A 72089-nucleotide genomic window follows, 5' to 3' on the forward strand; every position below is an offset into this window, starting at 1 on the left:
ATGGACCTGATGTTCATTAGGCCGGCAACAACGGCTTCTATTTTTTTTCCCTTGGGCTTACACACTTTAACTGTTTTTGGGTTTAGTCTCCGAGTCGGGCTCTGACTCGAGCTCAATTTACCCTCTAGTTTTACGTCTGCATGGGCTGGTGACAATGGCTCTTACGCCTTGGGTCGGAGTGACCTTTTATGTATGTGGCCCTGAGGCTTGTGGAGCTAGTGACGCTGACACTTATGCTATGCTTTTAGGCATGTGTAGTTAACAATTTTGGATCTGGTCTCCGAATTGGGTTACGACTCGAGCTCATTTTAATCCTCAAGTTTTCAATTTTCAAGCTGGCGACAGTGGCTCTTACGCTGTTGGTCATTGCGACCTTTTAGTGTGTGGTCCTAAGGCTCATTTGGCTGGCGACAATGACTCTTATGCTTTTGCCTGTGGGCATGTTGTAGGCTTTGTTTTCCTCTCATTAAGGTCTTTTTGAAATAATTTTGCCTGACCCATTGTCAGTTCGGGAAGAACCTCGATTTCAAGTCGTTAGCAGCAATGTTCGAGCACCTCAGAAGGTTTAGCTCGTAGATCGAGTAGCTTGAAGAATTGTGTTTTGGACCTGACGTGGTTGAAGCTCGTTTGCCTATTGAGGGTAGCTTGTTTTAATCAGTTCTTTTCGAAGTAATGGCTTGCGATTTTGTTAGAAACGGTCGGGTGTCCCCTGGTCGCATTAATTTGGCTGGTGCAGCTGTTTTGACCGTAGTCATATGTGTTTGGTCGGAGCCATTTTTGATCCGCAGTGATAGTTTAAGCATTTACACCGAGGGTATGCCTATTCGGGAATCTTACAAATGCAACATACAGCCTAAACTTCGGGATTGAGTTTTATTCATGTAGTAAGGTCTTACAAAATTTTCATGCCTGTTGAGGTCTTACAGTTTGTCATGCCTGTTGAGGTCTTACAGTTTGTCATGCCTGTTGAGATCTTACAGTTTTCATGATTGTTGAGGTCTTACAGTTTGTCATGCCTATTGAGGTCTTACAGTTTGTCATGTCTGTTGAGGTCTTACAGTTTTGGTTGCTATGTAAAATAGATCTGGCTAGACCGAGTCTTCCCGCTCGGGGTTTTACAGCCTCAGGTTTTCCAGTGTATGGTGATTGGAGATAGTCTCCGAGTCATCGAGTTTGCTTAGGTTCGAAGGCCATTATTCGTGAGCTCGAAATTGCCTTGTTGGGGCCTTATAAGCCCGGAGTTCCGACCCTGGGGTCGTGAAGGTGCCAAATTGTTAACGCTAAGTCTCCGATTATTTTGGGACGCATTCGATGGAGGGACCCCTGCCGTGAGCATGCTGAACTTTCTTGCGGAGTACGAGACACTTTTGGTGAAAGATATTCTTTGATTTCTTGACGTGAATACATGCCGTTGGGTTGCCATAAGCCCGGGTTATGTGGACACAGTTCGTTCGACCATTTGGCCAGGTACATCATTTCCTATTAGAGACTCGTTCGTCATTTCCCGGAATGGGGCCGATTGCAAAGAAAGTCCTGTAGGCTTATTAAATCCTTCTCGGGAAGTGCGTGGACACTGCCTCGTTAAAAACCCTGCCGGTAAAAACCTGTTTCAGGATAAAAATCTGATCAAAGTAAAAGAGTGCAACAGATGCTTTGAAACCTCAGAGTCCTCGAGCCGGAGCGACGTTCCAATTGCCTTGGTCACTGGCCTACACAAGAGTTATTGTGAAGTAGAAGATAGAAAGAGGTAGAGGTGATTATACCTTGGTGGTGATGGTGCTTTCGAGTTTTGGCGTTTGTTTGGCGGTTACTATGTGGTCCTCTATTTGAATGTGTCTGGGCAATCATCAAAAAATTGTGTGGACGACGTGTTGGGGCTCGTCTGCTTTATTCCTTTTGGCTGTTTCTCTTTCTCAGGATTGGTTTTTAGCCCGGTTGCTGAGAAATTCCCAAAAGTGCTCATTATCGAGCAGTCGGGCCACTTCCTCTCGAAGTTGCCTGCAATCCTCAGCTCGGTGCCCGTGCTAGTTGTGAAACTCGCAAATCAAATTGTAGTTCCTTTGGGAAGGATCTGAGTGTACTGGTCTGGGCCATCTGGCATCCCTGATTTTGCTAACGGCGAACATGATGTCCGATATATTGACGTTGAAGTTGTGCTCTGATAGGCGGGGTGCCCCTGTTGGCCCTGTGTACCCGTCGAAGTCCCATCTATTGAGGGGTCCTCGAGGGTTCTATCCTCGATTTACTAATCAGTCGTTACATGGCGGATTGCATTTTGGAGAGTTTCTCTTATCATCGGGGTACGACTGGTACCTCTCTTTATTCGATCTTGGCTCCTTCGGGTATACTAAGCCCGAAGGGGCTCCCAGTTGGTCGTCCTGAACCCTGATCTTTGACTGGTATCGGTTGTGGGCGTCCGACTAGGTTACGATGGGATACTCGATCAGATTTTCTTTCAGCTGCCTCGATGCCACCGAGCTGCCTCCATTTAGGCCTTGAGTGAAGGCCTGCACTTTCCAGTCATCAGAGACCGGGGGTAGTTCCATTCATTCTGTCTGAAAACAAGACACAAATTGTCGTAGCATTTTGTTCTCCGTCTGCTTAATCTTGAATACATCGGACTGCCTTGTTGCTACCTTGATGGCACCGGCGTGCGCCCTTACGAAGGAGTCCGCTATCATGGCGAATGAATTGATGGAGTTGGGAGCTAGGTTGTGGTACCACATCATGGCCCCCTTCGAGAGCATTTCTCCAAATTTCTTCAGTAGGACGGACTCAATCTCATCGTTTTTATGTCATTGCCTTTCACCGCGCACGTATAGGCAGTGACATGTTCGTTGGGATCCGAGGTCCCATTGTATTTTGGGAGTTCTGGCATTCTGAACTTCTTTAGAATGTGTTTCGGAGCCACTTCCTCTGGGAACGACTGTTGCACGAACTTCCCTGAATCTACACCTTTCAGGACTGGGGGCACGCCCGGGATTTGGTCAACTCTGAAGTTATAAGTTTCGACCCTCTTATCGTTGGCTGCTATCATTTTCTGGCCTGACTCAATCCTTTTGGTGAGGTCCTCCAACATTTTCATGATGTCAGGATCGACTACCGATCTGTCTTTGCTTGACATTTCCGGTACCCATTTGGCTGGGGGAGTAGTTTCTGGCGCTACTGTGCTGGAAGTCTTCGGATGACTTTGCAATTGAGCGATAGCCAACTGCTATGCCTGCAACATTTCAAAAATATCATGAAGACTAACTTCCTGTGCTTCCCGAGCCGGGGTATTTTAGGCATCCAGTTGGTCACCATGCTGTATGCTTCCGTCGGTGTGTGAGGTTTCGTCGACTTGCTGCACGTCTTGGAAACCCACATCCGTTGGAATCGGTCCATGTGCGTTATCGGGGTTCTACGGTGGCGCGCCAATGACTGGAACAGCCACACCATTCTCGCCATGATTTTTGAGGTAGTCATTCTCGACCCTGTTAATCGAGCTAGACATTTCGACCAGAAATGAAGAGGTATTGGACAAGAAAAAGTGTGAAATATAACTTGCGTTTGTGCAATGAAACTAGCAAGAAAATAATCACTATTATTTTTAGCCCCACGGTAGGCGCCAAACTGTTTACAGTGAAAATGGTAACAACAATTAAATTTGTAAATGGGATTCTAAAAATACGTGATCTATTTTTATGTTAGCTATTAGAGCAGTTGATGCTAAGAGTATGAAGTTTAACGATGAAATACAAGCTAAAACGGGGTAGTAATCAAACCAAGGGGCTTGCTACCCGAGCTTCGGTCTGGTCGATGAGGGGCCTCGGGGTCGACATCCGGCTCGAGCTTAAGATATCGAGGATAGTCGGGAATGGGATAACAGTTTGAATATAATTAAAGAGGGATCGTTATGGCCAATATCAAGCAATAAATGAAGAACAAGTATGAAGGCGATAAATGCTAAGAGGGTCCTCGGGTGAGTAAGAACGGGTAAGTTAGAGAGAAGAAAGAGAGAGAGAGAGAGATACTATTGATCTTGTGTATTGGAGTAACAACAACCCCTTACAAAGTAGTGTGGATTCCCTTTATATAGGAAATGGAATACAATAATGTACAGAATGCATTAAATGTAAAGACATGGGGATGGGATGGCTAGGCACGATGCTAGACTCTGCTGATGCTGGTTGCTCACCTTGAGAGTTCCCCACCCTCGGAATCTTTATTGGGTCGTGGGTGAACCTCGGGGTAGGGAGCTCGATCGTAGTCCTGCAGCCTCGAGATACCGATATGACTCCCTGAATGCTCCTTAGTGGCGAAAAATAGATCCCTCCGATTTCACCGTATACAGTAAGATTATAAATCAAGTGTGTTCTTTGATTATTGATAGTGGTAGTTATGCTAATGTTGCTAATTCTTCTATGGTTGGAAATTTTAATTTAAAGACTTAAAGACATACACATCCTTAAATATTCCAACAGATTAATGAATGTGGTGAACTTAAAGTGACTAGACAAGTCTTTGAATTTCAAAATTGGAAAGTATATTTATGAGATTCTTTGTGATATGGTTCTCAAGAAGGAGCCTAGGAACATGATTGGAGACTTTTTGGTGAGCTGCTGCTCTTGGATTTGCAACTTATGGAGTCCCTTTTTACCTTATTTATTGTTTATCTTATTCCATACAGTACTTCTATATTATGAAACTCAGTTGTGTTCCATCTTAGCACCTTATGACTTTGTATTATTGGGTTTTGGGAGATTGTTGTAGTATTTTTTGCTTTGGTTGATGTTCCAAGATTTTACTTATATCATGACAACAGTGATCCTATATTTGACTTATTTTGATTGATGTTTTGGTATTGGTTTACCTAGTAGGATGGAATTAGATGCCATCATGATCATTGGTGGGATTTTGGGTCGTGACAAAGTTTGTATTAAAGCTCTAGGTTCACGGGTTCTATGGATCATGAACTTATCAGGTAGAGTCTTGAAGATCGGTATGGAGATATATAAACTTAGCTTCGAGAGGCTATGGGACATTTAAGAGACATCACTTTCTTTCTTTCTCTATAGTACGACTTTGTTTCATCTAAAAGTTAGAGTCTTTGCTCTTCTACTTTCTCACAAATGGTAAGAACACATGTGTTAGCAGCTGCCAAGTAGGAGCTAGTACTCTAGGCCAGAGACGAGAGAGGCAATGGTTCGAAAGGGCTAGAGCTTAGGCCAGAGAAAGTACTTTAGTACCCGCAATAGGTGGAGAACTGCAGCTACTCGAGCTCGTAGTAGATCCGTTTCTAAGGAGCCACCTATAGCTCCAGTGGTAGACCAGGTTCCAAATCGGGCTGTTCTACTGGGACAAGCTCAGGTTCCCGAGGGTTTAATTGCTATTCCAGTTCATTAGGACATCATTGTCCAGATTCTGAGTTACTTTGAGGGTTTTCACATGTCAAGATAATTCCTGTGATCCCAACTACTTCTCAGGTTGAAGGGTGTATGCGGTGAAATTAGAGGGGTCTATTTCTCTCCGCTAAGGTGCATTTGGGGAGTCATATCAGCACCTCGAGGTTGCAGGATTATGATCGAGATCCTTCCTTCGAGGTTTGTCCACGACCCAGCAAAGATTCCGGGGATGGGGAATTTTTCCGCGACCCAACGAAGGTTCCAAGAAAAGGGGATCCCCGAAGCGAGCAACTAGAATCAGCAAACACTAGCATCGTGCCTAGCCGTCCCATCCCCGTATCTTTGCATTTAATGCACTATGTACTATATAGTATCCCCTCTCCTATATAAGGGGAATCCATTACACTTTGTAAAGGGCCGATAGAGCTCCAACTATTCTACTCAAGTGCATTAATATCTCTCTCTCTCTCTCTCTCTCTCTCTTCTTTCTAACTTGCTCGTTCTCACTGGCTTGAGGCCACTTTAGCATTTGTCGCTTTCTTACTTGTTCTTTATTTATCGCTTGGCCTTGGCCATATAGAGCTTTGTTTGATCATAACCTAACTGTTATCCCATTCCCGACTATCCTCGATAGCTCGTGCTCGACCTGGATATCGACCCCAAGGTCCGCCATTGACAGGTCCTATACCTCGGCAGCAGGCCTCTCGGTTTGATTACTACCTCGTTTTAGCTTGCATTTCATCATTAAACTTCATATTCCTAGCATAATCTGCTCTAACAACTAGCATAAAAATAGATCACGTATTTTTAGAATTCCATTTACAAATTTAATTGTTGTTACCATTTTCACGGTAAATAATTTGGCGCCCACCGGGGGGCTAAAAATAATAGTGATTATTTTCTTGCTGGTTTCATTGCACAAACGTAAGTTACCTTTCACACTTTTTCTTGTCCAAGATCTCTCGATTTCAGGTCAAAATGTCTGGCTCGGTAAATAGAATCGAGAACGACAACCTTGAATACCACGGGGAAAATGGCGTGGCTGTCCCGGTCGCTGGAGCGCCGCCACAGAATCCCGATAACGCGCCCGGACCGATTCTAGCATATGCGGATTCACAGGACGCACAACAAGTCGACGAAACTTCCCATACCGATGGAAGCATACATCACAACGACCGATAGGAAGCCCAAAGCACAATGGTACCACCGATCAAAGAAGATACAGAGGCTGTTCCTCGAGGAAGCGGCCCCGAAGCCCATTCCAAAGAAGTTCAGAATGCCGGAACCCCCTAAGTACAATGGTACCACAGACCCTAATGAACACGTTACCTCCTACACGTGCGCGGTGAAGGGCAATGACATAAAGAACAATGAGATCGAGTCAGTCCTGCTGAAGAAATTTGGAGAAATGCTCTCGAAGGGGGCCATGATGTGGTACCACAACCTGGCTCCCAACTCCATAGATTCGTTCGCCATGCTGGCGGACTCCTTCGTAAGGGCGCATGCCGGCACCATCAAGGTAGCAACAAGGCAGTCTGACATATTCAAGATTAAGCAAAGGGAGAACGTAATGCTGCGGGAATTCGTGTCTCGTTTTCAGACAGAACGAATGGAGCTCCCCCTGGTCTTCGACGACCGGGTAGTGCAGGCCTTCATTCAAGGCCTGAATGAACGAAGCTCGGTGGCATCAAGACGGCTGAAAGAGAATCTGATCGAGTATCCCACCGTAACCTGGTCGAACGTCCACAACCGGTACCAGTTAAAGATCAAGGTCGAGGACGACCAGCCGGGAACCCCTTCAGGCTCAGTATACCGGAGCAGGCTCTTGGCGAAGGAGTCAAGATCGAATAAAGAAAGGTACCAGCCATACCCCGATGATCGGAGAATTACTCCAAAGCACAATCCGACCCGTAATGGCCGATTGGTAAACCTAGGACAGAGCCCTCAGGGACCCAGCAACAAGGTTGGCTTTGACGGGTACGCAAGGCCAACAAGGGCACCCCGCATATCAAGTATAGCTTCAACATCGATGTGTCAGACATTGTGTTCGCCATTAGCAAAATCAGAGATGCCAAATGGCTCAGACCGATACATTTGGATCCTTCCCACAGGAACTACAATTTGATTAGCGAGTTTCAAAACTCGCACGGGCACCGAACCGAAGATTGCAGGCAGTTCCGAGAGGAAGTGGCCCGATTGCTCGATAACGGGCACTTTTGGGAATTTCTCAGCAACCGGGCTAAAAATCAATCGCGAGAAAGAGAAATAGCTAAAAGGAAAAAAGTAGATGAGCCCCAACATGTCATCCACAGGATTTTTTGATGGTCTCCCTGGACGCATTCAAATAAAGGACCACTTAGCAACCGCCGAATAAAGTGCCAGAACTCGAGAAGCACCATCGCCACCAAGGTATAACCGCCCATCCCTCTTTCCATCTTCTACTTCACGATAACTCTTGTGCAGGTCCACGACCAAAGTAATCAAGACAACACTCCGGCTCGAAGATCCTAAGGCTTCAAAGCGTCCGTTGCACTCTTTTCCTTTGATCGGTTTTTTATCTCGGAACGGGTTTTTACCGATAGGGTTTTTTAACGAGGCAACATCCACGCACTTGTCAAGGAGGATTCAGAGAGACCACAAGACTTTCTTTACAACCAACCGTCTCTAGGAAATGACGAACAGAGACCCAATAGGAAATGATGCACCAGACCGAATAATCCAAGGAGCTGCGCCCGCGCGGGCCGAGCTCGCAACAACAAAATAGCATGTATTTATGCCAAGCAAAGAAGAATATATTTCAGCATCTCGTATTACAGAAAAGAGGATTTCAACATGCTCACGGCAAGGGCCCCTCCACTGAATGCATCCTTAAATACTCGGAGACTTAGTGTCAACGATTTGGCACCCGCACGGCCCCAGGGTCAAAACTCCGGTCTCATAAAGGCCCAGCAAGATAACTCCGAGCTCACGAATAACGGCCTTCGAGCCTAAGCAAACTCGATGACTCGGAGACTGTCGCCAATTGCCTTATACTGGAAAACCCGAGGCCGTAAGACCCCGAGCGGGCAGACTCAATATAACCAGATCTATTCTACATAGCAACACAAATTGTAAGACCTCAACAAGCATGATAAAACTTTAAGACCTCAATAGGCATGACAAACTGTAAGACCTCAATAGGCATGAGACTCAAAATCCCAAAGTTTAGGTTATACGTCATATTTGTAAGAATCCCAAAAGGGCATACCCTCGGTGTAGATGCCTAAACTATCACTCGGGATTGAAAATAGGCTCCGGCCAAACGCATATGACTACGATCAAAATGGCTGATCCAGCCAAATTAATGCGACTCGGGGACCCCCGACCGTCGCTAAACAAAATCTCAGGGCACTACTTTGAATATACTTTGGAAAGAACCGATTAAAACAAGCTTCCCTCAATAGGCAAATGATCTTCGACCATGTCAGCTTCTACTCACAAGGCTTCGAGCTACTCAGCCTACGAGCTAAGAACCTTCCAAGGTGCTCGAACATCGCTGCTAATGACTTGAAATCGATATTCTTCCAAAACCGACGATGGGTCAGGCAAAATCATTTCAAAAAGACCTAACGAGTGAAAAATAAAGCCTATAAAAAGCCCACGGGCAAAAGCGTAAGAGCCATTGTTGCCAGCCAAACGAGCCTCCGGGTCGTACACTAAAAGGTCTCAACGACCAAACATCGTAAGAGCCTCGCCATCTTGAAATTGAAAACTTGAGGATTAAAATGAGCTCGAATCGTAACCCGATTCGGAGACCGAATCCAAAATAGTTAACTACACATGCCTAAGGGCCACATATATAGAAGGTCGCTCCGACCCAAGGCGTAAGAGCCACTATCACCAGCCTATGCAAACACAAAACCCGAGGGTAAATTAAGCTCAAGTCGAATCCCGACTCGGAGACTGAACCCGAAGACGGTTAAAGCACGCAAGCCTAAGGGAAAAAAATTAAAGCCGCTATCGTCAGCCTAATAAATATCGGGGATATATTGCAAGTTCGGAGGTTTCTACCAATCCAAGGTCGAATGACTCAATGAAACCCTAACGAGCGGAAATACAGAAGATACAAATTGAGGGGTTCCCCCCTCTTATTTTTACATATTGATGGTGGAGCGAAATCTCAACCTACGACATATAATGAAAGCTATATACACAATGAAGGAGGCAGGGAATAGAAGTTCCCCCCTTTCGGCAACTATGGCCCGGTGGTCTCCTCATCATCGTCCTCAGCATCGGACAGAAGGAACTTGGAATCATACTCCTCTACTTTGTCTTGCTCGATCTCCCCCGTGAGATCAAAACCCCTGGCATGAATCTCCTCGAGGATTTCCCTCCGGGATCTGCACCTCACATACTACTTGTTATTGTTTGCACGATCGAGGGTCTTCTTTAGCACAACTTTAGCAGCAACGCTTCTTGAATAAGCCGCCATTTTCTATCCTGCCCTGGTATTGTTCATCACAACCTCGTCCCGGACATTCATCACCTCGGTTTTCACCCATGAAAGCTCGGATGAGAGTCTTGCGATCATCTTCGCCCGAGCAGAATCATTCGCACGGACGGTCTGGATTTGTGCCTCAAGAGCAGAAGCCCCGGTCCGAGCCCTCTCTTTGGAAACAAAATGGGCATTCACATGTGCCTACAGCTTGGTGAATTCGTGTTTGGCTTTGCCAACCTCACCCCAGAGTTGTTCCAGCTCATCTGCCTTATCCTTCAACTGAAATATCAAAATATCAAGGCGACAAGACAAAAAGGGAATGCAGGCTAGCGTGAAATGCAGGGTGCCTGTTTCTCTAAGAGGGCCTCCCGGGCCCGGCTCCGTTCCACCTCACGCCGTAAAGAGATGAGCTCGGTTTACTTTGCCACACAAAGAATCTTGAGGGATTTCCCCCTATCCCGAGCCTCCCGTAATGTAGCCTCACAATAAAGCAGTTCGGCTGTAAGCCTGTCAAAGGCCTGAGAAAGGAAGCCAGATAAATAAAAAAAAAGGGGAGCGCAGGGCCAGAACATTCTTACAGCAGTCGAAACTCACCATAAGGCCAAAATGCTAAGCCTCGCCAAAAGCCGAAGCAATGTTCGATGGTGTACCACTCCCGGAAGGTTGACGATCGACCGAATCACTCCCCCTTAACCGCTGCGAAGAAGTCGCCTCACTACAAGCCTTCTCGCACCCCAGAGCATCTTTCCTTTTATCGGCACTCCTTGACCCCGGGGCTAGCAACCTCTCTTCCTCCCCCCGAGGACTCGACCTCGCCTCGAAAGGACTCCCAGCACCTGCAGTAGATAAATCAGATGAGCCAGCAAGAAGTAAGCCATATCTTAGGGGGTAGAATGCCAGGAACCTACCATGATGCTTCGCCTCCCATCTCATTTTTGATAGATCTCACCACCGGTGCTTATCATAAATCGAGCAAGCTGCCAGCTTATGAGACCACCCGGCTAAATCAGGGACCTTGCCGGGTGACCAATGAGTTTCTATGAACAAAGAACAAAAAGATATCGTAACGGGTCCAATCTCATGTTGAGATAAAGGCAGTTCAAATGAAGCACTTACGTGTGAAGTTCTGTTTCTCAGGAAACAGCAAAAATTCTCCAGGGATAACATCGGTCGTTCGGATTCGAACGAACCGATTCATCTATCCATGGTCCTCATCCTCCTTGCTGTCGATTACAGGAGCTCGGGTGGATCTACGCTGAAGAGCAATCAGGCCCCGATAGCGCAATGGCCGGTACAACCTCACGAGGTGGCTGTGGGTAAATTCTATCCAGGCCTTGTCAACAAAATATCTCATCGACTACACTATTCTCCAAAGAAAGGGATGAACATGCGCCAATGTTACTTGATATCTTCTATAGAAATCAAGAACGACCCAATGCGGGGAACTCGGCGCAAGAACATGAATATACACACTCAAGAATACCTCAACATATGTCATGACACTCTCCTCGGGGGAAGGTACTTGCAAAATTGTGTCTTCCCCCCATCCGCATTCTTTTCTGATCATCTCAAGGTTTTCCTCCCTCACCGATGAAATAATCCTTGACACATGCTCTCGATGGCCCCGAACATTGGGAGGTTTCCTTGGTGCGACAACCCTCCTCGAGGTAGGGTACCCCAAGCCTTGCTCTCTCGACATCGAAGGCAAGCCGATGGTACCGTCCAAACGTGGAGCACAAGAGAGACTCCTCTCCTACCAATAATCAGGTGTCAAATCAGCAACCATGACCACGGTAGAATAGGGGAAGAAGATGAGGATCCATGCAAAAATTGTCTAAAACAGGGAAGCGAAAGGACTAGCACAAAGCGTCAGGCTCTGCAGAAGAGATAGGCTTATCAAGAACTACAAAATCGCCACTTAAGAGACATATGAGAAAATATATAGAGGTAAAGCGACAACTACGCGCTTACCCAAGAGGGCCAATTAATTCTGGCCGCGTTAACGTCACCCTCTCCTAGGGGAGTGTACTAGCAGAATCACTCTGGCTCCCACATGTCTTAGAAAACTACGGGACCTCGGGAGACCGCCGATGCCATAAAGATTGGTTCGAGAGGAGATGTCAACTAAACCACAGGACATGGCCAATTTCATGGCCCCGATTTGTTAAGATAGAAGGCCCCGAAGAGCTGATGCTGGAACGCAAAAGCAAAAAGGCAAGGAGAAGGGTTGACAGAATGAAAGCTCCTTTTATACATTGACAAAAAGAAAAAACATCTTTACACTGTCCATTTCCCAGGGGGCAGCATACAAAGCAAAAGGGAGACTCGGAGACTACTTCTCGTCACTATTGTCTTCGCCCTTATCGAGGGCAATCAAAAGCGCCAATATTTCCTCCACTACACGGGCCTCCTTAAGATCAGCTGACAGGTCGATGCCTATGGCCCTGAGTTTCTCCAGGGTCTCTCTCTTTGCCTCTGCTTTGGCATGCTCGATAGCTTGGATTAGTTTCTACTCAGCTGCGATGGATATATCTCGAGCCATTATATGCGCTGTGGCCGCATCCTCCTAATAAGTAGCAGCATCTCGTTCGGCCTCATTCTTAGCCATGGCCAAAGCAGCAATCTCCCTGCGAGTATCCGTGAGAAGATCTCGGGATGTCACCAATTACCCGACCACTAATTCGTTTCGCTCTCTCAGCCCGGAGATCTCTGCATTCATCTGATTAATCTGCGAGCCACTCTGCTTGACCTACGGGAGAAGGGCAAGTCAATGAATATATGAATATGGAGCGTGTGTAAATACAGGGTCAAAAATTGGGTACAAGCAAGGCAAAATACCTGAATGACAAGATTGGCCTTCTCTTGGAGAGCCGTCTCCAAAGCTGCTCGAAGCTCTCCCAGCTCTTTATCTCCCCGGGCAGAGCGAGCCTCCGAATCCTACAACTTCGATATAACTTTCTTACGCTCTTTTTCATGATAAGAAATCTCCCCGCGAAACCGGAGGATGGCATGGTCGTACATCTCCTTACACTGCGGCACACCAGAAAAGTTAGAAAGACGACGATTGATGCCTGAGGACGAAAGAAATGCACAAGGAATGACTACCACCTGCTGCATGGACTTCTCCACCTTTTTAATGGCGCCAATAATATCGAGATCAGCTTTGTTGATAACGCCATCGAAAATGTTGGCAATAAAGTCTACCCCCTTAGGAGGAGTCCCAGCTATGGCACCGATCATCCTATGGGCATCCCTCAGTTCCCCTGATGAAACCAGAAAGTTCAAAAAGAAGTCATTCAGTTCGCCGATTTCTCCAGGTGGCAACCCACGTTCCTGGAAAGCCCCAAACTCTGATCCCTTAGGATCGACACCAACGGTAGCCTTAGCAGAAGACGCATCAAATCCGGCTGCGTGATTCGAAGCTACATCAACGTCCGCTTCAAGGACCCCCGGCCCACGAGCCCGACTAGAGCCAGCCGTTCCGGACTCATCAGCCTCCGACCGGGGCGCTTGCAAGTCTCTTGCACTTGACCTTGTTCTCCTCCTTAACAGACTTCCATCATCGTCCTCTCCTTCAGTATCAGGATTCGACGAGGTTAGAGCAGTAGTCCCGACAGTGGCTCGGCGCTCGAGTGACCTGGTTTTCTTTGCCGCAGGACGGACAATGGCTGCCTTGCTTTTCCTCTTCTTGCTCGTGCCAGGCTCCAAGGCCCATGCTTCACTATTAGGGGGCGGCCTCATCTGCATATTCTCACCAAGGCCTGCGCCATCATAATAACCACGATACGCTTTCGCTAAGGGCTCAGAAGGAAACACAAAATATGAAGCATAGGCGGTAAAAACCTCACCATGATTCTTGGCCACCCAATGCTTCTTAGCCAAGCCGGTCCAAGACCGAACGCGGTACAAGAATTTCTCGCTCAATCGCCCGATCCATCCCAACAAATCTGGGACCACCTCTTAATTCCAAGCAGCGACTGCAGAAAGCACAAAGAGATTATTATGTCAAACATAAGAGTAGTCGAAAAGCGGCTAAAGGGAAAATTGCTTACGTCGGGCATTCCACCACTCCAAAAAGGGTATCCTTTGGGCCGGGATAATATCCGAGGTCCTCACTCGGATAAACCTGCTCATCCATCCTCGGTCCTTTCCCTCATCGACGTTCGTGAAAAAAGATTTTTTATACCGATGGCAGAGCTTGATTAAGACTCGATACAGTCGAGGGTTGTACATTCCGATCAGATGATTAAGGGTAAAAAACTAACCTTCAACTCCTTCAGCGAAATGTCTAAGCATCAACACTATCCTACAAAAAGAAGGGTAGATCTGACCAAGCTCACCCGGTATCTGTGAGCACGTGATTTTTGCCTCATGAAAATTACTCCAAAATAATTCCAAAAAATAATAAAACAATTTTTGCTTAGTGTGAAATTTTTAGAATTTGTATGGCGTTTATTAAATATTGGTGTTATGTCCGTAAATGTCTACTTTGTTTGTTAAAATGAAAAAAAAAACAAAACAAAAACACATGTTGCATGCATAATTAGGATTTAATTATGCATTTAAGAGTTAATTAAAAGAAAATCACAAAAATATGCATTTGTTCTAGTTTTAATGTTTCACTGTGTGATTAACGCTTTGTCTATGTGTTAAATAGTTGTTAAAAAGGTAATTAATATTGTTTTATAATTTTAATTAGGATTTTATAATTAGGATTAAAAATAAATTTAAAAAGGTGAAAAAGTCGGACCTGGACTGAAATCCAGGCCCAAACAAATTAATTCCCTACAGCCCAGTCCAAACAACCCCAGGTCCGGTCTAATTCAAGGCTAATACCAAACGACGACGTTTGGTCGTATTTCATCAAAGGCCGTTGGATCAAATCCATCCAACGACTGAGATCTCACAACCCTTACCCGTAACCTCCTACCCGATCCACTGCCCCGATCCAGCCTGACCCCAACATTTAACCAAACGACATCGTTTGGTTAAATGAATTGATCTCAACCGTGCATCTTAATTGATCCAACGGATGAGATCAATCCACCCCATCCCTATATAAATCCAAATCCCTACCCCGGCCCCCTAACTAAACACCCCCCTCTCCACTGTTCATCTTCATCTCCGGAAAAACACACCCCTAACCCTAGCCGCCCTTATTCCCCATTGCCTGAAACCCGGCGGCAACAACGCCGTTGGTCACCACCTGAACACCCTCGACTCCACACAAACCCCTCTTCACAGATCTAGTGTTAGTTTCCTTCAAATCAGGCCCCAACTCTTCGAATCTTAAATCGAAAGTTGGTCTGAAAACTCAACACTTTCCGATGACTTCCAGATTAACACCGTAGCTTCCCCTAACTACCCTAGCTATGGATCTGGTGTTGGTTTGGTTCGAATCACCTTAGAGTGCTTCGAATCTTCTTTTGAAGGTTCGAACCAAACATGAACTCACTCAGATTTGTTCCAAAATAACACCAAATGACCCCTAGGCCTCCCTCACCATTGTGTCATCTTTGGTTCCCTTCGAATCTGCCCAGAAGTGTTCGAATTTAAGATCCAAGAATCTGAAACCCTAAAATTTTTCCAATATTGGAATTTTTCCAATTTGAGTGAAGGATTGAGGTCTAAGAGACTTTAATCGAGGTATTCTCAATTGAGAATACTTCGAATAAAGTCTGTTCAGCCTCAAAAGGGTCCGAATCCTAGTTGAGTTTGAGTACGGGTAAAATTAAAGATTCAGAGGTATTTTTTCTATTTCTTTTGTTTCCTACATTTGTTGTTGCCTACTTTAGTTGTCTGTGTAATTTTTCATATTTTTGTTTGTTTAATTCTGTGATTCTGTCTCATACCCGCTTACTTGGTCAAATAAGTGAATTGTTTCTGTTGGTTATGTTTGTTTACAATGTGTGTAATCGACTCGATTAAGTTCGTCGATTAGTTACATTATGAATTCCCGTTTATGATAATGCATTGTAATAACCTGCTCACCTGTTTGATTGACTATTATCATGTTGTCGTAATCAGTTAATTAGTTCTTGCTAATTAGTTGGTTCTTGTTTAATAAGTCAGAAAGTTTATCAAACATTTGTGTATTAATTTCTGAGCAGTTGGTTTCAGGCAGTGTCAATATACTGACAATGCCCCTGCATTTATGCTAAATTCAATTTCAATTCAGATTTTATTCTGTTAAGTTCTGTGTATTGTTAATATGTTCGTATACAAGTTCAGTGTTCCATCTGAATTTAGTTTTGTCCATTAGCTATTAGACATTGGGTGTTGGATCAATTAGCTATCATTGAAAAGACAGAATGTTTGTTTGATTTAGGAATTGGTTATTAGCTGCTAAACAGTTTAATTCAGATAAATCTGTTAAGGTTTAGGCAGTCTTTGGTCTGGGGCAGTAATAACAGTAATATTAAGGGATTTTCAAGGGTATTTCTGGGATAGAAACAGTAGGGTAATGTGATAATAGTAGTGTGCTGATAGTGGAGTGATAATGGCTATTACTTAATGAGATAATGGGAAACAAAGGGTAATGGGAATGCTGAAAATCAGGAAAAGATCACTTAATGTGATTTAAAGTAGTAAAAGTAGTTTTTAATGGGAATTTCTGATTTTTAAAAGAAGAAAGGGGTCCAAGCAGCACTAAAAGGAAAGGGGCAGACCTGTATAAATACAGGGACTCAGATTTTAAAGGAGATCAGATTTTAGAGAGAGATTTCAAAAGAAAGAAAACTGATATCTGCTTTTAAGAGGGAGGAACCAGATTTTTTTTATATTGAGATTTTAAAGGAGATCTGATTTTAAGATAGAAAAGAACCGAGGATCAGATTATTAAAGAAGAAAAAAACCAGATCTGATTTTTAAGAGAGGAAAACACACACAGAAGCAGAAAACAGAAATCTGATTCAAGAAAAGAAAGAAAACAGAAATAAAAAAAAATCAGAAGCAGGAAAAAACAGTTTTCTACAATAGAGGCTATTGTTAAGGTTGAATTTCTGAGATTGAAATTGTCAGTTCGCCTTCTCTTAAGTCTTGAAAAATCAGAAATATTGTGTTTTATCTGTCTGGATTTGTTCAAATCCCATTGTTGAGTTTAAAGTCTGAAATTTCTTAAAGAGTCATTCTACGTTGTGTCTGGGTTCTCGGGTTCTGTATTATTGCTCAAATCTGTGGAAATACTGGTATTCTGCTGATTTTGTTACTGCTGCTACTGCTGAAATCTACTTCTTCTACCTTCATTTCCAGGTACATATCTGTAAACTCATGTCATGCAAAGCTTTCAACATGACAAATAAATGAAGCTCGAATTGTAATTCTGTCTTTTATTCATTTAAGTTCGTTAGTTTAAATTTCAGCTTTGTTTCATGTTGGTTAACTAGTAGTGAGTTCGACACGATGGCTATAAGTTAATTGTCTTATTTTGAAATTCGTATAAAAGTTTTGTAATAATGTTATCCATTTCGAAATCTCATTAGTATAGTTATATTTGAATTGTCAAAATAGGGAATATGGCATAAAAATGGGCCATTAATTACATCCCGTAATATTTTTAGCTAAATGTAAAGTAGAATGGAAGTATCAAAAAATTACATTATTAGTATATCTTGTAAAAAATATGATTTTGTTTAGATTGATATAAGTTATATGTTCATATATGGCATGATGACGGGTATATATATAATCATATGAGTAAGGTGAGTTGATATAGCTCGTTACGATGTTAGAATATTATGAACGGTTCAGGCGTACAACTATGTTGCATGTAATGCAATTTTATTGAATCGATTCGAATAATAATTTTTTTTTACCAACTTGATGCCTATCTACCATCGTAAAAAAATTAACCAAATGATTACAACTTTGGATTAAAAACAAGTAATATAGAAGGTAATTAGGTTTGTAGATTATAACAATTTTTTTTTAAAAAAAAAATATAAAAAATAGTATTCACCTCAAATAGAATAATGAAAATTCTTGGAAAATATCATATCCTTTCTTCATCAATTCTTTCCCAATGTTTATACGTAATTCACATGTTGTTTATTTGAGTAGGCAAATATTGTATTCACTATAAATGGTAGTATTAATCACATTGTTCATTTTTACTCCTTAAATTCGAATGGCTTGGAGGAATATAATATATACGCGAGAAAATATAATTTGCGGTCAACACTCAATAATTGTGAATTCTTTTCAAAGAATTTAAGGGCATCTCAAATAGGGATTTCTCATGATTTTTCACATAAAAAATAATATGGATGTAATAAATAATTTGTAAACAAATTTATATTACCATCAAGAATATATTTGTGATTAGAGATACGTTCGCGTAACCTGATTATATTTCTAAAAGCAATTCGGATTATGCGTTCGCGCAACTTCGAGCGAATATTTAATAAAAGGGATTTCTCCAAGGATGTTAAAATAATTTCATATAACCCGAGATGTGCAGTTCACTGTTTAAATATAAGGGTGACGATGTTCTTAATTTTATTTTAAATTTCGAACGTATGATATTTTTAATAAAAAAAAATATTGTCAATCTTATTGTGTACACGTATGCGTGACACGATTCTTTGCGTTTATAAAAATAGACAAGGCGAATATACGTACGCGTGATTCGTTTCAAGAAAATCTTTAATTTGTAAACAATCTAAACGAAAGCGGTAATAAAATCAGGTAACAAGAAAAAGGGTATTTAGTAAATCAAGATAATTAAGCCAAGAATAAGAACAGTTAAGCGACCGTTCTAGAACCACGGAATTCGGAAATGCCTAACACCTTCTTCCGGATTAGCAGAATTCCTTACTCAGGATTTCTGGTTCGCAGAATAACAAACAGAGTCATATTCTCCTCGATTCAGGGATTAAAACTGGTGACTTGGGACGCCTTCAAATTCCCAGGTGGCGACTCTGAAACAAATAAACAAATCCCGTTTCGACTGTCCTTTAATTGGAGAAAACTCCCTACGCGCCCTCGCGGGGCGGTAAAAAGGAGGTGTGACAGCTCTGGCGACTCTGCTGGGGAAAAAAATGAAAACTGTAACCCAGAACCACTGGTTCAGGGTTTAAGAATTCGAGCTTAAAATAACTGTTACAGTTGGCTTTATTTATTATCTAATTTTTACATGATATATGCCCAATATGCTAAATGATATTTTTACTGCTTTAATATTATTTGAATTGTGCATATACAATTGCTACGAAACCCCCTTCTTTCTGAGTCTTCTGAATTTATGGTGCACACGTGCGCGTGGCCCACCTTTCTGTTAAATGTCATACCAAATAAGACGAAGTTGGGACAAGTAACTAGGCCGGGTAGACTTTTGTGCTCCCGGTACGTTGCCCCCACTTCGGCTCAAACTGTCCGTTTGGGTGAGCCAGGTTTAGAACAATATGCCTCAGGTTTTTCACCTAGAATAACTCAGCCATGTACCGGATCCCTAGTAGGAACGTCTATTTGCATCATGTACATTTGGCCTTGGAGACTCAACACAGGGGTTGGGTCTGTCTAGGACAGGTGAACCCGAAATAAAAAGACCATCCTGATGCATCCTACTTGTTACCTGTGCATTCATTTGCCTTGGATTTGCTTGTTGACCAGCTTAATCAAAATCATTGTGAGGACCGAGGAATAAAATGGGTTGTTTTAAGAAATTCCCAAAAATAGTTTTAAATCTTGAAATAAAAAGTGTTTAATAAATAAAAATTGAAAATGATTTTTTTAGTGTATATTTTCAAAATGAGTCTTGGCTTTATTAAAATTAAATTTCAGATACAAAATGAGCACCACACAAAACCCCCCATCCACGAATACAGACGAGTTTCTATTTCAGCTTCAAATGTGGTGGTATGAATTAGGCGAAGATGGTCAAAAATGGGTCGTCAAGCATTTGGGAAATCTCACGGATATTATGAAAGTTAAACCCCGTGATGATCTGATTGCGGCGTTAGTAACTTTTTGGGACCCTGTTCACAATGTCTTTCGTTTCTCTGATTTCGAGCTTACTCCTACATTAGAGGAGATAGCTGGATATGCTGGTTTTGACGGAAGTCTAAGAAATCAAAACCTGATATTTACAAAGGCTCCCTTGGTACATCGATTCTTCGGTCTTCTGAACATCAGTAATCAAATCAGGAAAAGCAATGTCATCAACGGATGTTGTTCTTTCAACTTCTTGTATTCAAGGTTCGGAAAGCCAGATGGATTTGAAATTCACGAGAAAGGCCTTACTAACAAGCAAAACAAAGACACCTGGTAGATTCACCGTCGCTTCGCCTTCATAGTAGCTTTTCTAGGAATCATGGTCTTCCCAAACAAAGAGCGAACAATTGATATTCGCACCGCGAAAGTTGTGCAGGTCCTCACTACCAAGGAAAATCACACCTTTGTCCCAATCATTCTCTCAGACATTTATCGGGCGTTGACTTTATGTAAATCAGGAGCAAAAGTCTTCGAAGGATGCAAAATTTTGTTGCAAATGTGGGTGATTGAACATCTCCAACAACAGCCCAAGATCATACAGTATGGGCCAAGCAATGATAATTGCATCGAGAGTTATGAGGAAAGAATAAAAGATTATAAGTCCCCAGAAGGGATAGAAGCATGGGTATCTCATCTAAGGGCTTTAACGACAAATCAAATTGAGTGGACTTTGGGATGGCTCCCGATGAGGGAAGTGATACACATGTCAACCTCAAATAGTTATTTGCTACTATTGGGATTGAGAAGCATCCAGCCGAATGCGCCACTAAGAGTCCTAAGACAACTAGGGAGATACCAAGTAGTTCCTGATGATGAAGATTTGAGTATGCAAGTAATCGAATTACACCCTGAAGCCACTATTCCCGAGGCTCTAATTCAGCAGATGTGGAATGGATGTCGATACTTGAAAAGTGATACTCATGTCCCAGACACTACAAGGGGTGAAATAAATCCTGGGTATGCAAGGTGGTTTGAGAAACGGTCTCGCGTGGATGATGTACCAGAACCCGAGCTAAGAAGGCCAACAAAAAGACCCCATGTTCAAAACTTTAATGATAAAATCCAAGAGCGGTTGATTTGGGGAGAAAATGAAAAGGGGTACAAAGCAACTATCCATGCCCTAAAGGAAAATCTGAGGAGCCTCAGTCTGGAGAAAGATTTGCAAGCACAAGAAGCCGAAGGCGAGAAGAAGAGTCTAGCTTGTGAGAAGGAAAATCTTCATGCTCGATTTCAAAAAATGAAAAAAGCTTCTAAAACACCAATGAGGAGTTGGAAGGATCAAAAAACCATCGCCAATATTTTTGAAAGAATGCAAGATTATGATTCCATTCTTGCTAAAAAACGAAAGGGAGTTGAGCAAAGCAAAAGAAAGAATCCAAAAATTAAACGAAGAAGCCAGATCTAATAAGGAACGCCAAGTAAGGCAATCCGAAGAAGATAGGGCACAATTCAAGAAGGAAAAAGACCATTGGATACGATCAGAAGACCAACTTCGTGCACAACTAGAAGAGGCAAGAAGATACAACAGAGAACATCAACAAGCGGACATCGACAGTGAAAGAGTGCAGGCAAGATTAGAGCAGGCCAGACTCCGAGCTCTATTAGAGTCAGCTCTAGATCGTGAAGACCATGTCAGAGATATAGCCACCACTCGCCAGCAGCAATTGCAGAACCAAGACCAACGTCTCCAAGATTTTAGGGCACAAATCCACGACCTGGCGGTCTACACCTCTCAAAGTTATGTAAACTGCCAAGGAATGGATTATGAAAGGTTTACAGAGCATGCACCCATTTTTGCCCGTCATCTAGCAATGGAGTTGGAAAGGATGTATCGTACGCTGGGAGGTCATCCAGGTCAAGCCCCACATTGAGCAGATAATCCAATGATTGACAACAAAAGTGGAAAGTGGGGCATGTTGTGAGATGTTAAGAGTTGTATCTTTTATTTTGATTTGAGTGTGTGTGTTTCAAACCATTTTCTTATAAAGGTTTTCAAATGTAATGTCTGTTCCATCTTTGTATAATAAATAAAAGTGTTTACCTTACGTCCGAACTACGCAAGGTCTAATTCATGCGGGGGCATGATACGTAGGCAATCTCTATAAGATTCGACCACAATACAATAAAAAATGTATATAAGAAAATAAAATAAGAGTGAACAACAATAAAAGACCAAGAAAAGCTGGGATGACGCAAGCAGCCGAGCAAATGCATAATAGAAATGGGTTATTTGTCTAGGAACATTGCATCTCAACGTGTAATTATATATGTGTTAAACTCTCAAAACTAACAAGTTTGTCCATTTTCCAGAATTCAAGCAGTTAGTTTCTCTAAAGAGTATACTGGTATATTATCATTATCACACGAGATTAAAAGGACCAATACCCAAAAGTATGTCTATCCCAGATGTTGACACAGGTATTGAGATAGAGGAGATGGATGTCGGGAAAATGAAAGAAGATATGTTTAAACTCAAGCAGCAAATGGCTGAGATGTACCAGGCCTGGTCTACAGGGAAGTCACCCCCATCTTACCCAACTAACCCTGCTCCATCAATGGCCCAAACTCAGGATAATCTTACCACTGAATTATCCCCAAATTTCCCCATCTACCAACACTACCGAGGCACTACCTCTCAGACACCGCAGTCTCCCCCTCCTAAACAAGTTCCATACTTTCCTCCACCAGTGAATCCTGTTTCCGTAGCACCTCCCCCGGCTACATTCCACAAATCTCCTAGTGAACCCATATTCCAGGCCCAGGACAATCAGTATTACCCCCGGAGCCCACCTTCAAGGCCTCCAAAATCCATTCAACTACTCCTCGTTTTGACCTCCCAACCGAAATTGACAAACCAGTCAAAAATGCTGAACAAGAAGAGATGTTCAGAAAGGTCAAAAGCCTAGAACAATCATTCCGAGACATGCGAGGGTTAGGAGGACAGGTCAGTGTGGCCTATAAAGATTTATGCTTATTCCCAAATGTGCAATTGCCAGTTGGCTTCAAGTTGCCTAAATTTGACCTATACAATGGGCACGACGACCCAGTAGCCCACTTAAGGGGTTTATGCAGCAAGATGCGAGGAGCTGGGGGAAAGGACGAATTATTGATGGCTTACTTCAGTCAAAGTTTAAGCGGATCAGCTTTGGAGTGGTATACACGCCAGGACCATGGGAGATGGTACACCTGGGATGACCTGGCACAGGCATTTGCATACCATTTCCAATACAATCTGGAAATCATCCCAGATCGACTATCTTTGACAAAATTTGAGAAAAAACACAATGAAAGTTTCAGAGAGTATGGCTTCCGGTGGAGAGAACAGGCAGCAAGAGTGGATCCTCCTATGAAGGAGAGTGAAATGGTAGACTACTTCCTTCCAGCCTTGGAACCAACTTACTATGCCCATTTGGTTTCAGCGGTAGGTAAATCATTTAACAAAGTAGTAAAGATGGGAGGTATGGTGGAAGAAGGCCTCAAGACAAATAAAATCATGAGCTATTCGGCCATCAAAGCGACTACTCAAGCTATTCAAGGCGGGGTAGGAGGAATCGGAAGAAAGAAAAGAGAAGAAGCAGCGGTAGTTGATTCAGGAACTTGGTCGGGATCCAGAGGATCACTTCCTTACTATAATCAACATCGACCTCACCAATCAACTCACCACCACAATTCATCTCAACACTACTATCACCATTCGGAACCTCATTTTTCCATCAACCATACACAAGCATACAATCATCCACCGACACACGCTAACTGGCATGCTCCTGTCATACCAGGTACTTACCCATGAGCCTATCCCGGACCAGGTTTCAGGCCTAGGCCAGCATTCAGGGGAGAAAGGGAACAGAAAAAAAAACCTACACTCCATTGGGAGAGTCCTACACTAGTCTGTTCCACAGGCTGAGACAGCTGGACATGCTAAGACCAATACAATCCAAGCTACCCAATCCTCCTCCAAAGAGTCTAGACTACACCATTAGCTGTGAGTATTGTTCCGGTACACCAGGCCATGATACGGAAAAATGCTGGCATTTAAAAAATGCAATACAAGAGCTGATTTATACTAATAAAATCGAGGTTCAAACCCCCAAAGCTCCCAATATCAACAGAAATCCAATGCCAGCCCATCAGGAGGCTAATATGATAGAAATAGTACAGGTTGATGGGGAGACAAAGAAGCCGTCACGAACCGTCATGATGATCAGGTCTCATGAAGCCAAGCCGGATAAGCAGTTAACAGAGGAGAAGTCGGTACCTAAGCAGAACAGAAATAGTGATGAACCATTTGTGGTAGTCGAGAAGGGATCTTCGAGCAAAGTAGCCACAAAGCAAGAAAGGCCGAAAGTGATAGTACCAGGGGTTTCCAGCAAACCCATTGTATTCGTGGAAGGAGCCCGTATAGATCGGGTTATTATCAAACCTGTAACCCAGCTACCAGTGATCAACAACAAGGCCATTCCATGGAACTATGAACGGGTGACTGTAATGTACAAGGGAAAAGAAGTCAAGGAAGAAGTCTATGAGGTGCAAGGCTTGACTCGTTCGGGAAGATGTTTTACTCCCGAAGAGTTAAGAAAAACTAAAAATAATCCAACACCAATAAAGAAAGCTGTGACGGAAGAAGAAGCGGAAGAATTCTTAAGAAAAATGAAGCTCCATGACTATTCTGTTGTGGATCAACTGAAGAAGACGCCCGCTCAAATTTCATTATTGTCATTACTGATCCATTCATAGGAGCACCGTCTGGCTTTGATGAAAATCCTGAATGAGGCTCACGTTCCCGATAAAATCTCTGTAAATCATTTGGGAAGAATAGCCAACAGAATCTTTGAGGCAAACAGAATTACATTTTCTGATGATGAATTGCCTGTGGAAGGGACTGAGCACAACAGAGCTCTTTACCTCACCGTGAAATGTGAAAACTCAGTAGTAACCCGGGTATTAGTTGACAACGGTCAAGTGCAAACATCTGCCCTCTCTCCACTTTAAGCAAATTAAAAATCAAAGAGGAAAGGATCCAGAAGAATAGTATTTGCGTACGGGGGTTTGACGGTGGAAGCAGAGATTCATTTGGCAACATAGTGTTGGAACTGACAATAGGGCCGGTTGAATTCACGATGGAGTTTCAAGTACTGGACATAACTGTTTCTTATAATTTGTTGTTGGGTCGACCATGGATCCATGCTGCTAAAGCAGTCCCGTCAACACTACATCAGGCGGTCAAGTTTGAATGGGATCATCAAGAAATAGTTGTGCATGGGGAAGAAAGTTTAAATGCTCACAGCAGTGCCATTGTACCGGTCGAGGGAATAGAAAATGACCAGGGACCATGGGTATACCAAGTGTCCGATACAGTGTCGGTAGAGAAAATTCCAGAGGGGAAGTACATTCCGAATCCAAAGATAACCTCTGCATCAGTCATGGTAGCTTATGAAATGTTAAAAAATGGTTTTATACCCGGCAAAGGTCTGGGCTCATCTTTGCAAGGAATTATACAACCAGCATCTCTCCCCGAGAATTGGGGAACATTTGGTTTGGGATTCATACCCACTATCACTGACGTGAGAAAGGCCAGAAAGCTGAAACAAAAGGCATGGGTTCTTCCAAAACCAGTCCCACATCTATCAAAGTCTTTTGTCAAGACCGATGCTAAAAATCGCCCGATAACAACACTTCCTAAATCCCTGGTCAATCCTAAGGAGGAATTAATTGAAAGATTCGAGAAATTGTTTGACGATGTGAATATGGTGGAAAGCGGGGAAGGTTGTAGCAACGCAGAAGTTCAATTCGTTGGGCCAGAAACAAAGCTTAATAATTGGAAAGCCACTCCTCTCCCCATTCGAAAGGAGTCTTGGTAGTTTATTTTGATTTTCCTTCAGTTTGTTTGGGTTACCTCAGGGTTGTAATCCCAATGCTTATCTTACAGTTTGTTTGAAGTGTGCAAACCTTATTATCTTTCATCATCCAATAAAATACAGTTTCCTTTTTCATTATCATTCCTGATAGTTTTCTTTTCCTTTTCTTCTTTTTCTGTACAGTTCTTTTTACGCTGGCTCTAGTGATATGGCATGCATGAGGAATCCTCAGCCCAGTCTTAAAAATCAATCTGGTTCCGAAATAATAATTCAAGAAATATATTGTGATTATGAATCAGAATATGATGAAGATGAGATTTTTGAAGAGATTAGTAAAGAGTTAATTCACTTTGAGGAAAAAACCAAACCTAACCTGAGTGATACGAGGACATCAATATAGGGGACACGAATAATATCCGGGAAACTAAAATAAGTGTCCATCTCGAACCAAGGATCCGAGAAGAGTTAATTAAAGCACTCATAGAATTCAAAGATGTTTTTGCATGGTCATATGACGACATGCCGGGTTTGAGCACTGATTTAGTGGTTCACAAATTGCCCACCGATCCAATGGTGCCTCCTGTCAAGCAGAGGCTGAGAAAATTCAAGCCTGATATGAGTGTGAGAATTAAGGAAGAAATCACCAAACAGTTGGAAGCAAAGGTCATTCGAGTTACTCGATATCCTGTTTGGTTAGCTAATATCATTCCTGTACCAAAGAAAGACGGCAAAATTAAAGTGTGCGTCGACTACCGCAATCTCAACAAAGCAAGCCCGAAGGATAATTTCCCATTACCAAATATCCATATTTTGATCGATAATTGTGCCAAGCATGAGATAGGATCTTTCGTGGATTGTTATACCGGGTATCATCAAATTCTAATGGATGAAGAAGATGCAGAAAAGACGGCATTCATCACACCATGGGGAACTTATTGCTACCGGGTAATGCCATTCGGTTTGAAGAACGCCGGAGCAACCTACATGAGAGCGATGACCACAGTGTTTCATGATATGATACACAAGGAGATTGAGGTATACGTGGACGATGTGATCATAAAATCAAAGCATCAGGCCGACCACGTTGGGGATTTGAGGAAATTCTTCTTAAGACTTCGCAGGTACAACCTCAAGCTTAACCCTGCCAAATGCGCATTTGGAGTTCCATCTGGAAAGTTGCTGGGATTCATAGTCAGTCGGCGAGGCATCGAGCTAGACCCATCAAAAATCAAAGCCATCCAAGAATTGCCACCTCCAAGGAACAAAACTGAAGTAATGAGTTTGTTGGGGAGGTTGAATTACATCAGCAGGTTTATTGCTCAGCTCACAACAACCCGTGAGCCTATTTTCAAATTGTTGAAAAAAGATGTCGCGGTCAAATGGACCGATGAGTGTCAGGAGGCGTTTGATAAGATAAAAGGATATCTGTCAAACCCACCCGTGTTGGTCCCGCCAGAGCCAGGAAGACCTCTAATTCTTTACTTGACGGTTTTGGAAAATTCATTTGGTTGTGTATTGGGGCAACATGACCTCACCGGCAGAAAAGAACAGGCCATCTACTACCTTAGCAATAAATTCACAGCTTATGAGGTTAAGTATACTCATCTGGAGAAGACATGTTGCGCCCTAACGTGGGTAGCTCAAAAATTGAAACACTATTTGTCGTCCTACACTACTTACCTCATTTCGCGTCTGGATCCGTTGAAATATATTTTTCAAAAGCCTATGCCAACGGGAAGACTTGCAAAGTGGCAGATATTGCTCACAGAATTTGACATCATCTATGTGACTCGGACTGCAATGAAAGCCCAAGCACTGGCCGATCATTTAGCTGAAAACCCGGTCGACGAGGAGTAAGAGCCATTGAAAACCTATTTTCCCGATGAAGAAATAATGCATATCGATGAGATGGAGAAAATTGAAAAACCTGGCTGGAAACTTTTCTTTGATGGGGCCGCTAACATGAAAGGAGTCGGGATAGGAGCTGTAATCATTTCTGAAACAGGGCATCACTATCCTGTTGCGGCTCAACTACGATTTTATTGCACCAATAATATGGCTGAATATGAAGCTTGTATTTTGGGGTTAAGGCTAGCCGCAGACACGGGTGTCCAGGAAATCTTAGTCATGGGAGAGTCAGATCTTCTGGTACATCAAATTCAAGGAGAATGGGAAACCCGAGACTTGAAGCTCATACCATACCGACAATATCTACATGATCTTTGTCAGTGGTTTCAATCAGTAGAGTTCCAACATATTCCAAGGATCCATAATGAGGTTGCCGATGCATTGGCTACCCTGGCATCAATGTTGCACCATCCGGACAAAACTTATGTGGATCCACTGCATATTCAAGTCCACGATCAGCACGCTTACTGCAATATGGTTGAAGAGGAATTTGACGGTGAACCATGGTTCCACGACATCAAGGAATATATCAGAATGGGGATATATCCAGCACAAGCCACAGGGGATCAAAAGAGAACCATTAGGCGATTGGCAAATGGATTCTTCTTGAGCGGAGGAGTTTTGTATAAAAGAACACCAGACCTTGGATTGTTAAGATGCATAGATGCCAGACAAGCTACGACCGTCATGTCTGAAGTGCATGCGGGAGTTTGCGGACCCCACATGAGTGGATATGTATTGGCAAAGAAAATTCTCTGAGCTGGTTACTATTGGCTTACCATGGAGCGAGATTGTATCAGTTTTGTGCGCAAGTGTCATCAATGCCAGATACACGGGGATTTAATTCATTCTCCACCATCCAAGTTGCACACAATGTCGGCACCATGGCCCTTCGTCGCTTGGGGCATGGATGTGATTGGACCAATTGAGCCGGCAGCATCCAATGGGCACAGGTTCATACTGGTAGCCATTGATTATTTTACCAAATGGGTTGAGGCCAAAACATTCAAATCAGTGACCAAGAAAGCTGTGGTCGATTTTGTTCACTCAAATATCATATGTCGATTCGGAATCCCAAAGGTGGTCATCACAGATAACGGTGCTAATCTTAACAGTAACTTGATGAGGGAAGTATGTCAACAATTTAAGATTATACATCGCAACTCTACCCCATATCGGCCCAAGGCGAACGGAGCAGTCGAGGCAGCCAACAAAAACATAAAGAAGATACTTCGGAAAATGGTAGAAAGTTCAAGACAATGGCACGAAAAACTACCATTTGCGTTATTGGGATATCGCACTACTAATCGCACTTCAGTAGGAGCAACTCCTTATTCGTTGGTATATGGCACTGAGGCAGTAATTCCTGCAGAAGTTGAAATTCCTTCCCTTCGGATCATCGCCGAAGCTAAGATTGATGATGATGAATGGGTCAAAATCCGTCTGGAACAGTTAAACTTGATTGATGAAAAACGATTGGCCGCAGTATGTCATGGCCAATTGTATCAAAGAAGAATAGCAAGAGCATACAACAAAAAGGTGCATCCCCGGAAGTTTGAAGTGGGTCAACATGTGCTGAAACGTATTCTTCCACATCAGGTTGAGGCAAAAGGCAAATTTGCCCCGAATTGGCAAGGACCATTCATTGTGACCAGAGTATTATCGAATGGTGCACTATGTTTAACAGATATCGAAGGAAAATGCATAGACATGGCTATCAATTCTGATGCGGTAAAGAGATATTATGCATAATCTTTTGGTATAATTATTAAATATTTTTATTCGGCATTATTTCGAAGATTGGAATGAAAAAGGCAATTTATTCTGCTATCCAAACACTATACCTTTTGTTTCCCCTTTGAGCCACATTTGTTTCTTTCCTACCCTCCCTTGGAATCAATGAAAATCAAACAATAAAAAAAAATCACTATTATTGGAGTGAACTACGTTTGACCTGATTCCTCAAAGAAGGATACGTAGGCGCCTCACGGCTCGGTCATAAGGTGCACGATATGCATAATGTGCACAAAAAGAAACATCAAGAGACCCCAATCAAGAAACTGGGGCAGGAATTGTATTAGAAATAAAAAAAAGATTCCAAGAGTTGTAATTTTAAACCCATATCAAAACTATTTAACTTTTTGATACCTTTCCATTTCCAACCACATACCAAAAAGACCTTTCGATCAATCTTAGAAAAATGCCGAGTCAAGCAAATGAAGATGGTTCATAACACTCTGGTCCAAACAAGAAAAGAAAGTAAAAATGAGAGAGTCTTATAGGTGAAAACCCACATTGGCACCGTAAGACGACGGAAGATGAGAGAAAGTAAAATGAGAGAGTCTTATTGGTGAAAACCTTCGCAGGCACCATAAGGCGAAAAGGAATTAAGAAATGAACAAATAAGGAAGGTTTGTCGGTGAAAACCCTTTAAGATATTGCACGTCAAACAGGTCTGTAAAATGAAAAGATGAAGTTGGGTTATGGAAATTTTGGGAAAATAAAATGAGACAATTGAAAGGAGATTGATTAAAAGACTGGGTTGATTAATCCAAAATGCATACCATGATCATTAGCGCCAGTGACTCCAATCAGATAAGTCCTATATTCCTTCTCCAGTAATCATCCAAATTTGGATTTTTCTTTTCATTTTAGGTTGTCGAAATCGTCATGTTTTCGTCACTAATAATCTTACTCTTCTAAAAGCTTTTGAGATGAGTTTTATTCCAAACAAATAAGAAGGAATGTCAAGGTATACTACCAAAATTCAAGGTTGCATAGGACAAAAATACGGCCATGATGGGCAGGAGGTAATAAAAAATAATAAGATATGGGTGTAAGAAAAGTGGAATCAAAAGCGGATCAGCAATGTCAGGAGAGACATATGATTACGGTTAAAAAGGTTTGAAGGAAAACATACAGTTGGGGATCCTATAGTTAAGGATCAATTACAAGGACAGAACAGTCTTTTCAACCATTCCAAGGCAATAAAACAAGACGAAGAGAAGCCCTACCATCGGCAAGAATGCCCCAGTTAACCACCCTGTTTTAAACTAACGAAGTTTTCTTTGATTTCAAAACAGGGGCAAAAACAACATTTGTGTCAAGAAACACCCGATGAAAAAATTTAAGAAGAAGTCAGGCGTCCACCTGGAGAATGAGGATGAAGAATTGAAGAAGAAGTCAGGCGTCCACCTGGAGAATGAGGATGAAGAATTTAAGAAGAAGTCAGGCGTCCACCTGGAGAATGAGGATGAAGAATTGAAGAAGAAGTCAGGCGTCCACCTGGAGAATGAGGATATAGAATTTAAGAAGAAGTTAGGCGTCCGCCTGGAGAATGAGGATGAAGAATTTAAGAAGAAGTCAGGTGTCCACCTGGAGAATGAGGATGAAGAATTTAAGAAGAAGTCAAGCGTCCACCTGGAGAATGAGGATGAAGAATTTAAGAAGAAGTCAGGCATCCACCTGGAGAATGAGGATGAAAAAATTGAAGAAGAAATCAAGCGTCCACATGGAGAATGAGGATGAAGAATTGAAGAAGAAATCAGGCGTCCACCTGGAGAATGAGGATAAAGAATTTAAGAAGAAGTCAGGCATCCACCTGGAGAATGAGGATGAGAAATAAAAAAGAAATCAGGCATCCACCTGGAGAATGAGGATGAAGAATTGGAGAAGAAATCAGGCGTCCACCTGGAGAATGAGGATGAAGAATTAAAGGAGAAATCAGGCGTCCACCTGGAGAATGAGGATGAAAAATTAAAGAAGAAATCAGGCGTCCACCTGGAGAATGAGGATGAAGAATTTAAGAAGAAATCAGGCGTCCACCTGGAGAATGAGGATGAGAGATAAAAAAGAAGTCAAGCGTCCACCTGAAGAATGAGGATGAAGAATTAAAAAGAAGTCAGGCGTCCACCTGGAGAATGAGGATGAAGAATTAAAGAAGAAATCAGGCGTCCACCTGGAGAATGAGGATGAAGAATTGAAGAAGAAATCAGGCGTCCACCTGGAGAATGAGGATGAAGAATTAAAGGAGAAATCAGGCGTCCACCTGGAGAATGAGGATGAAAAATTAAAGAAGAAATCAGGCGTCCACCTGGAGAATGAGGATGAAGAATTTAAGAAGAAGTCAGGCGTCCACCTGGAGAATGAGGATGAAGAAATAAAGAAGAAATCAGGCGTCCACCTGGAGAATGAGGATGAGAGATAAAAAAGAAGTCAAGCGTCCACCTGAAGAATGAGGATGAAGAATTAAAAAGAAGTCAGGCGTCCACCTGGAGAATGAGGATGAAGAATTAAAGAAGAAATCAGGCGTCCACCTGGAGAATGAGGATGAAGAATTGAAGAAGAAATCAGGCGTCCACCTGGAGAATGAGGATGAAGAATTAAAGGAGAAATCAGGCGTCCACCTGGAGAATGAGGATGAAAAATTAAAGAAGAAATCAGGCGTCCACCTGGAGAATGAGGATGAAGAATTTAAGAAGAAGTCAGGCGTCCACCTGGAGAATGAGGATGAAGAAATAAAGAAGAAATCAGGCGTCCACCTGGAGAATGAGGATGAAAAAAATTAAGAAGAAGTCAGGCGTCCACCTGGATAACAAGGATGAAGGATCGAAAAGGCAATCAGGCATCCACCTGGAGAATAAGGAAATACAATTGAAGGATCAGCAGTCAGGCGCCCACCTGAAGAACAGAATGGCAATATAGTTTGACATCACGGGTAAAGTCAAAAGCCCGCCCATGTGAGAAAGCAGAACACGTAAAGTCAATAAAGCAGAGGATTCCAACCAAATCCCCAACAAGAACAACAAGAAGTCCCAAACAAATAAAGGAAATACGGGACATAATGAAAGGAAATGCAGAACAAGTCAGAAGCAAAAGATGTCCAAAAGTCACCAAGACATCAAGACAACAAGAAACGCAAGGGCATGATCTAGATAAGATTCTGTAATTCATATACCATAGTCTAGTTTAGCTTTTGTTTTACCTTTGAAGCAAGGTGTAATAAGGAGGTCAGCAAGCAGTAAAAGCAGCACAAAACAACAGTAACTTCACAGTCCCACGATAGTCCCAGCTACCCAAAACTTCCCGAACTACATTGACCTGATTCCTTTATAGCCAAGGATATGTAGGAAACCTTTGAAGCAGAGGTTCAGTCAAATCTTTCAAAAAATGCTTCCCACGGAATATTTAAACGGGCAAAAATCGCTCGTATCCGCTCACTTTATCTTTGCACAAAAACTCTTCAAGTTTCCGCACAAAGAGGGGCAGCTGTGAGCACGTGATGTTTGCCTCACGAAAATTACTCCAAAATAATTCAAAAAAATAATAAAACAATTTTTGCTTAGTGTGAAATTTTTAGAATTTGTATGGCGTTTATTAAATATTGGTGTTATGTCCGTAAATGTCTACTTTGTTTGTTAAAATGAAAAATAAAATAAAAAAAAACACATGTTGCATGCATAATTAGGATTTAATTATGCATTTAAGAGTTAATTAAAAGAAAATCACAAAAATATGCATTTGTTCTAGTTTTAATGTTTCACTGTGTGATTAACGCTTTGTCTATGTGTTAAATAGTTGTTAAAAAGGTAATTAATATTGTTTTATAATTTTAATTAGGATTTTATAATTAGGATTAAAATTAGGAAATATAAAATAAATTTAAAAAGGTGAAAAAGTCGGACCTGGACTGAAATCTAGGCTCAAACAAATTAATTCCCCACAGCCCAGTCCAAACAACCCCAGGTCCAGTCCAATTCAAGGCTAATACCAAACGACGACGTTTGGTCGTATTTCATCAAGGGCCGTTGGATCAAATCCATCCAACGGCTGAGATCTCACAACCCTTACCCGTAACCTCCTACCCGATCCACTGCCCCGATCCAGCCTGACCCCAACATTTAACCAAACGACATCGTTTGGTTAAATGAATTGATCTCAACCGTGCATCTTAATTGATCCAACGGATGAGATCAATCCACCCCATCCCTATATAAATCCAAATCCCTACCCCGGCCCCCTAACTAAACACCCCCCTCTCCACTGTTCATCTTCATCTCCGGAAAAACACACCCCTAACCCTAGCCGCCCTCATTCCCCATTGCCTGAAACCCGGCGGCAACAACGCCGTTGGTCACCACCTGAACACCCTCGACTCCACACAAACCCCTCTTCACAGATCTAGTGTTAGTTTCCTTCAAATCAGGCCCCAACTCTTCGAATCTTAAATCGAAGGTTGGTCTGAAAACTCAACACTTTCCGATGACTTCCAGATTAACACCGTAGCTTCCCCTAACTACCCTAGCTATGGATCTGGTGTTGGTTTGGTTCGAATCACCTTAGAGTGCTTCGAATCTTCTTTTGAAGGTTCGAACCAAACATGAACTCACTCAGATTTGTTCCAAAATAACACCAAATGACCCCTAGGCCTCCCTCACCATTGTGTCATCTTTGGTTCCCTTCGAATCTGCCCAGAAGTGTTCGAATTTAAGATCCAAGAATCTGAAACCCTAAAATTTTTCCAATATTGGAATTTTTCCAATTCGAGTGAAGGATTGAGGTCTAAGAGACTTTAATCGAGGTATTCTCAATTGAGAATACTTCGAATAAAGTCTGTTCAGCCTCAAAAGGGTCCGAATCCAAGTTGAGTTTGAGTCCGGGTAAAATTAAAGATTCAGAGGTATTTTTTCTATTTCTTTTGTTTCCTACATTTGTTGTTGCCTACTTTAGTTGTCTGTGTAATTTTTCATATTTTTGTTTGTTTAATTCTGTGATTCTGTCTCATACCCGCTTACTTGGTCAAATAAGTGAATTGTTTCTGTTGGTTATGTTTGTTTACAATGTGTGTAATCGACTCGATTAAGTTCGTCGATTAGTTACATTATGAATTCCCGTTTATGATAATGCATTGTAATAACCTGCTCACATGTTTGATTGACTATTATCATGTTGTCGTAATCAGTTAATTAGTTCTTGCTAATTAGTTGGTTCTTGTTTAATAAGTCAGAAAGTTTATCAAACATTTGTGTATTAATTTCTGAGCAGTTGGTTTCAGGCAGTGTCAATATACTGACAATGCCCCTGCATTTATGCTAAATTCAATTTCAATTCAGATTTTATTCTGTTAAGTTCTGTGTATTGTTAATATGTTCGTATACAAGTTCAGTGTTCAATCTGAATTTAGTTTTGTCCATTAGCTATTAGACATTGGGTGTTGGATCAATTAGCTATCATTGAAAAGACAGAATGTTTGTTTGATTTAGGAATTGGTTATTAGCTGCTAAACAGTTTAATTCAGATAAATCTGTTAAGGTTTAGGCAGTCTTTGGTCTGGGGCAGTAATAACAGTAATATTAAGGGATTTTCAAGGGTATTTCTGGGATAGAAACAGTAGGGTAATGTGATAATAGTAGTGTGCTGATAGTGGAGTGATAATGGCTATTACTTAATGAGATAATGGGAAACAAAGGGTAATGAGAATGCTGAAAATCAGGAAAAGATCACTTAATGTGATTTAAAGTAGTAAAAGTAGTTTTTAATGGGAATTTCTGATTTTTAAAAGAAGAAAGGGGTCCAAGCAGCACTAAAAGGAAAGGGGCAGACCTGTATAAATACAGGGACTCAGATTTTAAAGGAGATCAGATTTTAGAGAGAGATTTCAAAAGAAAGAAAACTGATATCTGCTTTTAAGAGGGAGGAACCAGATTTTTTTTACATTGAGATTTTAAAGGAGATCTGATTTTAAGATAGAAAAGAACTGAGGATCAGATTATTAAAGAAGAAAAAAACCAGATCTGATTTTCAAGAGAGGAAAACACAAACAGAAGCAGAAAACAGAAATCTGATTCAAGAAAAGAAAGAAAACAGAAATAAAAAAAAATCAGAAACAGGAAAAAACAGTTTTCTACAATAGAGGCTATTGTTAAGGTTGAATTTCTGAGATTGAAATAGTCAGTTCGCCTTCTCTTAAGTCTTGAAAAATCAGAAATATTGTGTTTTATCTATCTGGATTTGTTCAAATCCCATTGTTGAGTTTAAAGTCTGAAATTTCTTAAAGAGTCATTCTACGTTGTGTCTGGGTTCTCGGGTTCTGTATTATTGCTCAAATCTGTGGAAATACTGGTATTCTGCTGATTTTGTTACTACTGCTACTGCTGAAATATACTTCTTCTACCTTCATTTCCAGGTACATATCTGTAAACTCATGTCATGCAAAGCTTTCAACATGACAAATAAATGAAGCTCGAATTGTAATTCTGTCTTTTATTCATTTAAGTTCGTTAGTTTAAATTTCAGCTTTGTTTCATGTTGGTTAACTAGTAGTGAGTTAGACACGATGGCTATAAGTTAATTGTCTTATTTTGAAATTCGTATAAAAGTTTTGTAATAATGTTATCCATTTCGAAATCTCATTAGTATAGTTATATTTGAATTGTCAAAATAGGGAATATGGCATAAAATTGGGCCATTAATTACATCCCGTAATATTTTTAGCTAAATGTAAAGTAGAATGGAAGTATCAAAAAATTACATTATTAGTATATCTTGTAAAAATATGATTTTGTTTAGATTGATATAAGTTATATGTTCATATATGGAATGATGACGGGTATATATATATAATCATATGAGTAAGGTAAGTTGATATAGCTCGTTACAATGTTAGAATATTATGAACGGTTCAGGCGTACATCTATGTTGCATGTAATGCAATTTTATTGAATCGATTCGAATAATAATTTTTTTTACCAACTTGATGCCTATCTACCATCGTAAACAAATTAACCAAATGATTACAACTTTGGATTAAAAACAAGTAATATAGAAGATAATTAGGTTTGTAGATTATAACAATTTTTTTAAAAAAAAATATAAAAAATAATATTCACCTCAAATAGAATAATGAAAATTCTTGGAAAATATCATTTCCTTTCTTCATCAATTCTTTCCCAATGTTTATACGTAATTCACATGTTGTTTATTTGAGTAGGCAAATATTGTATTCACTATAAATGGTAGTATTAATCACGTTGTTCATTTTTACTCCTTAAATTCGAATGGCTTGGAGGAATATAATTTATAAGCGAGAAAATATAATTTGCGGTCAACACTCAATAATTGTGAATTCTTTTCAAAGAATTTAAGGGCATCTCAAATAGGGATTTCTCATGATTTTTCACATAAAAAATAATATGTATGTAATAAATAATTTGTAAACAAATTTATATTACCATCAAGAATATATTTGTGATTATGGATACGTTCGCGTAACCTGATTATATTTCTAAAAGCAATTCGGATTATGCGTTCGCGCAACTTCGAGCGAATATTTAATAAAAGGGATTTCTCCAAGGATGTTAAAATAATTTCATATAACCCGAGATGTGCAGTTCACTGTTTAAATATAAGGGTGACGATGTTCTTAATTTTATTTTAAATTTCGAACGTATGATATTTTAAAATAAAATAAAATATTGTCAATCTTATTGTGTACACGTATGCGTGACACGATTCTTTGCGTTTATATAAATAGACAAGGCGAATATATGTACGCGTGATTCGTTTCAAGAAAATCTTTAATTTGTAAACAATCTAAACGAAAGCGGTAATAAAATCAGGTAACAAGAAAAAGGGTATTTAGTAAATCAAGATAATTAAGCCAAGAATAAGAACAGTTAAGCGACCGTGCTAGAACCACAGAATTCAGAAATGCCTAACACCTTCTTCCGGATTAACAGAATTCCTTACTCAGGATTTCTGGTTCGCACAATAACAAACAGAGCCATATTCTCCTCGATTCAGGGATTAAAACTGGTGACTTGGGACGCCTTAAAATTCCCAGGTGGCGACTCTGAAACAAATAAACAAATACCGTTTCGACTGTCCTTTAATTGGAGAAAACTCCCTACGCGCCCTCGCGGGGCTGTAAAAAGGAGGTGCGACAGTATCGATCGCAGAAGTCAAGAATAACCGGGTCGATCTCCAGGGGAGGAGACTCGATGGATTTATCAGGGCCCGGGGTGAATGGGTAAGTGTATACATAAAGGAAGCCAGCTTTGAAGTCAGTAATATTATCGTTGGGACCGGGAATCTCCACCTCCACTATCTTGCTCCATCGTTAGTCCTCCCTCACCTTGCTAATATCGGTCACAACGCTAACGTATCGGGACACGTGCTCATACCGGCCCAGCATAGATGAGGTAGTATAAATATCGAAATCCCTTGACGTGTCGAGATCAGGTGGGGGAGATTGTTCCAAAGTGGGAATCGATCTGGTTTCTTCCTTAGGTGATCGGGACGACGATGCAATGTTGTCCCGTTGGGGAACCGTCCTAGAAGTCCAAGCTATGTAAATGGTAAAAATCCTTCTATGAAAAGATGAAAGAGTGTCAAATACAAAATTCTGTCTCGCGAGCTTGTAAGTGGGGTGAAAATGAGAAGTGTCTTGCAACCGGTGCATTTATAAGAATCGCTAGGGAAGCAAAAAGGACGAGCCGATGGTAGTTCATGGGTTTTCTCGATTACTGCATCTGACGGCAGCCTTGCACGGTTCTCTATGCATGGAATTTAATGCTCTTAGATGGTTGACATCATGGCAATGATGACCTCGAGACGATGATTCAATATCGTTTCCTATTACTTCACTCTAGGAAACATGGAGACTATCTGTATGCGTTGAAATTAGAGGGGTCTATTTCTCGCCGCTAAGGTGCATTCGGGGAGCCATATCAACACCTCGAGGTTAAAGGATTACGATCGAGCTCCTTCCTTCGAGGTTCGTCCGTGACCCAGCAAAGATTCTGAGGATAGGGAATTCGTCCGTGACCTAACGAAGGTTCCAAGGACGGGGGATCCCCGAAGCGAGCAGCTAGAATTAACAAATGCTAGCACCGTGCCTAGTCGTCCCATCCCCGTATCTTTGCATTTAATGCACTATGTACTATATTGTATCCCCTCTCCTATATAAGGGGAATCCATGCCATTTTGTAAAGGGCCGATAGAGCTCCAACTATTCTACTCAAGTGCAATACTCTCTCTCTCTCTCTCTCTCTCTCTCTCTCTCTCTCTCTCTCTCTCTCTCTCTCTCTCTCTCTCTCTCTTCTTTCTAACTTTCTCGTTCTCACTGGCTCGAGGCCACTTTAGCATTTGTCGCTTTCTTACTTGTTCTTTATTTATCGCTTGGACTTGGCCATATAGAGCTTTGTTTGATCATAACCTAACTGTTATCCCATTCCCGACTATCCCCGATAGCTCGAGCTCGACTCGAATATCGACCCCGAAATCCACCATCGACCGGTCTTATACCCTAGAAGCAGGCCTCTTGGTTTGATTACTACCTCGTTTTAGCTTGCATTTCATCATTAAACTTCATATTCCTAGCATCATCAGCTCTAACAACTAGCATAAAAATAGATCACGTATTTTTAGAATCCCATTTACAAATTTAATTGTTGTTACCATTTTCATGGTAAACAAAGAGGGAGCCCATACTCCAGCTACTCACACTCCAGATTAGGCCAGTACTACATTTCATACTTCAAGAGTTGAAACTACTCCACCAGTTGGTGTAGTGTTACGCCCCGCAATATTACGTCAATACTATGTCCCCCAGTATTATATTACAATGATGTTATGCCTTGCAGTATTACATTACAGTGATGTTACGCTTCGCAGTGTTAAGTTGTGACGATGTTGCACCCTGTAGTATTGTGCATTGAATTTGTTGTAAGGTAATTGACATCAGTCCAAGGAAAACATTATTTGGAGATTATAAGGTTGTAAGTGATGAATAAATTCGTGAAGGTGAGAGGGGAAGCAAGTCGAAGAAAATGAATTTCGTTGAAATTTGGTATTTTGGGATAAAATACGGCTTGAGCTAAAATACTCGATATTTATGGACTAGTACCATACAAGGTACCACATGACCATAATAGTAAGGTGTATAAGGTATGTGAAAAGTGAGTAATATTTAAAGTAAGTGGGAATAATTCTAAATTATGTGGGTAATTGATTAATTATTGGGTAATTGGAAATTGTTTAATTAATTAAAGAATTTGTGGATAAGCTTAATAACTTTTGGATAGCATTAATAGCCAAAAACGTGGCATCTATTGAAATATAATTGGTGACTCTTAAGTTTTCATGAAAGGTGGCAAAAGCTACACTTCCTAAACGTAAATAAAGAGTTCATAAAAGTGATGGAGATTAGATGAATTAAGCTATTCCATACTTCTTTTATATTTTATATTAATAGGTGTTCATTCCATTCTCCAACAACCCTTTGAAATAAATAACAAGAAAAGGAAAATATTATAACATCTGATTTGCTTAAATAGCCATTCTCATCAAACAGAAAAGTTTTCTCCGTCATTTTGGTTCTTGACTCTATAGAAGCAGCCAATGATCATCCAATGTTTATCAATTTCAAATTATTCTTTAGCAAATTAAGTTCACTGAGGCAGTGAAGATTTTCATTCTTCCACCAAAATCCAACGAGATTTCTTAGCACATTAGCAACGTGAGATATTGCGATTCTAAGGGAGTACAGTGCAACCTTTTCCAAGAATATTATACAGATTTTTCCCTACTCCATGTTAAGGTCATCCCTTCTTTCTTTTAGCATGGTCCAAATTATACTGATGAAACGAGCAAATACACAGTTTTCTATAAATTATTCTATTCATAGAAATAGTAAGGGTGTCTATGTTCTTGTTTCCCCATGAGCATTATTATCTTCTGTTCATGGGTCTCATAATAATATGCAGTTGAAAAAGTTTATCCAGAAGGAATATTAAGATTATTATGTATTTTTCATGCATTTCACTCATTTACACATGTGCATTGACCCATGACTAGATGGCGTTATATACGCGTATATATGTAAATATATGTATATGGGATATGGAAAAAGGTTACGGTGTTATATATGCACCACCACCTGATCAGCTGGTATAGGATGATGATGTTGCCCACAGTGGCTGAAATATGATTCAATCGACGTTATATACACATATATATGTATGTATATGTATATGGGATATGAGAAAAGGTTATGGCGTTATATACGCACCACCACCTGATCAGTTGATATACGTTGATGATTTGCCCACAATGGCCAAGATGATATGATGGGATGCCCTCAGAGGCTGATGATGTTATGAGACATGTACCTATGCACGACATGACATTCATGCATGATGCTATAATTATTTCATGATTTACAGGTGGATTCAATTACTCTATCTTTCCTCCATGTCTGTTATGTGCTTATTTATGTACCTTACATACTCAGTACATCATTCGTACTGACGTCCCTTTTGCCTGGGGACGCTGTGTTTCATGCCTGCTGGTCCAGATAGACAGGTCGAGAGCCCTCCAAGTAGGCTATCAACTCAGTAGAAGATGTTGGTGCGCTCCATTTGCTTTGGAGTTGCGTGTTTGGTTAGTATGATTTAGACGTGTATTGTTTGGTATGACGGGACTCAGTCCCAACCTTTATGACATTTATGTACTCTTAGAGGCTTGTAGACATATGTCGTGTACGTGAAAGATTGTGCGGCCTTGTCGTCCTATGTTTTGTGTTTATAAAAGATCATGTTGGCTTATTAGGCCCGTATGTCATGTGTATATGATGATGTAATAAGAAAGATACGTTATGTTGGTACTCGGTTGAGTAAAGTACCGGGTGCCTGTCGCGGCCCATAAGTACAAGTGAGCAGATGTTATGCCTATTACTATAATTAGGCTTGAGGTTAGGCCTGTAATCTCTATTGATGAGCAGAAAAAGTTGGATCTCCATGTTTTGATGGTGATCCCACAACTGATGCTTGGGACTTTTAGATAGGTGTTATGAGATTTTGTACAATTTGGGTCTTGTGGAGTCCAATAGAGTTGGTTTCACTACTTTTCAATTGAGATAACCAACCAAGAGGTGGTGGCAGACTTATGAGTAGAGCAGGCCAACAAAGTCACTTCCTCTCAATTGGACTCGGTTTTTGACTCTCTATTATTAGAAGTTCATCCTATTCAAAAGGAGAGACGACTTTCATAACTAGTTTGAGCATATGTCGCAAAGATGGTATTACCATCACTGAACATGAGATGAGGTTCATAGAGTTGTAATGCCATGCATCTTTTCTAATTCCCTCCGAAAAGGAGAAGGTGTGGAGGTTTGTTGAGGGTCTTAATTACGAATCAGGTATGGGATGGAACAAGAGGTTGAGATTAAGACTACCTTCCACCAGGTTAGCGATATTGCTAGAATGTTGGAGAGCATCCGCAGGTGGGAGAGGGAGAGGATAAAATGACCAAGAAGCCTCGTGGTACTAGAGGATTTAGTGGTGCATATTTTGGAAGCAAGAGACATTATGGCAGAGGCCATCCTAGCATGCCAGTTCAGTTAGAACTCTAAACTTCTCGCGATGCTCCAGTTAGCCATAGGTTTCAGAGTGCTCGTTTAGGACAGTCGTCATACGATACACTTTCTTCATGTGGTTCTTATGGTGCATCTTGGGGGGCAAGGTCTTTCAATGGTTCTTTTCACTGGGAAGAAAAAAAAAGGTCCAACAAACACGCCATTAAAGAGTTTGATTTGACTATAGATATTCAAGGCATATAAAGAGGGATTTTCCCAAGCTTCAGAGTGGTATATCTTAGCAGGGTATCCGTTGATGATTCTAGCCCCAATTTCCAAACAACCTGCTAAGCCATTTAAGGGTTGAGGCCAACCAACTAGAGGTTAAGGTCAGCAATTTAGAGGTCGTTCTAAAGAGGGAGGACAGAACGGTGGAGGACAAGTTTGTTGTTACACTTTCCCTAATAGACCTGAGGTAGTGGTATCTGATGTAGCCATTACAAGTATTGTCTTAGTCTGTAATATAAATGCTTTGGTATTGTTTGATCGAGGATCTACTTATTAGTAATTGTCATCTTAGTTTGCATCATATTTAGGTGTATTACAAGATACTTTAGATGTTTTTGCTTATATGTCTACGCCCGTTGGATATTCTACTATAGTGGATTAGTTATAATGGTCTAGTGTGGTTACTATTAGTGGATATAATATTATGATTGATCTTTTATTATTAGACATGGTGGATTGTGAGGTGATTTTGGGTATGAATTGGTTATCTATGTATCATGCTATCTTGGATTGTCATGCTAAGATAGTAACTTCAATTGTGCTAGGGTTTCCTAGATTAGAGTGGAGGGGTTCACTTGGTCATTCTAATGGTAGGGTAACTTCATTTTTGAAGGCTCATTGTATGGTTAAGAAGAGGTGTATAGCATGTTTTGCTTATATTTTTTTTTCCCGGGAATCTAGTGCAGAGTTTCCTCCTATGGTTTTGGTACCACTTCTGAGGAAGTTTCTAGAGGTGTTCCCTATGCATTTGCTAGGTATGCCACCGAATAAGGATATTAATTTTGGTATTGACTTATTTCCAGGCACTTACCCTATATCTATTCTATTGTACTTCATGGCTCTAGCTAAGTTGAAGAGGTTAAAGGAGCTGTTGCAAGATTTACTTAAAACAGGGTTTATTTGACCGAGTGTTTCTCCTTTGGGTGCACCAGTGTTGTTTGTGAAGAAGAAGGTGGTACTATGAGAATATGCATTGATTACAAGCAGTTGAATAAGGTTACTATCAAGTACAAGTATCCATTACCTCGTAACTGTGATTTGTTTGATCAACTTCAAGGTGCAAAGGTTTTCTTTAGGATTGACTTGAGGTTGGGTTATCACCAAGTGAAGATTAGGGCTTCAGATATCCTAATGACAACCTTTAGGATCGTTATGGTCATTATAAGTTCTTGGTGATGCCATTTGGTTTGACTAATGCTCCAACAATATCATGGATCTGATGAACTGGGTGTTCAAGCCTTATTTGGACACTTTTGTGATTGTGTTCATTAATGACATCTTTGTTTACTCTTGCAGTAGAGAGGAACATGAGAAACATTTGAGGATTGTGCTTCATACCATGACAAAGAAGAAGCTTTATGCTAACTTTTCTAAGTGTGAGTTTTGGTTGAACTCAGTTGCATTCTTGGGTCACGTTGTATTATAATGGTTTTAAGGTTGATCCCAAGAATATTGAAGCAGTTCAAAGTTGGCCTACAACTACTACAACTATAGAGATCAGGAGTTTTTTGGGTTTGGCATGCTACTATTGTTGTTTTAGAGGGGTTTTTATCCATTCAACTCCATTGAGTAAGTTGACTTAGAAGGGTGTTCCTTTTAAATGGTCCGATGGATGTAAGGAGAGCTACCAGAAGCTCAAGATTGCTTTGATTATAGCCCCTGTATTGGTGTTGCCCATAGGTTCAAGGCCATACATGATGCTTTCTGATGCTTCACGTGTTGGTCTTGGTACAATGTTGATGCCGAATGGTATGGTGATTTCTTATGAATCACGACAATTGAAGACCTATGAGAAGATTTACCAGTTCATGATTTTGAGTTGGCAGCGATTGTGATGCACTAAAGAACTAGAGGTATTACTTATAAGGCGTGTAATGGGAGATGTATACAGATCATCATAGTCTTCAATACTTGTTCAAGTAGAAGGATATGAATTTGAGGCAACGGAGATGGCTTGACTTGCTTAAGGATTATGATATCACTATTTTGTATCATCTAGTAAGGCGAATGTGGTGGCAGATACCTTGAGTAGGAAGGAAGAGAGTATAGGTAGTTTGGCATTCATTCTAGTTGTGGAGAGGCCTTTGGCTATGGGTGTTTAAGCCTTGGTAGATAGACTTGTGAGATTGGATATTTTTGAGAGCTCGGTTTTGGGCAATTTTGAGGGAGATTTTCAAGGAATTTATAGGTTTGGCTATTATACATGAATACATCATTGTTTTTACCATTTAATTAGTGTTTTGAGTTAGAAATATTGGGGAAATTTATAAAAACTTCATAGACTATATTTTGAGGATTTGAAGGTTGATTAGAGATTGAAATTGAGTAATTTTAGTATGGTTGGAAACGTTATTGAATAGGTGTTCCGATTTTATAAGTTTAGTCGGGTTTGAAGACACATGCCCGGGGTCGACTTTTTGATATTCCTTACAGATTGTAACTTTATTATTTGTAATAATTTTCTATGCTTTATATTTATGGTATAAAGTTATTTTGGCTAGACTCGAGCCGTTCAGAGTTGGATATTTGCAGAAAAGGCTTACTAGTGGATTGAGTTAGCGTGTTTTGAGGTAAGTGTCTTGCATAACTTTGTTTGAGGGAATTACCCCTTAGGATTGGTATTGTTTTGTGTTAATTGTGGTACGTGAAATCCATGTACGCAAGGGGACGAGTGGGTACACGGGCTAAATGTGGTAATTGACCAGTTTAAGCTATGTAGATTCTATTCATGCCTTTAATTGAATCGTAATAACATGTTATTTTCATCATCGTTAATATATTTTACATGCTTCACTCGATATTGTTAATACTTGTCTCATCTCTTACTCGTTAGTTTCCCTTACATGCTTACTTGAAGTTACTATTTTCTCATTGCCTTGTTAAATATTTAACTGTTGAGTTACCTTACATGAAGTTGTTATTTTTTTGAAATATCTTATTGTTGGGTTTTGGAGTTGATGTTGTGAAAGTTGTGATCACATTGAGGCAAAGTTGTAAATTGTTGAAATACCATTCTTGTTGAGTTATTGACGTTCGATTACTATTGTTGAGACTCTTGTACATATTGTGGTTGAGCATGGGCTATTTATTGTGGAAATATTTTTATTGTTAACTTCTTTGGCAAGTTGTGGTATTAGGCACTTGAGGTGCGATTTGTGATATGTTGTGATATTGTTACACATGCGATGGTATAAGGATATGGGTTGATATGCATTAGGTGAGATAAGGTGGTCTTGATACACGTGTTGCAAGCAGGGGAACTACTTGAAGCCACGCAATGTGATAAGGTGGGCTAAAATGCGGGTAGCTATTTCAGAAAAAATGATTTTCAGACTAAATGTAAGGCTCCCGTAGTGATATAAGGAAAGATTGTGATTGTGATTGTGAAATGAGATACGAGGTTGTACCTCAGACACGATTCTTATTGTTATCTTTCATTTTCATCACTTGTGTTTTGTTTGCATATTTTCTTTGGTGTTCTTATTATGTGTTTTCCTCCCTTAATGCCTTTATTGCCTTAACTTTCTGTATAGCTTATCTTGATGTATTTATTCATTGTTTCATTTCTTTATGTCCATTATTATATTGTACCATATTTGTTCAGCTTCTTTGTTTATTCCAATAGGTGTCTTGATCTGACCTTGTCACTATTCTACTAAGGTTAGACTTGATACTTACTGGGTTCCATTATGGTTTACTTATAGTACACTTTTCCACATCTTTTTGTGCACGTCTAGGTACTTAATAATAGGCTAGGCATCCGTGAGTTGAGCGTGGATCGAAGACTTCAAGGTATACCTACCGGCGTTCGCAGGTCTCAGAGTCATCCTTTATCTTAGTTTCTATTGAGTACTCCTATTATAGATATTGATGTATTAGGGATATTTCAGTATAGTCGTGTAGAGCTTATGACTCAGTCTCACAAGATTTTTGGAGTATTGTCAGTTATGTTGACGAATTACTTTATGATAGTCGGTTGGTTAGATTGAAGTTCTTTTATTTTGTATGTTATTTCTTCATGTATATTAGGATTACCTAGTCTTAGAGACTAGGTTCCATCATGACATCCTACGGAGGGAGATTGGGTTTTTGACAAGTTAGTATCAGAGGTCAAGGTTCATAGGTATTACGATTCATAAGGAGGTTTAGTAGAGTCTCCTGGATCGGTACAGGGACGTTTGTACTTATCTTCGAGAGGCTATGGAAACTCATTGATTCCTTATCATGCAAATTTGTTGACTTGTAATTTTGAATATTTGTCTTTCTATTCTCATACAGATGGTGAGGAAACGCACTACTAGATTCGACGATCAGACACTTATGCCCCCTGCTAGAGCTGCGAAAAGTCGAGGCCGGGGCAAAGGCCAAGGAGAGGAATGTGGTGCAGCTAGAGTACCTACCCGAGCTACGACAAAGGATCCACCAGTAGCTCCAATTAGGGTCAGGCACCTGAGGTGCCTGTTGCCACCCTTGCACTTCAGAAAACCCTCACACAACTCTTGAGCATGTTTGGTACTCTAGCTCAGGCGGGGTTAATTCCACTTGCACCACCCATATGTCAGGCTGGGGAAGGAGCTCAAACTCCTACGACCCATACCCTTGAGTAACGTGTACATGTTGACCAGGTCCTAGAGGTTATACTAGTGTGGCTGGTTGTTCTGGTTCAGCCTGAGGTTAGGGAAACATCATCTAAGGAGGAGTAGTTAGACTTGGGAGGTACAAGAAATACCACCCTCCTACTTTTAGCAGCCTAGCTACAGAGGATGCATAGGGTTTTCTGGAGAAGTTCCACCATATTCTCTACACCATGGGTATTTTGGAGACAAGCAGAGTTGCTTTTACTATATTCTAACTGTCGGTACCGGCATATTATGGTGGCGGGTTTACGAGGAGGGTAGCACAACTAATTCAACTTCACTCACATGGGCTTAGGTTTTGAAGATGTTATTTCATGAGAGAGTTTGTTACCTATAGACTTCAGGATACATGGCATGCTAAGCTTGAGCAGCTGAGCCAGGGTACCATCATAGTGTCAGAGTATGCTGTCAGATTCAGTGAGTTGTCCAGATATGCACCTGCCTTGATTTCCATAGTCCCCGAGCGAGTTTGTCGATATATCGAGGGGATCAACAAGGGTATTAGATTCATAATGGCTTGAGAGTTGGACACAGATACCCCATATCAGCAGGTTGTAGAGATCGCACAAAGATTGAAGGGTATACAGGCCAGGAGAGAGACGACAAGAAGGCCAAGAGGCCTAGAGATTCTAACGGATATAGTGGTGCCCGTGCCCCAGTTGTAGCCCGTCATGGTAGAGGATTTTTGAGCCATCTAGTTTATTTAGTACTTCCTGCTTCTAGTGGTGCACCGACTACTTCCATGTTTGCGATTGCCCATTATGCACTGCCACTGTCTAGTACACCTTCTGCACGGGGTACTTTCAGTAGTCAGTCCAGCCGACCAGGCCCGAACTAGTTTTAGTAGACACATCCTCTAAGATATTGTTTTGAGTGTGGTGATACCTCTCATATGGTGAGGGACTACCCCGGACTAAGGAAGGTTCACCTTCGCCGACTACTCAGGCTCTACATATTCTACAGGGTCCCCAGACTTCTCAAGCCATGGTGATTTCTCCAGTTGTCACTCTACCTTCACAACCAACTAGGGGTGGAGGTAAGGCAGGTAAGGGTCACCTTAGAGGGTAGGCCAGGCCAGATGTTATCCTTTTTCGGGTAGGACGGAGATGGTTGCATCAGACGTAGTTATCATATGTATCGTTCAGGTTTGTCATAGAGATGCATCACTCTTATTTGATCCAAACTCCACTTACTCATATGTATCATCTTACTTTGCTCCATATTTAGGTATATCTCATGATTCTTTGAGTTCTCCTATTTATGTGTTCACGCTTGTGGGAGATTCTATTCTTGTTGTCTATGTGTATCGATCGTGTTTAGTTGTTATTTTTTGGTTTTGAAACCAGAGTTGATCTATTGTTGCTCAGTATTGTAGACTTTAATGTTATTTTGGGAATGGACTTGTTGTCATACCAAGATTGTGAATTTGGCTGTGCTAGGTTTATTGTGGTTGGAGTGGAAAGGTTCTTTGGATTACGTTCCTAGCAGGGTTGTGTCCTTCCTTAACGCACAACGGATGGTTGAGAAGGGTTGTGATGCATATCTAGCCTTTGTGAGAGATGTCAGTGTTGATACTCATACCTTTGCGTCCGGTTTAGTAGTGAGAGACTATCCATATGTATTTCTGGCAGATCTTCTAGCATGCCATCCGATAGGGATATCAATTTTGGTATTGAATTATTGTCGGGAACTCAACCCATTTCTATTCCACCATATCGTATGGCCCCAACGGAGTTGAAGGTGTTATAGGAGTAGTTGCAGGATTTGCTTGATAAGGGTTTCATTCAGCCTAGTGTGTCATCTTGGGGTGCTCCAGTTATGTTTGTGAAGAAAAAAGATGGTTCTATGCACACGTGTATTGATTATCGACAGTTGAACAAGGTTACAGTGAAGAACATGTATCCATTTCCGTACATTGAAGACTTATTTAATCATCTACAAGGTTCCAAAATGTTATCCAAGATTGATTTGTGGTCGTGTTATCATCAACTAAAGACTCAGGATCTGGATATTCTGAAGAATGCTTTTAGGACTCGGTATGATCACTATGAGTTCCTTGTGATGTCATTTGGGCTAGCCACACCCCAGCAACATTCATGCATATGGTGAATAGTGTATCCCAGCCTTATCTCGATTGATTCATCATTGTGTTTATTGATGACATCTTGGTATACTCCCATAGCTGGGAGGATCATGATCAACATTTGAGAATTGTGCTCCAGACCTTGACGAAAAAGATGTTGTACACAAAATTTTCAAAGCGTGAATTCTGGTTTGATTTGGTGGCATTTTTTGTCATGTGGTGTCGAGTGAGAGGATCAAGGTAGATCCGAAGAAGATTGAAGCATTGCAAAATTGGCACAAACCGTCTACAACTATTGAGATCCAAAGTTTTCTTGGTTTGGCCGGGTATTGCCATCATTTCATAGAGGGTTCTCTTCTATTACTACACATATGACCATATTATTCTAGAAGGGTACTCCTTTTAGAAGGTCCGAGGAGTGAGAGGCAAGCTTTCAAAATCTTAAGATTGCTTTGACTATAGCCTAGTGTTGGTGTTGCCGACAGGTTCAGGGTCATACACTTTGTACTGTGATGCACCACGTATTGTCCTAGGCGAGGTATTGATGCAAGGCAGTAGGGTGATTGCCTATGCGTCTAGACAGTTGAAAGTTCATGAGAAGAATTATCCTGTCCATGACTTGGAATTAGTGGCTATTGTTCATGCCTTGAAGATTTGGCGACACTATTTGTATGGTGTCCCTTATAAGGTCTATACTGACCACCTGAATCTACAACATCTGTTCAAATAGAAGGATCTTAACTTGCGGCAGCGAAGATGGTTAGAGTTTCTTAAGGGCTATGATATCATTATTCAATATCTTCCCGAGAAGTCCAATGTGGTAGTTGATGCCTTGAGTCGAAAGACAGAGAGCTTGGTCAATTTAGCATATCTACTAGCAGTTAAGAGGCCATTTGCATTGGATGTCCAAGCCTTGCCCAACAGTTTGTTAGATTGGATGTTTTGGAGCCCAGTCGTGTTCTGGCTTGCGTGGTTTCTCGGTCTTCTTTGTATGATCGCATTAGAGAGCGTCAATTTGATGAACCCCATTTGTTTGTCCTTAAGGACATGGTACATTAAGGCGATGCCATGGAAGTTTCTATCAAAGATGACGATGTGTTGCGGATGCAGGGCCGATTATGTATGCCCAATGTGGATGGGTTACGTGAGTTGATTCTTTAGGAGGCCCACAGTTCGTGGTACTCCATTCATCCAAGTGCCGCTAAGATGTATCAGGATTTGAGGAAGAGGAGTATGTAGCTTGGTGCCTAAATTGTTAGCAGGTGAAGTTTGAGCACCATAAGCTAGGTGGGTTGCTTCAGAGACTTGAGATTCCTGAGTGAAAATGGGAGCATGTTACCATGGACTTCTTTGTTGGGCTCCCACGGGCTCAAAAGAAAATTGATGCAGTATGGGTGATTGTGGACAGGTTGACCAAGTCGGCTCATTTCATTCCGGTAGTAACTACGCATTCTTCAGAGGATCTATATTCGCGAGATTTTCCGTCTTCATGGCATGCCGATATCCATCATCTCTGACTTAGACACAGTTTACATCGTGTTTTTGGAGAGCTGTACAGCATGAGTTAGGCACACTAGTTAAGTTGAGTACATCATTCTACCCTCAGATGCACAAACACTCCGAACGCACCATTCAAATATTGGAAGATATGCTTCGTGCCTGTGTTATGGAGTTTGGGGTTTCTTGCCGCTTGCGTAGTTTGCCTACAACAACATCTACCAATCGAGTATTCAAATGGCTCCTTATGAGGCCCTATATGGGAGACAGTGTCATTCTCTAGTTGGTTTGTTTGAGCTGGGAGAGGCAAAGTTATTAGGCACGAATTTGGTTTGAGATGCCTCGGAGAAGGTCAAGTTGATCCAGGATTGGCTTCATACAAGTGGGCGTGATAACTAGGGATTTTAACGTGTTTCATGCTCTTTCTTGCTTACATTTTGATTATAAATTGTTACAAAATAGTCCCAAAAGGCTCATAAGTTGTGCTTGATTGCATGTTTGATCGACAAAGTAATAAGATGTCAAAGATCGACTCAAAAGGAGTGAAACCTGCACAAGTACCAAAGACAAGGCAAACTCAGAACAAACAGACCTAGTGCGGCCGCACTACACTTTGTGCGGTCCACGCTAAGGAGATTCAGAGAACTGGCAAATCAAGTTAAAACAGTGCGACCGTAGTGGAAATTGTGCGGTCCGCACTGAAAGCTCCGCGGCTGCACTACCATTATGTGCGGTCCGCAGAAGCGAAGATCAGAGAGATGAAAATTGCCAAGGCTCAAGCTGCGCAGTCCGTGGTCATGTTTATGCAGACCGCATTAGCAGACTCCGCGGCCGCGGTCCATTTTGCGCGGTCCGCGGAGCCTGAGTTCAGAGAGATGAAATTGAAGAGTCAAGAGCATAGTGCGGCCGTAGTCCATTTTGTTCGGTCCGCACTGACCCCGCAGGGGCATTTTTGTTCAGTTTTTCCAGCTTAGTATAAATAGAATCTTTGTCCATTTTTAGGTTATCAGATATTATCAAACATTAGCTGCGCTCGTGAGAAGACCATCTATAGCCATTTTGGGAATTTTTACTTAGTTTTTATCAATGAATCTTTGTATTTACTTTAGCAATTAATTAATATGTCTTTATCTTCATCTATTTCTCTGTTTTTCTCTTCAAGCATGAGTAGCTAAACCCATTAGCTAGGGTTGTGGCTCAACCCTAGTGTGGGTAATTGATGGGTGTTGTGATTTAAGGTTAGATTGACTATGGGTGTTTGTTATTTGGGTCAATTTTATGGTTTAATTTATGAATTGGTGGTTACAAACACTGGTTTGTGCTAAGTTGACTTGGCTCTTCTTGAGAAAGAGAACCTAAGTCTCCAAAATTAATCCAACAAGGAATTGGGATGGACTCAAGAGAATTGATAGTCCCAATTAAAGGGTTAAACCTCGAGAGAGAAATTACCCGACTTGAACCCTAGTTGCTTGAGCAAATTTGCCTCCCCATTTGGTCTTGAGAAAGTCAGTTGGGCAAAATCACTCTATCTACCAAGAGTTGTGAGAGTGGATAAAATCGTGAAATGGTTATAGCATATTTCTCCAATCAAGTCAATCATGCCTTAGAAGCAATTACACGTCAATTAGCCACCTACATGAAAGTCACTACCCTAGTGCCTTTTTATCCATTAGATACAACTTTTAGCAATTCTCATTTAGCATAATCTAGTTACAATTATAATTAGTAGTTGATAATAGTAGTTTGTTGAAGAAAAACCAAAAATGATTGGAAGTGATAGTTGGAACAATTACACAATCCCAATCTAAATAGATACTCGAATCCATTTCTAGCTCCCTGTGGAAAACGATCCCGACCCACAAATCGGGTAAAAGCTATTGCGACCCTCTCTTCCTACTTTTTAGTAGTGCGGAGTAGGTAGCGGTCACGTTTTGGCGCTGTTGCCGGGGAGCTAACGGTTTTGGCTATCTATTTAGTTAGTTTTGCGTATTGTTCTTCTTTCCTTCTTTGTTACTTACTTGTTTGTGTCATTACTGTCGACGCCCCCCTTTTTCCTAAAGAGCGAAATCGGGTTTACGACATTATGGACAAAACAACTCTTATTCCCTTTCGAGGAATCGGGTTATGGAATTTGAAGAGTCGTCACCTAATGATTATAGTGCATTAGGACACTTTTAAAGAAGATAAGATTTTTTTGAAAGATAAACCAGAGTTCGGGTAAGGGCTTAAGATTATCTCGAGGGGAAGGTGTTAGGCACCCCTCAAGATCCATTAGTGTGGTTCCCGACCGTGCTTAATTATGACTTTAAGAAGAGTAGGAATAAACAAGCAAAGTTTGCACATAACAAGTTGAAAAATTTTGAAAGAAGAAAGACACAAGTGATTTTAAAAGGAGAAAGCTTAGTTGAAGAAACATTAATTTAAGAAAACATCAATAACTAAAGAAGGAGAAAAGGGGTCCTAGGTTTAAATATAATATGGATCACTTCAATGCAATATCCAGCAATCACTCCTCAGAAGAGGGGTCGCACGTGATATTAGCGCATCGGTCATCATCTCCATATTCTACCCTTCCCACCCCGTCAAGGTATTAAACGCGATTAGTCTCGTTTTGCTTATTGCATGCTAGTACCCGTCCCGACCTATTAGTCCTGGGGTGTTTGGACTTCCAATCCTAAAGGAAAGAAAGGGGTAGAGGCGTATATGGAGTTTCAAAAGGATAAAATACTAGGCGTCAATCAAAACAAATAGCAGATAAGTGGGAAATAAAACAAATACTCAAAAGTCTCACACAAACCCCATAAATCACATAACAATTATTTTAGCATGTCTTACAATTACTGATTTGGTCTTAAGATTAAAACTGATAGTGGACAGATTAGTTTAACACATAGAGTTGGATAATAAGTCTACTTTGAGCCCCTCGGGTCCGGTTTGTTAGAAATCAAAAGTATTTTAGGCGAATGATTTAGAAAATACTGATTTCAGAAGAAGTAATCAGATGCAGAAGAATTTTAAAGGAAAGTATAGATTTCGAAAGCATTAAACTGTTTGAGTGAAAAAGCAAAAGAGTTATGCAAGAATTTTGAAGGCAGGAATATTTTTGAGAAAAGGATTTGGTTGCAGAATTGTATTAAAGGCAGTTTCAGGGAATGATTAAAATGCTTAGGCAGAACTATTTAAGAAAAAAAAACTGTTCATGGAAAAGAATGCAGATTTGTAGAGTTTGAAAGCCCACATGGTTTACAAAAGAGTTTTGTTGAAAATATGACTTAAAGAACGTTAAGAACCAATTGACAGACTGATGTTACTTAAACGGATCAAGCGAGTTGCAATTAATCCTATAGGCATGACATCTACGTTTCGATTTTTAAAGGGGGTTGTTAAAGCATTGGTAAAAGATGAGCGTAATTATCCTACAGTTTGCCTAACGCATATGCAGTTCCTATAGACATGATTTCTATCATGCTTGCAATACAAAATCCTATAGGCATGATTTATGAATAGTATGCAATATTAAACCCTATAGGCATGATTTCTAAGTGATTTGCAACGTTAAGGTCCTATAGGCATGATTTCTAGATGATTTGCAATATTGAAGTCCTATAGGCATGATTTCTACTCATTGACTGATGCAAACAACATAAACCCCTCCCACACCCTTTTACTAATATTACAAAGTTATTACAAAAGTGGAAGGGAAAGACTAAAAAATAAATACATTAAAACTAAAACGGACCCGAGGAAGCCCAAAGCAACCTTAATGTCCAACACATGTATTTTACCAAATCTGGGCTCCAGATTCCAAGGCCTTCTCTTAGAGTGTTTCAAAGTTCCAAGGGCTTTCAGGAAGCCCGGGCAATGATTACACCCTAAAGATTGAGTAGAATAGTGCAATGTGTGGAATTACCAGCCCTTAGGCATCCAAGTTCAGAGGGAACTCTAGGGTCCCAAAGCGTGGCTTACCATAGGGGGGTAGGACTTAAAGAACTAAGAATAAGTGTAAAAGTGAGGGGATTAGAGGAGACCAAAGCAAAGGGTGGTCATACCTAGCCATGGATGGGACTGGCACACCCCTAATCCTTTACTTGGTTCAAGCAAATAAGAGAGCAAACTTTAGAAAGTCAGACTTAGGCCTGTATGGTGATTAGGACACCACCAGACTTGAGTCAAGCTCAACACATAACATGGTTAAGGGAATGGGACTTATTTGAGTATAGGTTTAGAGCAACCTGGTTCTAAACTAGGGATGGTAATAGAGTGCCACCCTAGTCTAAACAATACTCACACACAAAGGGGGTTCAGGGAAAGGGATTGATATGAAAACATTTGTACCAACAAACAGAGTTAAGCCACGGGGACTTGGGGAAAGGGATGTACAGGAAAGTACTTACACAAGCATAACAGAATCAAAGACATGGGAATATGGGTTTGGGATGTAACATGCTGAAGTTTAACTGCATAATGTAAGAAAGTCGAACATAAACAGACATATGAAAAGGGTAAATAAACACGCATTTTGGAGATGGTATTTAAATCATGGACATACCAGTTGCAAACTCAAACAGTAAAGCAAGTAGGGCAGATAGAATCCTATAGCATAGCCTTGGCTTTCAGCCGGCTAAACCCAATCAGAACAAGTAGCAGAGAAGAGCAGAGAAGAGAAGAAAGAGTTTAGTGAGTGTGAACTTGCAATTGTTCCTCCTTTTTTTTTGAAATAAAAGGGGTGGGGGTTTTTATACTTTGAAAGTAAGCAATAAGTAAGGCAAGAAAATAACTTAGTATCAAGTCATAATCAATTAGGGAAAGGACTTCCTTTAATTAAGGAATTGGACTTAAGGTAATAAAACAGAGTTTCATTTATAGAAAGAAGAATCAAGAATAAATTGTAAAATAAAGGGTAAATACATATAAAGTTTTGAAAGATACACGGTTTTAAGCAAATAAGGCAAGAATAGAATCACTAATCACATAGTAAATCAAGGAATTAGGGATTCGAGCTCAGTATTGAATTCAGTCAGAGAATAGGTCCAAATCAGTCAAAAAGAAAGAATCAAAATAGATTCATAGGAAATCAACCCCCAAAATTAGGGTTATTTTGAAAGAAAAATGTTTGACTATAAAAGATGCATAAACTTAAACATGCAGGGCTAAGATTAAACAAATAGTGTAGTCATGTGATCAAAATAGAAGAACATAGATATGCGAGGAATAAAAAGGTCTTGCAAAGTTTAGCAAGAATCAGAAACATGAGATGTGTTTGGAGAATTAGGGTTTTGATATCAGGCAGGCAGCAAACAATCGCACACAAGTAGTTTGAAAAAATTCGAAAATCTAGGGTTTCTTCCACAAGTCAAGTGTAGAGTCGAAAGCATATAAAATCAGGCAAAAAATAAACTCAGGAGGTCCAGAGAACACAAACATTCATGGAAACCTAAGTAAAGAAAAATACAGTAAAGAAATTACTTGGAAACCCTAGGAGGAATTACAATAAAGAAAAATACGCAGAAATCATAGTGAAAACATTTAGGAATTACAGCAAAGACAAATAATGCGAGAAATCATAGTAGAACAAGTAGAAATCACAGAAACCCTAAGTTTTGAGAAGATGAACAGTTTTGAAAACAAAAAATCGAAAAGATGTGCACGGATCTGAAGTAGATCTTAGAGAGAAACAAAGAAAACCTCGAAGACTTAGGGTTTCAGAGAAAACCCTAGAAAAATGAGAAAGGCCTGGAACGGGCTGGTCCTGAGTCGGAGATGGACTCACAGGGCTAGGACTCGCCGGAGATGAGCCGGGAATGGCCATAGAAACTGAATCGGAGAGATTCTGAGTCAAAGTCTTCAAGGTCGGACTCTGAAACCTCGAGCAAAAGGAGAATAGAGGTACGTGGGGGTAGATATAGGTTACACAGGGCCTGGGAAGCCATGATTTCCGGTGGAACGAGGTCGGAGATCAGGGGAGAGGGCTAGGGTTACAAAGGGTGGTTGAGAGCATTTTGAGAGACGAGGGGATACAAGGGCGGCTCATTTGTGTAAATGAATTAGGGTTAGGGGTCTTGTGGGTTTAATTAAGGAAGGGGATAACGTGGACCGTTGATCTAAATAATCAACGACCACGATTTAAAATGGGGATCCGGGCGGGTTATATTAATAGGGTGTGGGTCGGGTAATTAATAAAATTGGGTCAGAATTGGGTTGGATTGGAGTTGAAATTGAGGGTGTAATTTGGGCTACAATTGAAATAAAAAAGGACTGCAATTTAAATAGCCAATTTTCCCCGTTTTGATTTTATAAAAATAGTAAATAGTGTTTAAAAATCAAATTAAAAATACCGAGTTAATAAGCAATGCATAAGTATTAATTTAAAAATATTAGAAATGATTTTGTGATTACGAATGCTATTAAATCGAGAAATAGGCTAAAATTGCAATTTCATGCAATTTTAGTTTAAAAATACCAAATGGACTTGTAAAATTATGCAAAAATCATGTAAATTATATTTTGTGTAAATGAGAGAATAAAATAAATTATTCGCCAAAATGACAAATTTTGGAAATAATTATTGGTTTTTATAGTGTAAAATAGGCCATAAATTGGTTTTAAAAATCTTTAAAAATTTGGGAAAATACCAAAGCCTTTGGGCGTGCTTGTATATGCATACATATGCTATTTTGAAAGTATTGTGAGTATAAAAATACATAGGGAAAAATTGGGTATTAACAGCTGCCCCTCTTTACCCGAGGAGGATGAAAGAGTTGTCGGGTAAAGACAAGATGGCCAATTTTGACCGGAAACGGCGATTGTAAAAGAATTTTTGACCGTGCTCTGGTTTCTGAGCTGCTTACATATCCCTGGTTTTACAAGAATCAGGCCACATGTAGTTCAGGAACCATTGACGGAATATGCCGATGGAAATTTAAACGAACGGTCGCGACGGTCAGGTTTGAGAGGGTGCTTGGAATCGGACAGGCTGCGGAGAACTGGAGCGGGATCGCTGAGACAGCCGTGAGCCAGCCGGAATACCTGCAAGTGCGTGATGTGCATATATATTTGCGTAATTTAAACGTGATGCAAGTTCCCATTGGACCATGAATGTTGTCTTTGGACGGTTAGGATGACGTCCTCAGACTATGATGTCCTGGGACATGAAGCACATAAAATAAAGATTCACAGGCCATGAAATGATGTTCTCGGGCTATGCAGATGGTGCCTCCGAACTATGACGCCTTTGAATAAGTTGGAAATTTTTCAGCCCATGAGAAGGTGGCAATCTTTCAGCCGAATGAATGCAAAGGTGGCGATTTTTCAGCCAAGGCGAGAATTTAAAAAAGCGGGAGGCGATATTTCAGCCGAAGCGAGAATTTAAATAAAGTGGCGATATTTCAGCCATGCAGGATGGAGACAGAGCTTAGTCTCGAAAGGCAGATAGATAGCCTTATGCAATATGGAGGTAGAGCTTAACCTCGGAAGGTAGAGTGTAGCCTTATGCAAAATGCGTATGGAGACAGAGCTTAGTCTTGGAAGGCAGATAGCTAGCCTTATGCAATATGGAGGTAGAGCTTAACCTCGAAAGGCAGAGAGTAGCCTTATGCAAAATGCAGATGGAGACAGAGCTTAGTCTCGGAAGGCAGATAGATAGCCTTATGCAATATGGAGGTAGAGCTTAACCTCAGAAGGCAGAGAGTAGCCTTATGCAGAAATGCAAATGGAGACAGAGCTTAGTCTCGGAAGGCAGATAGCTAGCCTTATGCAATATGGAGGTAGAGCTTAACCTCGAAAGGCAGAGAGTAGCCTTATGAAAAATACGGATGGAGACAGAGCTTAGTCTCGAAAGGCAGATAGCTAGCCTTATGCAATATAGAGGTAGAGCTTAACCCCGAAAGGTAGAGAGTAGCCTTATGCAAAATGCAGATGGAGACAGAGCTTAGTCTCGAAAGGCAGCAAGTAGCCTTATGCAATGCAGAAATGTAAAGAAACGATAGTAGTAAGTTCTCTTAGCTGATAGATGATTGCGCTATCATGACTGCTGGGAAATGCTGGGTGTAGATAGTAGACTTTTGCGAAATGAGTGATTGCTTTGAGAGTTTCGACTCTAAAGAGTGGGTGCGTTTTGCTTTTGCGGCCTGAATTCTGGTGGGCGGTTTGCACTATTAAGACTACTGGGGAGTGTCGAATGTGGATAGTGACCCTCTGGAGGGTTTTTGATTTTGAAGAGCAAATATACATTGATTCGTTGCCTGAATTCCTGCATCCAAAGAAAAATTGTGAGTTTTATAGGGGGAGGTTAGTTCGTATCCTCCGGCTCTTACTGTTGCGTATCATTGGGGCAGCGTTGCTAAACGATGCGATCCAAATGATATTCGGGCATGAGCTAGTGAATATAGGCAAGTGCATGTATATATAGGTAAAAAGAATAATTTTATTTCGGGATGAACCAACCACTGCAACGTGGTTCAAGACACGGCAAACTCGCTTGCTCCGGAATTTTGATGTCCTCCTCAAAAATTCTACCCCAGTTTACTGGGCTGGCGTTGTTGACGGCTGTGCTGCACGATCGAACGCGGATTGGCTCCAGAATTTTGAGGGTCCTCCTCAAAATTCTGGGTTGGTGCTGATGCGAAAGCTGACAAACTGGCTTCGGAATTTTGAGGGTCCTCCTCAAAATTCTGCCCCAGTTCCCATAGCGGGGAAAAATGGGATTTTTATTAAAGTATGACCGAACCCATAGGGCTGCCTACGTATCCCCTCTTAAACGAGAATCAGGTCAGGCGTAGTTCAAAATACATCATGAAGGAAAAACATATGATCAAATGTAGTATCGCTTCACTGCGTCTGCGTTGATAGGCTTCGGCCAGACTTCTCCGTCCATTTCCGTGAGAATAAGGGCTCTTCCGGTTAGAACACGATGCACCATATACAGACCCTGCCAATTAGGAGAGAATTTCCCTTTGGCTTCATCTTGATATGGAAATATCTTCTTCAACACCAGCTGTCCTGGTGTAAACTTCTTTGGCTTGACTCTCTTGTTGAAGGCTCTGGACATTCTGTTCTGATATAATTGACCATGACAAACAGTGTTCATTCTTTTTCTGTCTATGAGGGCTAACTGCTCGTAGCGACTCTTGACCCATTCTGCATCATCTAATTCTGCTTCTTGTATGACCCTTAAGGAAGGAATTTCTACCTCGGCGGGGATGACCGCCTCTGTACCATAAACCAGCATGTAGGGAGTGGCCCTAGTTGATGTGCGGACCGTGGTACAATAACCCAGTAAGGCGAATGACAACTTCTCATGCCACTGTTTGTGCTTTTCGATCGTCTTCCTTAGTATCTTCTTGATGTTCTTATTAGCTGCTTCTACAGCTCCATTCATTTGAGGTCTGTAAGCCGTAGAGTTCTTGTGTTTAATCTTGAATGTTTCACACATTGCCTTCATCAGATCGCTGTTAAGATTAGAACCGTTGTCAGTGATGATTGATTACGAAACCCCGAACCGACAAACCATACGATCTCGGACGAAATCTGCTACTACTTTCTTGGTGACTGCCTTGTATGATGCTGCTTCAACCCATTTAGTAAAGTAATCAATTGCCACTAGGATGAACCTGTGCCCATTTGATGCGGCTGGTTCAATTGGTCCAATGACATCCATTCCCCAAGCGGCGAACGGCCATGGTGAGCTTGTTGCAGTAAGCTCGTTTGGAGGTACCTTTATCATATCTGCATATATTTGACAATGGTGGCATCTCCGGACGTACTGGATGCAGTCTGCTTCCATAGTCATCCAAAAATATCCTACTCGGAATATCTTCTTTGCCAAGACGAAACCATTCATATGCGGTCCACAGGTCCTTGCGTGCACTTCCTCCAATAGTTTGGTTGCTTCTCTTGCCTCGACACATCTTAATAATCCCATATCGGGAGTCCTCCTATACAGGATTCCCCCGCTGTGAAAGAAGTTGTTGGATAATCTCCGAAGTGTCCGTTTCTGAGTAGCATTGGCAAGCTCTGGGTACTCTCCTGTTGTCAGGTATTTTCTGATATCGTGGAACCAAGGTTTCCCGTCGGCTTCTTCTTCGACGTGAGCACAATAAGCTGGTTGGTCGTGAATCTTGACCTGGATGGGGTCAATAAAGTTTGTATCTGGATGCTGAATCATAGATGACAAAGTGGCCAATGCATCGGTGAACTCATTCTGTACCCTGGGAATATGCTAGAATTCCGTCTTCTTGAACCTCTTTCTCAATTCCTGTATGTGATGCAGATAAGGGAGTATCTTGGGATTCTTGGTTGCCCATTCTTCTCGAACCTGACGTATGAGTAGGTCCGAGTCTCCGATTACTAGTAACTCCTGAACGTTCATATCAATGGCCAGTTTAATCCCTAGAATGCAGGCTTCATATTTGGCCATGTTGTTGGTGCATGGGAACCTGAGCTTGGCGGATACCGGGTAATGCTGACCGATTTTTGATACCAAGACTGCTCCTATGCCAACTCCTTTGAAATTTGCGGCTCCGTCGAAAAACGTCCTCCAACCGTCATAGGATTCTGCAATGTCTTCTCCTATGAAGGCTATCTCCTCATCAGGAAAATACGTCCTTAGAGGTTCGTATTCTCCTCCTAAAGGATTCTCGGCGAGGTTATCTGCCAAGGCTTGTCCTTTGACTGCCTTCTGGGTAACATAAACGATGTCAAATTCACTTAACAGTATATGCCACTTGGCGAGCTTACCGGTAGGCATGGGCTTCTGAAAGATATACTTCAATGGATCCATCCTGGATATGGATAAGTGGTGTAAGCACAGAAATAGTGTCTCAATTTCTGAGCCACCTAGGTTAGGGCGCAACAAGTGCGCTCTAATAAGGAATACCGAGCCTCGTACGGGGTAAACTTCTTGCTGAGGTAATAGATGGCTTGTTCCTTTCTTCCCGTCTCGTCATGTTGTCCCAAAACACAACCAAATGCCCCATCCAACACTGCAAGATAAAGCAATAGGGGTCTCCCTGGCTCGGGTAGAACCAAGACTGGCGGTGTCGACAAGTATTCCTTGATTCTGTCGAAGGCCTTTTGACAACATTAGTCCATTTAGTGGCGGCATCCTTCTTTAGCATCTTGAAGATGGGTTCACAAATGACAGTGGACTGAGCTATGAATCGGCTGATATAGTTGAGCCTTCCCAGAAAACTCATTACATCTTTCTTGTTCTTTGGCGGTGGTAACTCTTGAATGGATTTGACCTTTGACGGGTCCAATTCTATTCCCCGGCGACTCACAACGAAACCCAATAACTTTCTGGCTGGGAGCCCGAATGCACACTTGGCGGGATTCAGTTTTAAGTTGTATCTCCTCAGTCTGTTGAAGAATTTTCTCAAATCTCCCATGTGATCTGCACCTTTCCTGGATTTAATGATGACGTCGTCCACATACACCTCGATCTTTTTATGTATCATATCATGAAAGATTGTGGTCATGGCTCTCATGTAGGTAGCACCAACATTCTTTAAACCGAACGGCATCACTCTGTAACAGTACATTCCCCACGGCGTGATGAATGCCGTTTTCTCTGCATCTTCTTCATCCATCCATATCTGATGGTATCTAGCAAAACAATCGACGAATGACTGGATCTCATGTTTGGCGCAGTTATCAATCAGTATGTGTATATTTGGTAAAGGGAAATCGTCCTTAGGACTGGCCCGGTTGAAATCCCGGTAGTCGATATAGACTCTAACCTTCCCATCCTTCTTCGGTACCGGCACAACGTTGGCTAACCATGTTGGATACTCCACTACTCTGAGAACCCTGGCTTTGACTTGCTTGGTGACCTCTTCTTTGATTTTCAAACTCATGTCTGGCTTGAACTTTCTGAGTTTCTGTTTGACTGGTAGGCATGCCGGATCTGTCGGCAGCTTGTGAGCCACGATGGATGTGCTGAGACCGGTCATATCATCATACGACCAAGCGAATATATCCTCATATTCTTTCAAAAACTCTGTGTATTCTTCCTTTTCTGATGGTGACAAGTGTACGCTGATACGTGTTTCCTTGACATTTTCTGCGTTCCCCAAATTGATGACCTCAGTTTCGTCTAATTTAGACTTGGGCCTGTTCTCGAAATTCTTGACCTCCCCGACAACCTCTTCTGGTATCTCATCCTCTTCTGAGTCTATATCCCTTTGTCGCACTGTCTCGTTGCAAGTCACAGTCGTTGGTTCATCATCAAGATATGTAATAGTAATGCTGTGTAAAATAAAGTAAATGGTAGAGAAAATAAATGAGAGCGAAACGTAAAGATAAACTTGAAAATGCTTTTTTATAATCGTTTAAAACATTGGAGCTCTTTTCAAAAGTAAAGACAATGCGGAGAAGTAAAATCAACTAAAGTAAAGTGTGATGCATATGCGTCGTTTAGCCTTGCTACCCTAAGGCTCTCCGGGCACTGGTGGTCCTGATTGACCAATTGGCTAGGTGCTCTCCTTGGTTCATAGCTTGAATGGAAGGGCCTTCCTCCACTCCCTCCTCGAAGATAACACAACAATCCATATCATCTTCCAGAAACAAGTTCTTTATTGCTGCTAGTGCCTCGTCTTCCTCTGATCCGTACAAAGGGTCGGCTGGCTGAACAACCTGCTCCAACTGAGGTATAGGGTGCTCCAGCGGATGGTATGGTCCGCGCCATGGGGGTGACCAGTGGTTGAACTCCTCCCAAGTGTACTCATACCCTAGGCCAAAAGTGGTACCGTGCTTCTTCAGCTTGATAGGTTTGGTGATACCCTGCAGGTTCTTGCCAAGTCCTTTTCCGGGTTCATACCTGCTCCAATTCAGGATGCTCTCAATTTTGTTATCCCACCACTTGTCTTTGTCTATGGCGTTGACTCGCTCGATGTGATGGTATGTTTCTCCACCGATTTTCCTTCTACCTCCGATCATCGGGATGGTCTGGCGACTATATATAGGGTTGCTACCGTCGCCATGAATGATTACTTCCTGATGATTCCATTCAAATTTTATAGCCTGATGCAAAGTTGACGCCACAGCCCCAGCAACGTGGATCCAGGGTCGTCCAAGCAACAAATTGTAGGACGCTGGTACGTCAATGACTTGGAACTCGACATCGAACCAGGTGGGTCCCATCTGCAGGCATAAGCTAATTTCTCCAATGGTGGACCTCTGAGATCCATCAAAAGCTTTGATATTGATAGCCCCGTCTTTGATCTCGTGCAATCCCTTACCCAATGTCCTGAGAGTTACCAACAGACAAATGTTAAGACTAGATCCCCCATCGACTAGAATCCTGGTGACAAAGTGATCCTCGTATTGCGCAGTGATGTGCAACGCTTTGTTGTGACCAAGCCCTTCTGGCGGTAATACATCTTCATGAAAGGTGATCTTATGGCTTTCCAGTACCTGCCCCACCATGTTTGCTATTTCGCCTCCTGTTATGTTGCTGGGAACATAAGCTTCACTCAGTACTTTTATTAGGGCATTTTATGTGCCTCTGAGCTTTGTAGAAGAGCCAGAATAGAAATCTGAGCTGGCGTTTTGTTCAGTTGCTCGACGACCGAGTACTCTTTGGCCTGTACCTTCCTCCAAAGGTTATCGGGTCCAGTTTCAACAGCCCACCCGGAGGCCTGCTTGCTGGACTCAGCCAAGTGTTCCGGGTTGTATACCCTGCCTGTCCTGGTCATGCCCTGTGCGACAATCGCTTCCCCAGTATATGTCTTTCCCTTCCTTCTAGCCTCAGCGGTGTAATCCCAAGGTATAACATTTGTCTTGAATGGGGTTACGTCTGTCATGGAGACTGGAATTGGTGCCTTAGGAGGTAACACAGTAACTTCAAACGGCATAGGCGCCCTTGGAACTCCGAACTCAAACTCAATTGGTTTTGGCGCCTTTGAAGGTGGTGCTTCAAACTCAAGTGGTACGAACACATTTACCACATCGCCCTCAGAGGGCTGAATCTAGACAACAATGGGATTGAGAGTAACTATTGGCTTCTTAGGCTCGTCTCCTTCAGCTATCAACCCGATTGACCTCTTGGGGTCCTAATCATCTTCGATCTCGATCATGTGGATGCCTCTACCCTCATGGTCAGGCAGAGGGTTGTTGCGGACATTAGGAGCGAGCTCCTTTGCTATAATGATCTTGTTGTCAATCAGGTTCTGAATCTTGTCTTTCAACGAGCGACACTCGTCGATAAAATGGCCCTTCATCCCGGAATGGTATGCGTAAGTCTTGTTTGGGTTGATCCACTAGGAAGGATTTTCTGGAGTTACGACTGGGATAGGGGTAACATAACCAGCTGCCTTGAGTTTTTGATATAATTGGTCAATTGGCTCGGCTATGGCGGTATATTGTCTGGGAGGTTTGCGGTCGAAGTTTGGTCTAGGTCGAGGGAAGTTTTGACGGGTAGGAGGTGATGGGTAGTGAGAAGGTTGGGAGTTATATGCTTGGTATATAGGTGCGGGTTGGGAATATCTGTGTGAAGCGGGTTCATACGTAGGTGGTGGAGCAAGTGATGGAATTTGGTAGGTGGGTGATGGTGCTTGGTAATTTAGGGTAGGTTGATATGTGAGTGGAGTTGAGGGATAGGTTTGGTACTTCATAGGGGAGTTGTTTCTTTGCGCAGCCATCACAGAATTCACATCCTTTTTCTTTGATGAGCCACCAGACTGTAAATCCTTGTTGGTAGCTTGCAATGCCTCAAGGTTAGTGACCATACCATTTTTGATGCCTTCTTCGATTATTTCTCCCAACTTGATGATGTCGGAGAACTTTTGGCCCTCTATTAGCATCAGCCTCTTGTAGTACTGCGGATCCTGAGCACGGACGAAGAACCTGTTCATTTGTTCTTCCTCCAAGGCCGGTCTGACCTTAGCAGCTTCTGACCTCCAACGAGTAGCATACTCGCGAAAGGTCTCTGTGGGCTTCTTCTTGAGATTCTGGATATAGAACACATCTGGTGCGTTCTCATTGTTGAACCTAAACCGATCCATAAAGTCAGATGCCATGTTCACCCAACTAGTCCATTTCTTTGCATCCTGGCTAATATACCATGATAAAGCATCACCCTTCAAACTCCTCATGAACAGCTTCATGCGAATCTTCTCGTCCCTTCCGACTCCTACCAGCTTATCACAATACATTCTGATGTGGACCCTGGGATCACCTGTACCATCGAATAGTTCGAACTTGGGAGGTTTGTACCCTTCCAGGAGCTCAACATCTGGCTGAACACAGAGATCTTCGTAATTTAACCCTTCAACACTTTTGTTACCTTCGAAATCTTGGACCCGGCTAGTCAACTTCTTGATCTCAGTGGCCAAATTCTGAATGAGGGAGCTCTTGTCATCTGTCTCGATTGCACTGGCGATTGGCTAACTGTAATGTAGCATGGTGTCCATAAAGATTGGAGTTTTATGGTCTTTTGTGGTATTTTGTGTTTCAGGAACGTGCAGTGGAGTGTTGTTCCAGGTGTTGCAGGCTTGGGCATGAGCGGGTTGTGCTGGTGGTGTAGTATGGTTCTGGTTGTTGGCATCAGCAGCGGCAAGAGTGATTGACAGACTTGCCAGGTTTCGAACTTGTTCCAATCCTTCTTGAAATCTCAGCAAAGTTTGCTCAAGATGAGCAGCAGTTTCCTTAGTGATTGAAGCGTTCTGAGAGGTTTCCTCGATTTCCTTTCTAGCACTTGTATCTCCCATTTTTCCTTTGTTCCTGTTTCTGGTAGGACTTGGAGGAGGAGGAGGTGGAGGACCCTTGGATCTTGTTGAGTACGTTGATGGTGATAGAATGCGCGAACTAACCTTTGGGGAGGGGAATAAAAATAATAAAAGAAAAACAAACAAAAAGGTAAAATGTTAGCGCGGATTCTGATAAATAATATTGCAATATTTAAACACATTGTGCTGAAATATAAATCGCTTCCTAACTTGGGTGCCTCATTGTGCCCGAGGTAAGCCTAGCGACAAATTAAATTTGGAGAACTTATAATGCTAAATGCCTCATTATATTGATAAAAACAAGACGAGTCTTAAAACAACTGAATGATAAAAATATCACTAATGGCCAATGTCCTTATTACATTATGAAAGCAGAAAATAAGAGTCCTACTACTTGGTCCCAGAAGGACCTTCCCCAGATTCGGTACTCTTGCCTCCCTCGTACAGCTGCACCAGCTCGCGCAGTCCCAGCAGCAAGTAAGCTGGGGCCAGGTGCCCACCTTCATTACCCTCAGCATTGTGACAATCGTCGATCCTCTTCAGAAATTTACCTTCCAGTTCCACTAAGCCTCATTCCAGATACACCAGCCGGTTGTTGCCGTTGACAGCCATATCCTTCCACTCGTTGATCAGCATCTCGTGGGCTTCCTGTATTTCCCGATGTTCGTTCTCGCATTCTCGCATCCTTATGCGCAGTTGATTGTATTTAACCTTTGCTGCAGTCTTTTCATCGATAAGCTTATGACCATGGACAAACCCCGGGTGACCCAAACTAATGTGATCATCTTCTAGCCAACCTGTGTAGTGCGGCACACACCCGGCATGATACCTGTCTGGTTCAATAGACTCCTTCCCTAAAATGAGCTTGCAGTGCCACATATGCTGAGCATGACACCTGTGCGGGTTATCATCATCTTGAAAGTCAGCCCTGAAATGACTCATTTTCTCTATCCTGGGTATGATTTATTTCCTTCCGGCTTGCCTCATGACTCGGAGGGGGAAGTAAGGGTGAGTTCCCCTCAGGCCAATGAGTATGAGGAATGGTGCATCTCGGGAACGAATAATGAACTCCCCTGTTGGGAACCACTTGAACATCCACTGAATTTGCTCTACTTTTAGATTCTCGAACAGCTCTACCCATCCACTGGTGTCCTCTGGCTGAGCAGACATGTTGGGTGTGAAGTTCATTCGCTTTGGGTGATGAAAGGCGATGTGGTCATCCCAATCCCTGCGTATGATTTCCTATCTGTAGTCGCCTTTCTGAAGGTGTTCTATAAGCCAAAGTTGAAGTATCAGATTACAACCCTCGAAGTGCGGAGCCCCTTGTTGACATTTTCCCAAGGCTCGATAGATTCAGCGATGATCATAGGTACTATGCTGAAAGACTGCCCGTCAATTCCTTCCATTAAGGTCTTGGTCACCATGGCTAGTCTAGTGTGGATCCTATCCTTCTTCATAGGGAAAATTATCATGCCTAAGAAGCAAAACATGAACACGAACACCCTTCTATGTATATGCCCCAAAGAGGTGAGGGCGAATTCGTCCATGTAGGTGCGATAGGACTTTCTGTGGCCATACCTCTCATATAAGAAGTCGAAGGGTATGTAGGAGTCCTTCAAGCAAGAAAGGTCGGGGGTTTTCTTGAGTCCCATTATCTTAAGAAAGCCTCTACTTTTGCGATTCTCCAGCATAAGCAAACCCAGAGTTTCCCAAGGGATACCAGCTAGGCCCCCTATCTCTTCTAGCAGATGGGTCATTTCCAAGTCTCCGAAACGGAACACTGATCGATCACCATCCCAAAACAAAGTGGCAGCCTCAATGATCTTGTTATTGGGTTGGATTTCCAGAAGTGAGGTTAAATTTCCTAAGTACTTGCGGACGAGGGTTTGATCACTACCATGAAGATCTTCCCACCAGCTTAGCAACCTTGGGTGGATGTTGGATACCATACCGAATCTGGGGACCTCGTGCCTCATTTTCTGCAAAACAAAATGTTAGGCCCTTAACCCCCACCGGACTCGAGTATTTAAATCAATAATTAGCAAAAGGGCATTTAGTTCTCCAAATAAATGCACATAACGTGGAGGTATCCGTTTGGGTTTCGAGGAAACCTGATGGACTTTGGTTTAGGCTATCTTAATGAGTCATTATGCGGACAACATAACTGACTCGGCTAAGTTTGACCATGATGCATGAACAGTTTAATAGAGTAAGGTTTCTACTTTGAAGTGCTAGACAAGGTACCCTTGAGCGGACAACTCAAGAGGGAAAGGCGCGGAACCGTCGACTACACCGTTGATCGACTGGTTTTACCGCAAATATGCCTTTGCCACATTTAGGGGTTATGATATCGGAAGGGCGCAACCACTCATTATAAGCGTTGCTATAGGATTTGTTTTGCCACGAGTGGGATATGATGTTGAGAGATGCAATTACAATAATGAAACAAATTACATGTATTTTCACGTTCATAAAGTAAAGATTACAATGAATGCACGAAAATGAAAATGGAATTGAGATAATGGTAAAGCAGTAAAGGGGAAAGCAATTAAAGGAAAAGAAAACACGAAGAGTCAAGTTAGTATTCATGGAGAAATGATTAAAAACAGGAAATAAAGGTAATAAAAGAAGCAATAAAGTCATAAAAAGAACGTAATGGTAAAAGCCTTAAAGCATGTCCCCAGCAGAGTCGCCATGCTGTCGACGCCTCCCTTTTTCCTAAAGAGCAAAATCGGGTTTACGACATTATGGACAAAACAACTCTTATTTCCTTCCGAGGAAACGGGTTATGGAATTTGAAGAGTCGCCACCTAATGATTATAGTGCATTAGGACACTTTTAAAGAAGATAAGATTTTTTTGAAAGATAAACCAGAGTTCGGGTAAGGGCATGAGATTATCTCGAGGGGAAGGTGTTAGACACCCCTCAAGATCCACTAGTGTGGTTCCCGACCGTGCTTAATTATGACTTTAAGAAGAGTAGGAATAAACAAGCAAAGTTTGCACATAACAAGTTGAAAAATTTTGAAAGAAGAAAGACACAAGTGATTTTAAAAGGAGAAAGCTTAGTTGAAGAAACATTAATTTAAGAAAACATCAATAACTAAAGAAGGAGAAAAGGGGTCCTAGGTTTAAATATAATATGGATCACTTCAATGCAATATCCAGCAATCACTCCTCAGAAGAGGGGTCGCACGTGATATTAGCGCATCGGTCATCATCTCCATATTCTACCCTTCCCACCCCGTCAAGGTATTAAACGCGATTAGTCTCGTTTTGCTTATTGCATGCTAGTACCCGTCCCAAGCTATTAGTCCCGGGGTGTTTTGACTTTTAATCCTAAAGGAAAGAAAGGGGTAGAGGCGTATATGGAGTTTCAAAAGGATAAAATACTAGGCGTCAATCAAAACAAATAGCAGATAAGTGGGAAATAAAACAAATACTCAAAAGGCTCACACAAACCCCATAAATCACATAGCAATTATTTTAGCATGTCTTACAGTTATTGATTTGGTCCTAAGATTAAAACTGACAGTGGACAAATTAGTTTAACATATAGAGTTGGATAATAAGTCTAATTTGAGCCCATCGGGTCCGGTTTGTTAGAAATCAAAAGTATTTTAGGCGAATGATTTAGAAAATACTGATTTCAGAAGAGGTAATCAGATGCAGAAGAATTTTAAAGGAAAGTACAGATTTCGAAAGCATCAAACTGTTTGAGTGAAAAAGCAAAAGAGTTATGCAAGAATTTTGAAGGCAGGAATATTTTTGAGAAAAGGATTTGGTTGCAGAATTGTTTTAAAGGCAGTTTCAGGGACTGATTAAAATGCTTAGGCAGAACTATTTAAGAAAAAAAAACTGTTCATGGAAAAGAATGCAGATTTGTAGAGTTTGAAAGCACACATGGTTTACAAAAGAGTTTTGTTGAAAACATTACTTAAAGAACGTTAAGAACCAATTGACAGACTGCTGTTACTTAAACGGATCAAGCGAGTTGCAATTAATCCTATAGGCATGACATCTACGTTTCGATTTTTAAAGGGGGTTGTTAAAGCATTGGTAAAAGATGAGCGTAATTATCCTACAGTTTGCCTAACGCATATGCAGTTCCTATAGACATGATTTCTATCATGCTTGCAATACAAAATCCTATAGGCATGATTTCTGAATGGTATGCAATATTAAACCCTATAGGCATGGTTTCTAAGTGATTTGCAACGTTAAGGTCCTATAGGCATGATTTCTAGATGATTTGCAATATTGAAGTCCTATAGGCATGATTTCTACTCATTGACTGATGCAAACAACATAAACCCCTCCCACGCCCTTTTACTAATATTACAAAGTTATTACAAAAGTGGAAGGGAAAAACTAAAAAATAAATACATCAAAACTAAAACGGACCCGAGGAAGCCCAAAGCAACCTTAATGTCCAACACATGTATTTTACCAAATCCGGGCTCCAGATTCCAAGGCCTTCTCTTAGAGTGTTTCAAAGTTCCAACGGCTTTCAAGAAGCCCAGGCAATGCTTACACCTTAAAGATTGAGTAGAATAGTGCAATGTGTGGAATTACCAACCCTTAGGCATCCAAGTTCAAAGGGAACTCTAGGGTCCCAAAGAGTGGCTTACCATAGGGGGTAGGACATAAAGAACTAAGAATAATTGTAAAAGTGAGGGGATTAGAGGAGACCAAAGCAAAGGGTGGTCATACCTAGCCATGGATGGGACTGGCACACCCCTAATCCTTTACTTGGTTCAAGCAAATAAGAGAGCAAACTTTAGAAAGTTAGACTTAGGCCTATATGGTGATTAGGACACCACCAGACTTGAGTCAAGCTCAACACATAACAGGGCTAAGGGAATGCGACTGATTTGAGTATAGGTGTAGAGCAACCTGGTTCTAAACTAGGGATGGCAATAGAGTGCCACCCTAGTCTAAACAATACTCACACACAAAGGGGGTTCAGGGAAAGGGATTGATATGAAAACATTTGTACCAACAAACAGAGTTAAGCCACGGGGACTTGGGGAAAGGGATGTACAGGAAAGTACTTACACAAGCATAACAGAATCAAAGACATGGGAATATGGGGTAGGGATGTAACATGTTGAAGTTTAACTACATCATGTAAGAAAGTCGAACATAAACAGACATATGAAAAGGGTAAATAAACACGTAGTTTGGAGATGGTATTTAAATCATGGACATACCAGTTGCAAACTCAAACAGTAAAGCAAGTAGGGCAGATAGAATCCTATAGCTTAGCCTTGGCTTTCAGCCGGCTAAACCCAATCAGAACAAGTAGCAGAGAAGAGCAGAGAAGAGAAGAAAGAGTTTAGTGAGTGTGAACCTGCAGTTGTTCCTCCTTTTTTTTTGAAATAAAAGGGGTGGGGGTTTTTATAGTTTGAAAGTAAGCAGTAAGTAAGGCAAGAAAATAACTTAGTATCAAGTCATAATCAATTAGGGAAAGGACTTCCTTTAATTAAGGAATCAGACTTAAGGTAATAAAACAGAGTTTCATTTATGGAAAGAAGAATCAAGAATAAATTGTAAAATAAAGGGTAAATACATATAAAGTTTTGAAAGATACACGGTTTTAAGCAAATAAGGCAAGAATAGAATCACTAATCACATAGTAAATCAAGGAATTAGGGATTCGAGCTCAGTATTGAATTCAGTCAGAGAATAGGTCCAAATCAGTCAAAAAGAAAGAATCAAAATAGATTCATAGGAAATCAACCACCAAAATTAGGGTTATTTTGAAAGGAAAATGTTTGACTATAAAAGATGCATAAACTTAAACATGCAGGGCTAAGATTAAACAAACAGTGTAGTGATGTGATCAAAATAGAAGAATATAGATATGTGAGGAATAAAAAGCTCTTGCAAA

Source organism: Nicotiana tabacum, chromosome 22 (assembly GCF_000715075.1).
Source record: "Nicotiana tabacum cultivar K326 chromosome 22, ASM71507v2, whole genome shotgun sequence".
In the NCBI taxonomy this organism is placed as follows: Eukaryota; Viridiplantae; Streptophyta; class Magnoliopsida; order Solanales; family Solanaceae; genus Nicotiana; species Nicotiana tabacum.